Source organism: Aquarana catesbeiana, linkage group LG02, assembly GCF_042186555.1.
Source record: "Aquarana catesbeiana isolate 2022-GZ linkage group LG02, ASM4218655v1, whole genome shotgun sequence".
Taxonomy (NCBI): domain Eukaryota; kingdom Metazoa; phylum Chordata; class Amphibia; order Anura; family Ranidae; genus Aquarana; species Aquarana catesbeiana.
Window position 1 is genome coordinate 416,863,660 of NC_133325.1, and position 72,089 is coordinate 416,935,748.

A 72,089-nucleotide genomic window follows, 5' to 3' on the forward strand; every position below is an offset into this window, starting at 1 on the left:
ACTGGTGCACTCCTGATAAACCTCTGTGGACAGTGTGAGAAGGACTGCTGGACTTCATGTTAGTAAGTTATACAGGAAATATGTGGGACTATGGAGCATTAGGCTGTTTATCAATTTGGCGCTTACTGTCTTTAAGATAGAGAAGGTTATATTTGTGTATTTTGTAATTTTTAGGATCTGTTTTATGCATGCAATTTGGGACACATGTTATGTTAGAGCAGATTAGAGCCAAATCCAAAGCTTATCTCTACTCACCACAATATTTGGGGTGCTTTTTTTCTGGGAATACAAGATACTGTAAGACATTCCTGGCAGAAGAAACGCAAGGATGGGCTGTATATCACTTTTGAATATTTGTGTGTATTTTGCGAGAATGCACACACAAGTAGGAAGAGTGGCATTTGCGCATATTTGTGAGCATTTGCAAGTACTATAATAGTATGTGAAAGTCCACAACCAAGATAAATCCTGTAAGTGAGCACAAAACCTTCATGCAAGCCAAATTTAGTGATTTTTCAATCCACCACCATGACAGAATGTCAGGCCTCTTACCGGAATGGTATGACCCCTAATCATCTGCGCATATAGAACATACAGTATGTTGTAGGTCATCAATTGTAGGCCATCACTGAAATGCTGGCGTCAACTCCTGTAGTGGTTCTCCAAAGACTAATGCCCTGTACACACGATCGGACATTGATCGGACATTCCGACAACAAAATCCATGGATTTTTTCTGACGGATGTTGTCTCAAACTTGTCTTGCATACACACGGTCGCACAAAGTTGTCGGAATTTCCGATCGCCAAGAACGCGGTGACGTACACCACGTACAACGAGACTAGAAAAGGGCAGTTCTGAACCAAGCGCGGCACCCTTTGGGCTCCTTTTGCTAATCTCGTGTTAGTAAAAGTTTGGTGAGAGATGATTCGCGTTTTTTCAGACTCGTGGTTTTCAGATCGTTTTCTGATGTTCAGTTTGTGCTTTTGGTTTGTATCTGCTCTTCAGTGTGTGCAGTCAGTTCATATTGGATTATTCAGTGCATTCTTGTCCACTCATTGCTGTTTTTCAGATCACTCTTCACAGGCCTTGCTGTTCTTCAGTGCGTTCTGTTACTTCATTCTGAGCAGCCGACCGTTTTCTAGCCATGTTGCGTATACGTACTCCTCGTAGAATTCGTGCTGTGCGGGGGCTTGATGTTGGGGTCCTGACCTTGACACAAGTCCAGTCCATGAACAGGGTGGGGAGGAGTTCATGGACCAAGAATTGGTTGCTCCAGCGTGACCAGTTCTGTCACATGCCTTTGCTCCATGAGATCCGTGAGAATAATCCTGATGATTTCAGGAACTTTCTCCGGATGACAGACCCTGTATTTCACCATTTGTTGGCTTTGCTGACCCCTTATCTTAGAAGGCAGGATACCTGCATGAGGCAAGCCATCACTCAGGAGCAGAGGCTCGTTGCCACCCTGCGGTACTTGGTGACGGGGAGAAGTCTGCAGGACCTCAAGTTCTCGACAGGCATCTCCCCCCAGGCTCTGGGGATCATTATCCCAGAGACCTGTTCTGCCATCATTCAGGTCCTACAGAAGGATTATATTAAGGTAAGATTTTTATCCTTTAATATCACATTTTATTGTATTTAATGTTTGTTAATGTATTGTATTTCTTTCCTCATTCCCTAATTACCATGATTGGAATATGCTATGAATGTCCCCTTTGTCCTCATGCATGCTGGATTTTTATGTGCTTATTTTTTTTGTCCTTCATGCATATTTGCCTTCACTTACCTCCCCAGCATGGTCTCCTGGCCCTATATTCACCTCATGTAGTCACTTAACAATGTATTTTGTCAGATCTATAGTAGTGCTTTACTCTAAATACCCCCTAAAATGTGTAAAAACGTGATTTGTGCTTTAAATTCAGGCAGAGTGCCAGAGGCTTTTTTTGGGTCCCCAAATCATTTGGAACCCTCCTTCCCCCAACTGCTAAGTCAGCTGATACCAATTCTCTATCTATCCTCAATCATCTATCTGCTGACTTTGCCAAACCCATACACACTATACCCATCTCTTTTGTGGTCAGATGTATGGATGAATTCCCCAAAGCATGTAGTGCAAGGGCCTGCCTGTATACTTTCAAATGGTACTGTTTAAAGTTTTTGTATACTATTAGTATCTTGATAGGTAAGAGCAGAATGTCCAAATGTGCTAAAATGTGTACAGTGTGTATTTATATCTTTGTATTATGACACTTCTTACCTGTCCAGTGGGCTGTCAATAGTGTAAGTAAGGAGGGGCTGGCCAAAGTAACACACATTATTTAGGCATTCATCTCTCAATGAAGTGGAGAGGGTTACCTGTCCAAAAGATCTCCCCCCCTAAAATGTTAGAAATGGCCCATGGGGTGGGGGATCTCATAGGTGGACCTTATACCTTGGTCTTTCAAAACTCCCTAAAATAAATGTTATACTGATGTTGGCCAAGAATGTTTGTGTCTAATCTGCTTTCCCTGATGAAGCGTTTGCGCTGGGGGACCATCTTATGCGGCCATTCCCTATGAGGACCCTCACCCCAGACCAGAGGGTTTTTAATTACTGGCTGGCCAGAGCCAGAAGAGTGGTGGCGAACACATTTGGAATCATGGCCAGCCGGTTCCGCCTATATATAGTATAAACTGAATCATATAATCCTGGCATGCTGTGTTCTACACAACTTTTTAAGGCAAAATTCTGCCAACTATGCTGCCTCAGTTGGGCCTGAGGCCAGAATTCCTAAGGAACCAACCCTGACGGCGCTTGAAAGTGGCTGTCCTGGCTTACCCCCCCCTGAGTGCCCGTGAGGTCCGTCTTAGATACCTTGAATACTTTGCGGGTAGGGGGGCCATCAATATGCCAGACAATGTCTGAAACTTTTTTAAAATAAAAAAATAATTTTAATTACTAAAATCTTTGGTGACATTTACTGCTTGTGTTTCTTTTAACTGACCCTGACAGAAATGTGGTGAGTCCTGAAAATGGCATGATTGTGTAACATTTCAAAGCACTGTTGGGTTTTATTTACTAAAGGCAAAGACACTTTGCACTACAAGTGCACTTGAAACTGCACTGAAACTGCACTTGTAGTGCAAAGTGGATTTTCCACACACCAAAAGTTTTGGAGCGTTGAAACAATAATCCACACATTCTTGATTATCAATCTTTTTAATACCAGACAATCACATGTGCATTTATAAAAGTTTTTTTAAAACAAACCAACATGTTTGTTGTATAACAATTTTTTGGGTCACATTACTAAAAGTAGAAATGTCCTTTTAAGGTAAAACAGGCATGTTTAAAACCAACAAGAAAGACAAAAATCTTGAACTTACAAAGTTCAACTTTTAAAGAAATTGAAGGAAATATCAGACATGAGTATTTATCAACTGTGTTTGATATTGCGTTCAGATGGGGTGAAGTCACCCCTGGAAAAGCCAAATTTTGAAGATGCACACAAATTGATGAATGTCAACATGTGCTTCCTGCCATCATGGGGGATCAAGGGACCTGTTTTGGGGGTGCAACCCCTTCCTCCCATCTACTTTATTATTGAGGAAGGGGTTGCACCCCCAAAACGCATACATTGGTCTCCCGTGATGGCAGATAGCACATGTTGACACACTGTGTGCATCTTCAAAATTTGGCTTTTCTCGAATATGTCAAAAAATGTTAGAAATTTTTAGATCACAAAAAGCACAAAAAAGGGAAGGGATTTGGAGGGGTTTTAAACTCTCCGTAAAACATCAATGATGTTCTTCATTTTTTTTTTTTGAACATCATTGATGTTTTTTTGGATGTTCTCCAAGTCCCTATTACACCCCATGATCTCCCCGATCAGGATCTGTGCACTTTCAGAGGTGAAATGACCTGGATCCACAACATCACGATCACCTAAAAAGATAGAAACAAAAACACACCATGTATTATAAATATGCAGGCATCCATCTCTTACTTGAGCCTGTGGTCGCAGACACTCACCTGTTGTGGTGACAATTTCCACCACATCTCCTTCCTCCTCCTCCTCATGTTGTCTTTGGTGGGTCTCCACTCCTTCCTGAGTTGGGGGGTCTGTTGTCTCCTCGGATGAGGGGTGTCCTCAGAGTCTTTTATCCCCTTTGTAAAAAAAAATAGGTCTACTTAGCACACGGATATTTGATGGCAGAAATCGGAATATGAAACATTGCTTGGAAGTGAGGTACAATTGTCTGTTTGGTCAGAGTTCCAAGATGAAGAAATATTTTTTTCCTTTGTCTAGCTTGAATACTTACCTGTTTTGTGCATCCTTCACAGATGGAGTCACCCCTATAGTATCCACTGGAGCACCTGTGTGGGGCCCCCTAATAAAAAGGGTGTTCTTGTGTCCCACACTAGTGCTCCAGGTCCAGATGTGTAAACAGCTGCTGAGTGTCCTCTCCTTATACAGAATCTAGTTTGCATTTCATTCTAGTTACAAACCCATCTACACAACCAAATTATTTTAAGAGAAGTAGGCCATAAAAAATGTATTCAAATGCATATGGCCAAAACAATAGTGTTTTCTAGGCTGAACAAACAATGTTTCATACGAACGAATAATGTGTCCATGAACATGAAAGTTGCCATTTTAAACTGTACAACAGTTAAGAAAAGCACATGGAGCAGCACGAACGTAATAAAAATAAAGAATAGGAACACAGCACAACTACTTACTTTTTTGCAGCACTCTCCTGATCCTTCTATACTGATCGTGCTCCCTTAATTTGAGGTCCGACCACCGCTTCCTTAGCTGATCTTTCTATCGTCGTACCCCAAAATTATTCTGCAGACTTTTGACCACTTTCGCCATTATCTTGGCCTTTCTGACATTGGGGTTGGAGTAAGGTCCATACTTCCCATCATAGTCGGTCCTTTTCAGTATGTCACCATCTCCAACATCTCCCCAAAGGACATACTGTATTTGAGGCCTTAAATCGTCTCCTTCTGGATCGGGACGTTTCAGGCTCTGGGCTTTCCTCCTCCTCGTTGCTATAATTAGCACGCACCTGTTGTGTCTCCGCCATGTGCTCTTCCCCCACTGCGCCGAACGAGAAGGGGTGGGGAATAGACTAGAAAGAACATCGGGGTGGGCGGAGTTTCACGCATGTGCAGAGTATATAAATCATAACACGCGTGCGTAGTACGTATGATCTGTGAGCGGAGGAAGGAGTATCAGAGGCGCCGATCGTGATAACGAAGGTACGATCTAAACTTGGGCCTATACTGCTTCTAGATTGAGGCCTATATTGTAACAAGATTAGGAGAGTTTCGCATGACATTAGGGTTTGTCTTGTGTTGTGTCTTGCAGATAAAATGGATGGCTTCAATTTTCCTTCCTCCCCCTGTTCATAGACAAATACAGGGAGCTGCCCTGTCTGTGGCAGATCAAACACCCTCAATACAACAATAAACAAAAGAGGCAGGCAGCACTGAAGAAACTGCTGGAGTTGGTGAAGCCGATGGTCCCCACAGCAACCATCCCCTATTTAAAAGCCAAAATTGGTGGCCTGAGGAGCACTTATCTTAGGGAGTGCAAGAAGGTCACGGATTCCCAGAGATCAGGAGCTGCAGCAGATGACATTTATGTCCCCAGACTGTGGTACTATGAGAGACTGTCTGTCAGACCAGACTGAAGTCAGGGAATCCCTCTCCACTCTTCCTTCCACTCTTCATTCCACCCTATCTTCCACCCCAGCTGAGGCTTCTGATGTCCAACCTGGGACTTCCAGCCAGGAAAAAGTGGAGGAGCCCAGCTGGAGGCAGGTATAATATTGTTCTACAGATTTCTGGTCAATAAATAAATGATGCTTACTAGATGTTATTATTGATCACTAATTGCTGATTTAATAAAGTGTTTTACATATCAATAGACAGTAGTGGGCAAAAATAATTGGGACAAGAATGAAAAATGCTGGGCTCAGAATGATAGTCTGTTATATTTGTTAACATTCAATTTGCAACAATCATGAGGTGAAAATTGTGTGTGATTGATGAAGAAAAAACTCAAACTATGTCCCTTTTTCATACACAGGAAGACCTCAGCCAGGACGAGGCTCTGGAATGTGGCACACAGGAGGAGGCTGTGGAATGTGGCAGCCAGAAGGAGGCGGGGGTTAGTGGTAGCCAGGAGAAGGAGGGGCTAAGTGGCAGCCAGGAGAAGGTCGGGCCCAGTAGTAGCCTGACAGAATCGCAGGTCCCCCCCCTCCGCCTTCCAAACAAAAGACCCAGGAAGGGGAGTCACGTGCAGGATTCAGCACTCAGACTGATTCAGGAGGCTTCTGCGTCCCTCAGAGCCACCCCCACTCCTGAAGAGACCTTTGCCTCCATGGCTGCCACAAAACTGCAGGGCATGCAGGAGGGTCAACGCCAGCTGTGTGAGGACCTTCTTTACAAAGCACTAACTAAGGGGGTGAGGGGCGAAATCACACACAAAACCAACCTGTGTGAGTTGGACCATCCTCCTCCTCCTGCCACAACTCCAACACCACAGACACAGCATGGAAGAAGGTGTGGAAGGAAGACCAGAGAGTGATGACCTGGGTTCAGTCTGGTCTGGCAAAAGATGCAGTCTCTTGTATGACCACAGCCTGGGGACACAGATGTCATCTGCTGCTTTCAGGATCTCTGGGACTTCTGGACCAGACTGCACTCCCTTAGATATGGACTCCTCAGGCCACCAATTTTGCAGTAAAATAATTTTATTTGTGCCCTGGGGGCCAAAGACTTCGCCAATTTCTGTTGTTTCTCCAGCGTTGCCTCCCTCTTTGTTTGGTTATGAGCCCTTAATAAAGGATTTTTTCTTTCAATTAGACTTGCCTATGTGTGTTTCCCTTCAAAAAGGACAGTTTGTTTGTGAGGAGGCAGGTACATTTGTAAACTACAATGTGAAATTAACAAGAGACACCAACACCAAGCAACCTCCTTGAGATTAAATAATACAAGATAATAATGGTGTTATGGTAACTTGACACACAAAACACACACAAAAATATTCAGGATGTAAAATCAAAAAATAAAAAAGTAATTAACAAGTTTAGGCTTGAAAACAATACAAACCGAACAAAAAAAATAAATAAAATCAGGCTTGAAAAAAATACAAACCAAAAAAATAATAATATATATATTTTTTGTCAGATGTGACAAATCAAAATATATTGATGAAATCACGATAAATAATAAAGAAAGAAGTTTGTGAGAAGTCAACAAAACTACTTCATTCTTCTAGCATTATAAAGAAGAAGAGAGTGCTAATGAAACTATTTTAAACATTGCAGCCTGACAAAAGTGCTCTATCCATTCCGAACGCTAATTTTACCAGACCGAGCTGTTCCGTCTCGGAATTTCTTCTGAGCATGCGTGGCACTTTGTGCGTCGGAATTGTCCACACATGGTCGGAATTGACACGATCGGATTTTGTTGTCGAAAAATTTTATAGCCTGCTCTCAAACTCCGATGGAAAATGTCCGATGGAGCCCACACACGGTCGGAATTTCCGACAACAAGCTCCGATCGCACATTTTCCGTCGGAAAGTCCGACCGTGTGTACAGGGCATAACAGGTGTCACAATGAATACAGTATAACTCAGCATGGACCATAGAAGAGGAAGAAAGCACTTTCTTCCTCTTCTATGGTCCATGCTAAGTTACACTCTTTGGGGATGCCACCAGGGCATCCTAAGAAAAATATCCCAAACATCTTTTCATGACTATATAACTACTGAAAAATATACAAAGCTTAAACTTGAAATGTTGTTCCAAATAAATAACATAACATAAAAAATAATGTTACTGGAAGGAAAAAATGTTTCTAGGTAGCTCTGGACCAGTGTTTGGCTCTATCAAAGGTCACATTTCTGCCCTTTTTTTTTAAATTTTTGAAAACCTCTTACTCCTTGAATTAGATCATTTTTAAAACGTTGAACAATAAAAAAAGGCAGCTTTGCATGGAACAGGAACAAGTGTCTGTCATATACCTGATCATAGACCTAAATGATGAGGGTGGCCTTGTATCTCCTGCCTAAGCACCCCTGAAGATACAACAGATAGTGCCAAGGGACAGGAGGAACATGAGTGCCAAAAGATATTACTTGCAGAACCTTTGACTGGAGATGCCGACCAGGAAGATCCAGCTGAGCGTACAGCTGGAAGTGTCAGCTGAGTTATCAACAGAATCACAAAAAAAATTAGCAGAAGTTAAAGGGGAACTCTGGTGAGGCCTTAGACTCAGGATGACAGAAACCACCAGTGTTCCCAGTAGACAAAACAAGCGTCAGGAATACACATACAGTGCTGTGAAAAAGTATTTGCCCCCTCCCTGATTTTTTTTTTTTTTGCATATTTGTCATACTTAAGTGATTCAGATCATTAAACAAATTTTCATATTGTACAAAGATAACCTGAGTAAATACAACATGCAGTTTTTAAATAACGATTTAATTTATTAAGGGAAAAAAAGTTGTCCAAACCTGCCTGGCCCTGTGAACAAATAATTGCCCCCTAAACCTAATAACTGGTTGTGTCACCCTTGGCAACAACTGCAATCAAGCGTTTGCAATAAATGGCAATGAGTCCTTTACATCGCTGTAGAGGAATTTTGGCCCACTCTTCTTTGCAGAATTGTTTTAATTCAGCCACATTGGAGGGTTTCGGGCATAAATGGCCTGTTTAAAGTGTTTGTTACCCCAGCATTTCAAATTCCTGATATGTGCCTGCTGTACCATGTATTTGTATGAAAAAGTATCCTGTTCTTTTTTTGCTTCCTTTGTGTGAAATCCCTGGTGTTCCTGCCAGTCCCTTTGCTTATCTGTTAAAAACTGACCACACTAGGCAGGAGAGCTCACTGTGGTCAGTTTTCTAGCTGTACTGGGAACTCAGGCTGCTCTCTTCCAATGATCAGACTTGTCCTATCACCCCCCCCCACACACACACACACACACAGACTTTCACTGGGAAGCTCAGTGTGCTGTTGCTTCTCCTCCCCAAACTCTTATGGAGCTGAGAACAGACAGAATGTGATCACTTATAAAAAAAGGGAAAAAAAAAACGTATTAATAATTTTTTTTTTATATCAATATACAAATGTTTGCCTTTCATTTTAATTTTAAACTGAATGGGTTGTTTTACAAGGTGATAGTTTACAATCACTTTAGCCACTTGCTTACTGGGCACTTAAACCCCCCTCCTGTCCAGACCAATTTTCAGCTTTCAGCGCTGTCGCACTTTGAATGACAATTGCGCGGTCATACAACACGATACCCAAATGAAATTTTTATCATTTTTTTCCCACAAATAGAGCTTTCTTTTGATGGTATTTGATCACCTCTACGGTTTTTATTTTTTGTTAAAAAAATTTTAAAAGACAGAATTTTTGAAAAAAAATTATATTTTTTTTTATATTTTGTTATCAATTTTTGCAAACAGTTAATTTTTCTCCTTCGTTGATGTACGCTGATGGGGCGGCACTGATGGGCACCGATAGGTGGCAGTGATGGGCACTGATGGGTGGCGGTTATGGGCACTGATGGGTGGCAGTGTTGGGCACTGATTGGGCACTGACTGATGGCAGCACTGCTAGGTGGCACTAATAGGTGGCACTTGTGGGCATTGATAGGTGGCACTTGTGGGCTTTAATAGGTGGCACTTGTGGGTTTTAATAGGTGGCACTTGTGGGTTTTAACAGGTGGCACTTTTGGGCACTGTGGGCACTGGCAGATGGCACTTGGAGGCACAGATGAGGCATCTGTGCCTCCTTCCTCTTCGGGACCGATGTCCCTTTGACATGAGTCGGTGATCGGCTTTTTTTTCCTCCTCACGCTATCAGCGTGAGGAGAAAACGAAACCGATCACCGAGCTTTTGTTTACATCATGTGACCAGCTGTCATTGGCTGACAGCTGATCACATGGTAAGGGGCCGGGACCGGCCCCTTACTCGGATCTGTGATCATCCGAGTCTCTGTGACTCGGTGATCACAGCGCGCACAGCGCGCGCCCTGCAGGGTGCGCGCGGTGCGCGTGCATAGGGGAGGACGTCATATGACGTCCTCCCGAAGATTGAGGTCCACGCTGTAGCCGTCATTCGGCTATGGCCCGGACCTCAAGTGGTTAAGGTCATGTCACAATATCTCGGAATTAAGTCCAGACTTTGACTAGGCCACTCCAAAACCTTGAGTTTGTTTTTTTTTTGGCATTCAGAGGTGGCTTGTGTGTTTCAGATTATTGTCCCGTTGCATAACCCAAGTGCGCTTGAGGTGACAAACTGATGGCCAGACATTCTTCTTCATGATTTTCTGTTATGCCCCGTACACACGGTCGGACTTTGTTCGGACATTCCGACAACAAATCCTAGGATTTTTTCCGACGGATATTGGCTCAAACTTGTCTTGCATACACAAAGTTGTCGGAAAATCCGATCGTTCTAAACGCGGTGACGTAAAACACGTACGTCGGGACTATAAACAGGGCAGTGGCCAATAGCTTTCATCTCTTTATTTATTCTGAGCATGCGTGGCACTTTGTCCGTCGGATTTGTGTACACACGATCGGAATTTCCGACAACGGATTTTGTTGTCGGAAAATTTTATAGCCTGCTCTCAAACTTTGTGTGTCGGAAAATCCGATGGAAAATGTCCGGTGGAGCCCACACACGGTCGGAATTTCCGACAACACGCTCCGATCGGACATTTTCCATCGGAAAATCCGACCGTGTGTACGGGGCATTAGAGTGCAGAATTTATGGTTCCATCAATTATGGAAAGTCATTCAGGTCCTGAATCTGCAAAGCAGCCCTCGATCCATCACATTACCAGCACCATGTTTGACTGTTGGTATGATGTTTTTTGTATTTAAATTCTGTGTTAGTTTTATACCAGATGTTTCAGGACACAAACAGTGGCAGAACTACCTGGGTCTCCACAGTCGCACTTTCGACTGGGCCCTGGAGTTTCACCACCATGGGGGGGCCTGTCTGCTTGTTCCACCACTGAGGGGCCCGCCCCCTGCCGACCATTCCGCCACTGAGGGACCTGCCTGAGAGGCCCGCCAGCCCTTCTCACCGCTGTGGGATTGGAGGGCTAAGCACTTTCACTGCGGACTTCCCTGAAGCCAATTTAGGGAAGAGACACTGAATTACAAAGTCAGCTGATGAACAATAGCGAAGGGGAGGAGCTTTCCCCTCTGCAAGGGACCCCATGACAGCAGAGGCATCTCTGGAGGCTCGTGGAGAGATATACTGAGGGAAAATCCACTGACAAAGTGAGTGAGCAGAAATTGCCAATGCAGCTGATCCAATCCCCCCAACATTGATCTCATTCCTATCCCCTGCGGCAAATGTAATAGGGGAATAGGGTTGAGATTGGTGGTGGGGGAGGATGGAACAACTACTGCCACTGATCTTATCTCACACCACCAATCTCAACCCTATCCCCCTCATCACCCCTGCCACTGATCTCATTCCTATTCTCCCCATCACCTCTGCCCCTGATCCCACCCCCTCACCACCACAGATGCCACTGATCCAAACCCCCTCACCACCATGGTTGCCACTGATCCCACCCCCCTCACCACCATGGCTGCCACTGATCCCACCCCTCTCATCACCATGGCTGCCACTGATCCCACCCCCTCACCACCACGGCTGCCACCGATCCCACCCCCTCACCACCACGGCTGCCACAGATCCCAACCCTCTCACCACCACAGCTGCCACTGATCCCACCCCCCTTCACCATCCCTGCTGCCACAGATACCACCACCCCTCACCACCATGGCTGCCACTGATCCCACCCCCTCACTGCCACAGTTGCCACTGTTCCCACCCCTCTCATTACCACCGCTGCTACTGATCTCACCCCCCTCACCACCACTGCTGCTACTGATTCCACCACCACTGCTGTCACTGATCCCACCCCCCTCACCACCACTGCTGCCACTAATCCCACCCTCTCAGAACCACCACTTCCACTGATCTCACCCTCCTCAGCACCACCGCTGCCACTGATCCCACCCCTCTCACCACCACTGCTGTCACTGATCCCATCCACCACTGCCACTGATCCCACCATTCCCACCATCATCACGACTCCGCCACTGTGGGAGTGGAACAGGTACAATATTTAAGTGAAACTCCAGTTTTTTGGATAGCATAGGGAAGGCTTAACACCCCTTTTATGTTTGTTTTGGTGTCTGTTCCCCTGTTCAGAAGATTTCACCTCACTTTCTGTCCCTGTGCCAATTGTATTTTGAACATTTTTGTTTGTTGTGGAAACAAGTATTGGTGATAACGCTTCAGTGGAGACACCTTTTTTCCCATGAGAACTCTTACAGTAGTGAATTTCCCTTCCTAGGGGTAGATTTCCTCTCACTTCCTGTTGTCTCCCTCCGTTTGTAAGTATGAGTCGGATGTCTGTAACTCGGGTACATGTTTTTTTAATATAGTGTGACCCTTATTTTAAATATATTACAATATGTGGAGTTTTGCTTTGAATGAATGAGCCTGGTTATGCCCCTTATCCTATGGGAGAAGATCACAGATCATTGCTAAGGCACCTACTTATTTAGTGGCTGGGGATAACTGCTTTATTTACCCTTAAGTGAAAGGGAAAGGTGCTGATTGACCTATTAACATCAAATAGGTCTAGATTTACAGGTGAGAGCGGAAATAATAATGGATCACTGAATTATTATTGCTCAAGCTTCACCTTAGTTTTAGTTCATTTTACTGGGTTTTTTTTAATGGAATTTCTCTATGGATTTTTGTTTTTTTTTCTTTATGGACTTTATGGACTTCTATGTGTGCATTGACATATGATATGTGTTTATGATTCATTTTTGTATATTTTGAGTTATATTTGGGTTTATCACATATTTATGCAATTCAGAATCAGAGGCAGTAGCAGAGTTATACAGTAAGCCAAGGTCAGCAACAAGTGGCCAGGGCAGTACCAAACCACAAACCCAATCGTGGTCATGGATGAAGCTGAGGACAAGATCAGGAACAAGGAAGCAGCAGTACATGGAAGATTCCAAAATCAGGTCAGAAGAGAGCCAGAAGAGAGCCAGGTCAATAACAGTAAGCATACAGTATGTAGATGTGATATAAGATTAGGAGGATCAGCAACTCCAGATCTTCATTGCATTAAATGTAGGCAAGGATACAAATTCCAGAATACAAACAGCTTACATGTTGCAGCCCTTTATGGCATTAGTCATAGCTACCAAAACAAGTGTTACACATAATTTTATATCCTCATTATATACAGTACCAAGGACAGGAATCAGAGTTTTGTAGATACAAACCAAATAGTCTCTATGACTTACCACAAACACACTGCTGGCAATGCCATCTTGCTTCTGAATAGTTGTCATCCATCCCACATCATCAAATTTATACCGATAGGAGAGTTTGTACGTGCCTGTAGAAATTTCTCCACAGAGGAAGCATAGGAAATGTGAGGTAATTAAAACTAGACTCTCACAAAGGGGTTTTCCCTAGAGATATATAGAAAAAGGTCAAGAAATTGTATTAAGGAAGAATACGAACGATTTATTATGGGGACAGAACAAAAAAAGAAATTAAGAGACAAAAGTGTCACCTTTGTGACTACTTTCACCAAGGAATATACATGCATTGTGAATACTATAAAGAAGAATCTTCCCATATTAGACATGTGCATTACGTTTCGTTCCGAATCGAAATTCGGACAAATTTTTCATTATTCGGAAATTCGGATGCATCCGAATTTCCGAATTACAAAAGTGATGAATTTAAACGAATCCAAAAAAAAGCGAACAAATTCGAATCAAATTCGAAAACAAATTCGAATTGAATTCGAAAACATATTCGAATTCGAAAACATTCGAATCGAAGTCGAAAACATATTCGAATCGAATTTAAAAACATAATCGAATTTGAAAACAAATTTGAATCGAATTTTAAAACAATTGAAATCGATTTTCTAAAAAATACAATAAGATAGAATATAAAATCATAAAGCAATAGAATACATATATATAATATTTTTTTAAATTCTGTTTTATTGTTTTTCTATGCTTTTCTTTTCTTTTCTATTATTTTCTATTATTTAATAGTCTTTTCTATTCAAATTCAAATTAATTCTATACGAAATTCGAATTTCAGAACATGGCTTCTGAAGATCGAATTTCGTATAGAATGAATTTGAATTTGAATAGAAAAGATTAGAATAGAAAAGAAAATACTAGAAAAGAATAAACTAGAACAACATATATTGTATTTTATTCTATTCTGTTCTATTGTTTTTCTATTCTATTCTTTTTATTATTTTCTATTCTATTCTAAGCTTTTCTATTCAAATTCAAAATCATTCTATACGAAATTTGAAAGTCGGAAAATGGTTATATATATATATATATATATATATAAAACCATTTTCAGAAATTCTAAGTTCGAAAATCGAATTAGAATAGAAGAAAATAATAGAAAAGAATAGACTAGAAAAACAATAGAATTATATATATATATATATATATATATATATATATATATATATATATATATTTCCAAAGGTTGCTGCACTTAAAAATTTGTTGCTTTGTTCCATCAAATCTTTAGAAAAAGATTACAAAGCAAGTAGAGTCATTCCAAACAGAATCATTACAATCATTTGTTCAGACAAAGATTACGTTTCAGGCTGATTTGTTCGCACCCTTCCTTAGATCAGTCAGAACACCGTATACAAGGTCGGTGGGAGGACCTGTTTGCTGACACTAGATTGATTATTATATATATATATATATATATATATATATATATATATATATATATATATATATATATATATATATATTTATATATTGATATAAATATCAATATATATATATATTTATATATTGATTATTTTTTTTCTATTCTGTTCCGTTGTTTTTCTATGCTATTCTTTTCTATTCTAAACTTTTCTATTCGAATTTAAATTCATTCTAGACGAAATTCGAGAATGAATTTGAATAGAAAAGATTAGAATAGAAAATAATAGAAAATAGACTAGAAAAACAATAGAACAGAATAAAATACTATATATATATCTATATTTATCTATATCTATCTATATATCTATCTATATATCTATCTATATATATATCTATATATATATATAGATATATATATAATGTTTTATTCTATTCTGTTCTATTGTTTTTCTAGTCTATTCTTTTCTACTCTATTCTAATCTTTTCTATTCGAATTCAAATTCATTTTATATGAAATTCGAATTTCGGAAGATGATTTTATATATATATATATATATATATATATATATATATATATATATATATATATATATATATATATATATTATTTTTTACTATGCTGGTCTATGGTTTTTCTATGCTATTCTTTTCTATTATTTTCTATTTTTTTCTAATCTTTTCTATTTGAATGCAAATTCATTCTATATGAAATTCGAATTTCGGAAAATGGTTATATAGAAATAGAATGAAATCGAATTCTAATAGAAAAGACTAGAATAGAAAAAACAATAGAACAGAATAGGAAAAAAAATAAAAAAATAAAATAAAAAATAAAAAATAATATATATATATATATATATATATATATATATATATATATATATATATATATATATATATATATATATATATATATATATATATATATATATATATATATATATATAAAACATCTTCCGGAACTGGAATTTGGTACAGAATGAATTCGAATTTGAATATTTGAATAGAAAAGATTAGAATAGAATATTATATTTTTTTTCTATTCTGTTCTATTGTTTTTGCATGCTATTCTTATTTTCTATTCTATTTGAATCTTTTCTATTGCAATTCGATTTCATTCTATATGAAATTTGAATTTCACAAAATGGTTATATATAGTTTACTTTTTCAAATTCGGTCAAATTTTTTTTGAATGCGGTAGAATTTTTATCGAATTTGATAGTTTTTTTCGAATGCGGTAGAATTTTTTTCGAATTTGATAGTTTTTTTTGAATGTGGTAGAATTTTTTCGAATTTGAAAGTTTTTTTTCGAATGCGATTGAATTTTTTTCGAATTTGATAGTTTTTTTCGAATGCAGTCGAATTTTTTCGAATTCGAATACGAAACTAAACGAATCCCGAAAACTAATGTAACAAATGCAACTAATTTAACTAAACGAATTTAGTTAAATAACGATTTGAAACTAAACTAAACTAAACTAAACAAATTTTTTCATCCTGCACATGTCTATCCCATACTGTACTCAGATAAACAGTTACATACTGTGCTAAAAGGGGGGTGCAAATTTTCTAGTCGTCATGCCCCAATGCTTGGATCTCTTCTTTCCTCCAGCTATTTCACTTCATGAAGGAAATATCATACTTGGCTCTCCTATCCGGGTCTTTCCCCTGTGGGATTAATACATGCGGGCATTTCAACTTGAATTTACATGCAAAAACCTTTGAGCCTAGGTTCACACTGGGTACAGGAATGAAATCATGCGAGTTCAGCTCTCGATTTTGGGGAGGATTTCAGAGACATCTGTGCGGGTTTGTGCACTGATGTCAATGGAAATCGCACCCTGAAATCGGGACGGACATGCAAATGCGGCGTTGCACTGATTAGGACAGTGCCATTGCCGGCAATTACTGCCAATTTGGCATGTGAATAGACATGTCAAATCGCACCAATGTGAACCGGGGCTGAATCCTTTGTCACTGGTGAGAGCTTTGATATTAAGGATTACATCAATTGTGCCTCCAGTTTTTTTATTTATTTGATGCATTGTACTTCTTGCCACTTAAAAAATGTAGGCAGTACAACAAGACCATAAGGAACTTTCAATGAGAAAGCCAGATATATTTTCAATACCTCAATACTTTTCAATTTGGAGAGAAGCAGGAAGGTGAAATTACTTGTTAAAAATGTTGTGGCATTGAAAGAGTGTTGCCGGCACCCAGAGGTCATTGTCGTCATTGCAGGCTTTTAGAGACAGAGTTTTGGTGGCATTATAGGCTGCAGACTTGAGTCCCACCAAAGTAAAATCTCAGGTAGAACTTCGATCTGTATTTGTTCTAAGCCAAACTCTCTGGGTTTGCATTTTTTTGAATTTTTTTACATTATTTTTCTTTATTTATAAATATAGGTTTTTCTGGACACTTGCACTACTTCATTAATTTTTCATATTAGTGTTAGGTTTTTTTTTGGATTTTCAGCTAATATATTAGTGCTAGGTTTTAAAGAGTTAATTTTTTTTAAATTATATGTATCGGTTGTGTTGGTAGCTATGACTACAGCCCTAATGGGCTGAAACACGTAAGCTGTTATATTATAGAAAATAAGCTAAAGAGCTAAAGAACCTACTCGGTTAAGTAATGAAACCCCTTCAACCTTAGAAAACAAGTATAGTTGAATGTGAATAAATATGGCTCAGTAAAACCTTCCCTTGGATATAAATCAATTTTTAGGCTTTTGGTTATGTAACTAGCAGTGCAGGGAGCTTCGGTCAGCATTTTCTCTACAAAGGTAAACAAAAGCCCTATTAGACCTCATGCACACTTGACAATATAAAAACACCAGTAGTGTTAGCTGTAGAAAGCTGTAGCTGTAGAATGAGTTTTGCTGCATTTTTTCAGTAGCGCTTTTTTAAGTGCTTGAGTTTTTTTTAACACAACTATAATCCCACAAAAGCTTATGGCCCAAAAATGCTCATAAATGCCGAATAGCCACGTTGTGCAGCGTTTTTTAGCGTTTTTTCAGAGTTAGAGTGTTTTCACAACTGAAAAACTCCTCTTCAAACCCACTAGTTTTGTTTTTTTTTTCAGCCAGAAAATGCCCCTGCCAAAAAACGCTGATAAAAGCCTATGTGTGCATGGACACATAGAATAACATGCTGGGGAGTTTACTGGCTGCAGAAAAAAACACCTTAAGCCAAAAACAGCAGCTGTAAAAACATCAGTGGCATACCAACGGGGGCGGTCCGCCCTGGGTACCGGATACCACAATTGGCGACGTCAGGTAGGGTAGGTGTCAGGTAGGGGTGTTGAGTATAATCATATAATCAAATTATTACGTCATCCTGGTGAACCCCTGTCAGAGTCCTCCCCTCCCTCCGCCTCTCCACCTGTATGTGTGTGTCATGGAGAGCGGCAATCACCCACTGTGTCACGTAGCTTAGATCTGATATGTTTGGCAGCCGCTGTAACAAAGTCCCGTCTCCTAGACCGGCTCCTGTGATAGACAGCACACTGATCCAATCGGGAAATTTAATCAGTGTGATTTGTATCATAGGATTCGGTCTAGGAGGCAGGATTTTGATACAGCAGCCACTCAGGCAATTCAAATCCAAGCTCCGTGACATAGCGGGGGGGATTGCCACTCTGTGTGATCTAGGCACTGGTAGGCTGCATTTGATGGGCACCGATAAGGCTGCATTTGAAGGGCCCTGATAAGGCTACATTTGAAGGGGCACTGGTGAGACTGCATTTGAGGAGCACTGGTGAGGCTGCATTTGATGGGCACTGATAAGGCTGCATTTGATGAGCACTGGTGAGGCTGCATTTGATAGGCACTGATAAGGCTGCATTTAATGGGCACTGGTGAGGCTGCATTTGATGGGCACTGATAAGGCTGCATTTGATGGGCACTGATAAGGCTGCATTTGATGGGCACTGATAATGCTGCATTTGATGGGCACTGATAAGGCTGCATTTGATGGGCACTAATAAGGCTGAATTTGAGGGGCCCTGGTAAGGCTACATTGATGCATTGATCTCTTGTATCATATCCACAGTCTCTGATCATCTATTGTATCGCGTCCAGTCTCTGATCATCTCTTGTATCACAGGTGTACCCCATTAAATCTTTTATAACATGCACCACTAAATGTGTCGTGTACCTCCTATGGTGTCCATGTGGATTGAAATATGTGGGATGCACCATCCGGATGTTGCACGTTAGGTAAGGGGAACATGTTACCAATATAAAGAAAGGCTTCGACAAACATAGTGTCTCCAGGCACTATGGCCTCAAACATAACAGAGAGCCTAGTGGTACTATTTTTATTGGTTTGGAAAAATATGTTCCCCACTGGCGTGGCAATAACGGTAGGAGAACTATATCCAGATCAGAAACCAACTGGATTTATAAGCTTGGATCCCATGCCCCCAATGGCTTGAACGTAGAGTGGGACATCAACTGTTTAATTAATTATTGTTGATGTCCCCTCTAGCCAATGTTTGTAATATTGGATTCTAGTCTGTAGTTTAACTATACATGTTATGATAACTTCATTTCTCATATTTTTGCACTTTCTCTTGCACTTGATAACATCAGGGATATTTTGTCCCATCGTTTCATCAACTTTTGAGTACATATAAGAATGTCTTTTCTGAATTATATTAATCTTGCTCTGGCAGTATGGAGGAATGTATCTTGTAATATTGATCTACTCCCATTGGGGGGGCTGTTTATGTTATTTGCTATGTTTTACATTTATATATATTTTTATGTATTTTTATATACATTTTTATACAGTATAATTTTTTATATATACCCCTCTAGAAAATGCGTATTCAGAATCTCATATTGACATCTTTTAAGCACTATCTCAAACATCCACAAGATGGCACTGTTTTTATTATCATTTCTTCATTATTGTAAAGCTGGAGGTATACAGGTCCAAAAAACATCTACCAACGCCTGTATCCCTACCTCTGCGCTAAGATTTGAATATCAAAGCCCTCTCAGAGCTGCCACTTAAATAATACAATAAGTAAAAAAACTGAATTTACCCAAAGATAGTAGGGATGAATAGTGGCGCTAGCCCCCAAATAATGGGGAGATGCCAGACACTCCTATATATCCAATGAACTACAGTGGATACAGCAGTGTATCGGGCGATATAATAAAATAATGTACCTGGACTAAGCCAACACTGCATGGGTCAGGTGATCTTCCCTATTACCCAAAAACTGAATATATCAGATACTAAACCAAAAGTAAAAGCATAACACTCTGTGACAGTAGTGCAAAACAATGATGAAATATATGAATATTGATCCACAGAGAACTCTTAATTGTGAAAGGAATAAAGCATAGTGTTAGACTAAAGATAAGAACATACCACCCCGTGATAGTAGTATATAAAAAATATTTGACAGTGAACATATAATTTGAGTATCCACCAGGGAATATCTTGATTAAAAAAGAAAAAAATTAATTATATAAAGTCCACAATATATGTGTAAATATATGTGTGAATAAAAAAGTCCAAAATATTATAATAACATTCCAAATAAATCATGAAAAAAGATGAAGAAAATCCAAAAAAATGAGGGTGACTCAAAGTAATCAGCTGTGTTTCAAAACATCCACCACACCTCCGTGACGTGATTCCACTCCCTTCTGAAGTTCAAACTCACCAGCTATTAAGGCCTCCCACTCTCGTGTTTGGCCTGACAGGGCTTTTAACCCACTCTCATGGGGGTCAGCATGCGAGCATACACATCCACTGCTCAATGGGCCGGACAACTTCCTTACTTTGGTGGTGTGACATAAAAATAAAAGAAGCTCCTATAGTGTATTACCGTTTAAAAAGGTTTAATCACACATAAAACTGTTTCAGTATACTCACATTTGAAATTAAAACAATAGGCAAATCACTCCATAACATATGGGAACTCTCACGGCACAGGGAGTGTGTAAGCTAGCGTTTGTCTCACCCGTCCGCAGCGCTCGTCCCTCCACTGACCCTTCGCTCCGTCACCCTTCACTCCTTCCTTTAGCACTCGTGTAAAATTGCCGTGTAGCCACCCCCCGACATGTTTCATCACAGGGACTTAATCATGGGGTTGGCTACCCGGCAGGTCAATCAGATATTTAACCAAATCGAAACTAGGATGGGCGGGCGCAAATCACTCTGCGCTCACACACTTCCTGTGTCCCCTTATCCGTAAAGTACAGCCTTTCTCCTCATTTTAAGTAAGTACATATAAACCAACATTTAGAAAGCAAGTTCTATGGCAATTTACTGTTAATATTCCTCCGCTTTACATTGAATCTAGAATCCTGTCCATCATATAGAAAAAATCATGTATATCCCCAAACAGTTCAGCAATGTCCGATTTTTTAAAATAGTAAATTGCTACTAAACTTCAATATTAAAAACTACTAGTGCAAAAAATTATAGATTTACCATATTAATTGATAAATCCAATTTGTGGAATGATAATATTCCAATAAATCTACAACTCCCTCACCTACAACTTAGTACCGTGGCCCACTATAATAGGTGACCCCCATGTAATATTAATTATCGTAATTCCGTGATAATCACAAAAATTAATAATAACAATTTAATTAAAAAAACATATATTATATATATATATACAAAATATATATATATAAAATATAAAATCAAAAAATGTGTGTATATAAATCCTCCCTTTAATATACAAGTGAGGGGTATAAACTTCAATTATACAGAAGTTTTTTAGTAGAAGTTTTTTCTTTTTTAATCAAGATATTCCCTGGTGGATACTCAAATTATATGTTCACTGTCAAATATTTTTTATATACTACTATCACGGGGTGGTATGTTCTTATCTTTAGTCTAACACTGTGCATTATTCCTTTCACAATTAAGATTTCTCTGTGGATCAATATTCACACAATATTTTTTATTTAATTATGTTTTTGTGATATTTTATCTGCATCACCAATTGATTATTTTTAATTAGATGTTATTATCTATCATTTCATCTGATGCTATTATTAATCATTTATTTGAATTTATTAGATATTATCAGTTATTTCTGTATGTTATTGATTGATTGCTATATCACACACACCACTTGTGGTATTTGTCCAGCGTTGCACTCTTTCTTTCTATCTCTTGTATCATGTCTGCAGTCTCTTGCCATCTTTTGTATCATGTCTGCAGTCTCTGACCATCTCCTGTAGTATGTATGCAGTCTCTGACTCTCTCTTGTATCACATCCGCAGTCTCTGACTATGCCTTGTATCATGATTGCAGTCTCTGACCGTCTCCTGTAGTATGTCTGCAGTCTTTGATGACTATCTCTTGTATCATGTCTGCAGTCTCTGACCATCTCTTGTATCATGTCTGCAGTCTCTGACCATCTCTTGTATCATGTCCTCAGTCTCTGACCATCTCCTGTATCATGTCCTCGGTCTCTAACCATCTCCTGTATCATGTCTGCAGTTTCTGACCATTTCCTGTATCATGTCCTCAGTCTCTAATCATATCCTGTATCATGTCTGCAATCTCTTACTTAAACTTAAACACATTGCTAATAGTATTAGCTATCTGTTTATGCTGAAGGTAGGACTGTATATGGGAGGCAGAGAGTAAAAGGAGGCACTGTGATTAGAGAGATGGGGGGTGGGGGGGGGCGGGCAGACTGCAAGGGGCGATGTGATGGGGGGCTGTGAAATTTGTGAAATAAATATTCTTGAAAACAGGTATAGGATCCACCCCGGGTGCCAAATGCTCTAGGTACTCCCCTGAAAATTGTCCAGTGTGCATGAGGACCTACAATATTGTATTTATCTAAAAAAGTCTGCCATCTCATTGGCTTCTATTTCTCTCTGTCTTCTATTGTGGAAGTTTCCTATAACTTTCTGTTACACCCAAAAGTGGAAGCTCCGCTTATCTGTTTCCTCCCCCCCTCCAGTGCCACATTTAGCATCTTTCAGGGGGGAGAGGGAAATGGGTACCTGTTTTTGACAGGTACCCATCCCCACTTCCAGGAGACCTGGCTGTAATGAGATGCGGCAAGGTCCCCCGGAAGATCAGCCCCATCCTCCTTCTCTTGCCACCGGGCCATTCACAAAGCGCAGCACGCATGTGCAGTAGGGGACGGGCTGTGAAGCTGCAATGCTTCACTGCTGGTTTTCCTTACAGACAATGGCAGTGGCAACACCCGGGATCTGATGGAAACATTGGCTGGGGTGCCGACATTGCTGGATTCCAGGACTGGTAAGTGTCCTAATATTAAAAGTCAGCAGCTACAGTACTTGTAGCTGCTGACTTTTATTTTTTTCGTGGGGGAGCTGGACTTCCTCTTTAAGGGGAGCTCTCTCAAACAGAGGTGGTTTTAGGAAACTTTTGAGGGAAAAATTACCGACAGGTTATTTTTGGTACCTGTGTCTCTAGCGATATTTTTTTCTTATAATTAGTAACTTTACATTCATCTCTTAATACAACCAAGATTTTTAATAATTAATATTTGCTTCATGTTAAAAGGTAGACACTACAGAAAAAAGTAGTGTGACATGGAGGTTAGTAAGAGGTTTAGGTGACCCAGGATATCAAGACTCCCAGAAGGGTTGGCTTCCAGCAAATTTTTGAGGATGATTTCTCATAACCAAAGCTCAGTGCACAGCGGAATAGGCAGCAGAAGATGTAAGTATTTATAATAATCTTTTACAGGGTATTTGTTTTGGCAGAATACAAATATATGTTCTGTGTAAAAAGGATGATCCTAGAAGAAATGAGTTGCTTTGGGTACTAAAGGTTGTTTGCCAACAAGTTACAGTAATAGAAATCCAACCCTAATGTAGATAAGGGAGGGTAATTATAAAATTGGTGCATGACATATATCAAGAATTCTGATCATTTTAAGTATTAATTTAGTGTCATATTATATTATTTAATTGGTCGTGTTGCAGTTCCATTGTTTCCGAAATGCCTCTCATACAGTGGCATAGGTTTCACTTGCTTAAAAGGATATAATTAAAATTTTAATGCCTAGTTAGTTTACAATGACTGTAATTAATCAGCACTTAGATTTATCACTTAAGTAAATATTGTCATTCAACAGCCATTTCTCTATCACAAAGACAAAGTCACAGTTAGGAAAACATTCAATTAATGAACTGTTTGATTCATGTCTCACTGAGAGACAGTCAGCCACGTCACTAAACTTCAGGACGTTTAAGCACCTGATTTTACATTCTGTAATTTAAGCCAGTTCTAGGCCACACAGTACAGGGAAATATGTTCAGAAGAAAAGGCATATGTTATGACATACATGTGCATTAGCCTAATTTCCCATAGCTTTTAACCAGACTTTCTACTAATAATGCTAATATAAAGCAATAGAATATGTATAATTGTTGTCTCTCCCAGGGTATACACGTATGCATTTACATTTTACTTCCCTCTTGGATTGAACTGTGGATTTCATCATAAGGGACAGGGACTTTTGTGTACAGATACATTTTGACTAGCTGTGAGTTTTGATTAAATCAGTAGACTGCTTGATATTTCTTTGGCTTTTTAGAGCAGAACTCCAGACAAAACTATTTTTTTTAGTTTTGGAAAGATAGCAGATGATTTAGAAACTGTCAATGTTTAATACTTTGTGGATTCTCAATGGGTAAATTGGCTCTCACTGTCTATCCTGATGACCCTTATCACCAAGACAGAGAGTAAGGTGAAATTCAAAACTGTACACTTGTCATTGGCAGAGGCATATAGGGAATATCTTTCAATGGGGACATCTGTTCCTTGAGAGCTGTCATAGATCAGATTTCTCTTCAGGTTGGAGAGATTTACGCTCACTTCTGAAGGGAAATTTCCCCAGGGAAAACAAACAGGTAGCAACCATCCTTAGTGGCCTGTCAGCAGTAAGCCTAGTCACCACAGAGTGAAAAAGAGTTGTGGACCTAGGGATGGAGTCTCTTTTCCACCAGAAGCTCTTCAATGTATTAATGCCTAATTCTGAGAAAAAAAAGAGTTTGTTTTCTCTACATCACCACCCATGTAAGACAAACAAGGAGGACACCCTCCGCTACCCAGGATGGCCAGATTGTAGCGACTGGCTGATCGGAAGGCAAGCTATTCAGCTCTGATGGTGGCGGAGGCCCGGAGCCCCTACCAGCTGTGGATTGGGGACCTGCAGGGCCTCTCCCTGTGGAGCCTGGTAAGTCCTCTAACATTTCTAATAATGCCTTAATTTCTGTTTTGCGGGATGCTTTTAATGTGGGGTTCAGCCAGGGTCAGCCTGCTAGTGTGGGGGGGTCACTGGGGACATCACATGCTGCCTCAGCCCCTCAGGTAGCGGATGCAGGGCCTGCTGTGTCCAGGTCCGTGGCAGGCCTCCCAGAGTTAGCAGCGGGTTTGCAGACTTTGCTGCAGCGCTTGCACTCGGCTTCTGTGTTAGTGGCACCTCCAGGGACCGCAGTTTCATCCTCTACTGCCACGATGGCATCAGTGAGCAGTGTGGCTGCTACGTCTGTGCCAAGGCCCGTGGTTTCTCCTGGAGGTAAGTCCAGAGATTTGGTCCGCTTTGCTGACTCTGCTAAATGTGAGGTTTATGTTAGCTTAGAGGGCCCCTTGGGGTGCACCTCAAGCCAGAGGTGCGTGAAAAAATTTGGAAAGACAAGTACGTGGAATTATTTACATTACTCCCTCTGGAAAAGTTCAACCTGGATAGGTTGAAGCCTGAGGAGTCCAAAAAAAGAAGATGAGGAGAAGCATCAGTTTCGTTTAATTCCGGGCACCTTTAGCAATTGGTTGCAGGCCTTTGCAATCCTGGCCAGTGTGATAGGGGAGAAGCATCCGGAAAATAGTTTGGCTCTCTTCTGCTATCTGGACTCGATAAGCAAAGCTCACCAGGTTTATGGAGGGGTGGCATGGCTTCATTATGACAAACAATTTTGTTAATGTAAGTTCATTCGACCTTCTCTTCGCTGGGATCACAAAGACATAAGTTTATAGATACGCCTCATGACTTCGGCGCACGCTGGGTCCACCTTTTTTCTGATCCGGGTCGGAAGTCTAAACACCCCTGGACAGTCGGACAGTAAGCATCTGGGGTCTTGCTGGCAGTTCAATGAGGGTATGTGCCGTTTCGGTTACACGTCATGCTACAAGCACAAGTGCTCGACTTGTGGAGGTGCACACGCCGTTTCCCACTGCCCCAAACAAGGCAAGGGCCATGCCGGGGATACTTCAGGTCAGAGGGACGACACCAGTGACGTGGAAAGGATGCAGTCTTTCCTAGGTAGGTATCTGGATCGACCGGCTGCTCGGTTGTTGGAGGAGGGGTTTTTGGTGGGTTTTGTTATCCCGTGCTCTCTTTCATGCATTTCCCCATTAGCTGACAATTTGCGTTCCACTAGGACTTATCCTGAGGTGGTTTCTGACAAACTGGCCAAAGAAGTGGCGTTAGGTCGCATCACAGGGCCTTTCGCTCAACCCCTCCTTACTAATTTGGTATTGTCTCCTCTGGGTTTGGTTCCCAAAAAGGAATCTGGGAAGTTCCATCTTATTCATCACCTGTCCTTTCCCAAGGGCAGCCCGGTCAATGATGAGATTGATCCAGAGTCGTGTGCGGTATCTTACACTTTGTTCAATGCAGCGATCTCTTGGGTGCGGGCAAGGCACTCTATTGGCTAAAACTGATATTGAAGTGGCTTTCGAGTTTTTTGGGTTGCAAGGTGGTTAGATTTGTTTTACGTTGACCAATGTTTACCAATGGGTTGTTCTAGCTTTTTTTCAAAACGTTTAGCTCCTTTGTTGAATGGGTGGTCTGGGAGGTATCGGGGGTCAATTCGGTCATCCATTATTTGGATGACTTTTTGTGTATGGGTCCTCCCTCATCTAACCTATGCGGCATTCTGCTGGCTACCATTCAACATGTAGCTGAGCGTTTTGGTATCCCATTGGCAGCGGATAAAATGGAAGGCCCAATTTCCACGATTAGTTTCTTAGGGATTGTCATAGATTTGGTGGCTATGGAATGTCCCTTGTCTGAGGACAAACTGTTAGCTCTCCAGGCAGAGATTTTTTTCCTGGTTCGTAAATGGAAAGTCCAACTGTGACAGCTGCAGTCCCTCCTCGGCAAGCTAAATTTTGCTTATTACATTCTGCCAATGGGCAGGATTTTTAGTCGTCACTTATCGGCAGCTACAGCTAGCATTACTTCCCCAAGGGAAACTTTGTTACGCTAACTGCTGAGCTTAAGGAGGACTTGAAGGTTTGGCATGCCTTCCTCGATGTCTTTAATGGTCACAACCTATGGCAACGGGGCCCGTTTAGTAATTATGATATCGACCTCTACACGGATGCGGCAGGCTCCGTGGGCTATGGTGCATTCCTTGGGGGGCGGTGGAGCACAGAAAGTTGGCTGGAGACATGGAGGGAGGCTGGGTTTTTGTGGAACCTGGTCCTGTTGGAACTTTTTCCAGTTATTGTTGCAATAGAAATTTGGGGGGATTGTTTTTGGGACAAGAAAATTTGTTTGCACTATGACAATATGGCAGTGGTACAAGTTCAACTGACTGTCAGCCGCTTTAATGCCGGTTTTCCATTTATTACGGCATCTGGTGTTGCACTGCCTACAGTTGAATGCGTTTTTATATGCTATGCACCTTCCTGGGGCGACTAAAACTTTGGCTGATTCTTTGTCTCATTTACAGCTGGACAGGTTTGTTAACACTGGCTGCGGAGCAACACGGAGTTCCTTCTCAGCGGGAGCTGTGGAGCATTGCATTGGGGACACAGCCAAATTGCTAGGTAATGCCTTGAGTGCAGCTACATGGTTGGCATCTTCCAAGGTGTGGAAGGAGTGGCAGGATCTTTTAGCTTGGGTGGGCATTGAGGCAGTCAGTATGGCATATCCTGCTCTATTGTTGCATTTTATCTGTTTAAATTTTGAACAGGGAGTGTCGGTCTCAGCCATCAACCGTAAATTGGCAGATCTGGCGTTTCTGTTCAAAATATGGGGTGTACAGGATTTTACAAAGACTTTTCTGTGTTTGGCAGGCCCTAAAGGGCTATAGGAGGGGTTTCCGCAGTGGGACGTTCATCGTCCAGTTACTTTTTCTATGTTGCAGGACTTATGGGCTCAGCATGTGTCACTGAGTACGAGTCGCTTTTGTTCCAGATGGCTTTTGTCCTAACCTATTTCGGGGCTCTTCGGGTTAGTGAGTTGGTCAGCCTGTCCAAAACGGCGCAAGGTGGGCTGTTGGCGAATGAGGTAAGTTGCTCTAATTCTTCCGTAAATTTATTTATTCAGCACTCCAAGACCAAACAGTTGGGCAGAGGTACATATTTGCACCTTTACAGAGTGTGGGGTTTGCACATTTGTCAAGTATCGGTTGTGGAGGCATTTGTGCATGTCCGCCCGCAGCAGGAGGGTTCTTTTGTTATGCATCTCAATGGATCGGCCCTGTCGAAATTTCAGTTTGTATCTGTATTTTGGCGTTGCCTGATCGCATCCTGATTACTCCTCCCACTCCTTCCGCATTGGGGCAGCTACTGAAGCTGCTCGGTGGGGGTTGGATGAGTCCATTTTGAAGTGTATCAGCAGATGGGAATCTGATCGCTTTAAGATTTATGTGCGTCCTGACTTGGTTTAACATGGCCTTTATTTCTTGTCTTGGTGTGGTGATGGGTTGATTTCTGTCGTGTTTTTCTTGTCATCTTTCTTTACAGGATCAGATCCATGTCTTGTGTGGATACTGGGGGACTCTTTCATTTATTGGGGGGGCACAGCATGCTGAAGTTTAACTTAATGGTCACCAGTTGGAATTCCCGAGGGAGGTGGCCACTGTTAGGTGATTTGGTATCCCGGGCATGTTATGGTGAAGGGTACTTCTGGAAGTACACCATCTTGCCCAGTTGGACAAGGTTCCTGACATACTAGTGCTGCATGTCTGGGACAACGACCTGGGTGTCCGATCCATGCGTCACCATGCGTGGGATATAAAATTTGACTTCCTTAGGCCGCGAACGGCCTTCCCTAATCTGTTGGTGGTGTAGTCCGACATTATCGGCCACTCTGCTTGGCGCTTGGCTAGGTTTATAGAGAGGTTGAATAAGGCAGGTATAAACGTTAACAAGGAGTCATTTTATTTCACGTAATGGGGGTTTTTGTGGTGCGACACTGTGGGCTGGAGGTGGATACTTGGCGCTACCTGCGGAGGGACAGGGTCAACTTGAATGCCGTTGGTACTGATTTGTGGGCCTTGGATATTCAGGAAGGGGTGCAGAGAGCATTGCATGTGTGGAGGGGCCCACAGTTGTAAGGCTATACAACTGTGTGCTGTGGCGGTTGGGGTCTGTGGAGGCATTAACAATTTGGAGCTGTAATGTTTGTTCCCAAGCTGATGTTGCGCGCCTGGGGATAGTGCAGTGAAATGAGTATGTCCCCGAGCCGGTGTTGTGCAGCGGGGATAATTGAGTATAACAGTGATACCCAAGCTGAATGGGGTTATGCCTCCTAAGACCTGCAACCTAGTTCTAGTGATACATTACGGGTACTGGTTTTTGATTATTGATGTTAAAGAGATTTTAATATTTATTTGTTAATAAAATGGCAAACGGCCACTTTTCTCCAGTTCAGTGTCAAGTGTCATTTATATATACAAAGTTTGGGAATATTTAGGGTCGGTATGGGGATGGTTATACACTGTATCTGGAGTAAATAAGCATTTACAGTACAAACTAAAGTAAATAGTAGTATAAATAAATAAACCCAGTTACAGGTGATAGTGATCAACACAAATACATAAATAAACAGTTAACAATAAAGTTTGTGCAAAAATAGTCCATACATGAGACTGGATTGTCTCAAACAAGGAAAGCTTAATATATCCTGATGTGAAATCTTCAAAATTTTCACCACACCGCGTGTACTCAGTGTTTCTACTCCCCTTTGGTTAAGCACTCACCGAATGGCGATGCCTTGCACTCTCATGCTCGGCAAAACAGCATCAAGGGGTTGCATTACAGGGGTAAATATCCACTGATATTCAGATATGACACCCGATATCATGGACTCTCCATATATAATGAAACAAAGTGCTCCAACAGTGCAGTATCGTTGTAAAAATGTATTCTTTCAAAACAGCTTCAAACATTGAACTCACATAAGCTCAAATCAATGAAGCCTAGAGGCATCCACTTACAGCAGCAAGTACTGATGTAATGTGGTCTCAGCGGACACAGCATAGGTGAACTGAATCTCACCAGCGAACGATCATGATCCTCTGAGCATCGCGTCAAGCTTAAAAAACTGGTTGCCGTACAGCCACGTCCTGACGTTTCGTCATAACGACGTACTCATGGGATTCAAAAAGTGAAATGGGTTTGTCCCCGAGCCGGTGTTGAGCGGCTGGGAATAATTGAGTATAACGGTGATGCCCAAGCTGAATGGGGTTATGGGATGCCTCCTAAGATCTGCAACCTAGTTTTAGTGATACATTGCAGGTACTGGTTTTTGATATAGTTGGCTAGGACAATCCATTTTCATCAGAATACATTTTCTGCAGCTCCTTTCAGAAATTGTAGGACTCCACTCCAGTTAGCCACAAGATAAAACAAACACAGGAATGTGCAATCCTAAGCCTAGTGCTCAGGGGCCAAATGTCAGACTGCATCAGGTGGTTCAATGGAAACCAGCTGACTGCGATCCGACAGAAGCTGGCCATTTGGCCAGCTTCTGTCGAAGGAGCATGACCAAAAAAGGTCTCCAGACTGGCTCCCGATCAGCCAATGTCTGAGATCGCTGACCGGAGTGTTCTGGTGGGGGTGCCGTCCCCCTGTCAGAACACAATAGAACAGGAAGGGAGATCGCTGTACTAACTATCCTACCCCTGAGCTGTCAGTTACCCCTGCTGGGTTGAACAAAAAAAAAAAAAACTACGAGTGTGTACTAGGCTTTGGAACAGCTCTTTTTTTATAACATTAGAGGAAATTTCTGAGAGGGACTGCTTCTGGATATATTTTGGTGCCCCATGGTGGACTTCACAAGTGGCTTAGCCAGATCCAACCCTCTCAAAAGAGACCTCGATTATAAGCAAGGGTAGCAGCAGACTTTCAACATGTGGTTGGGGTGCATTAAGTTGAAATACTGGGTACAATTTAGATTACTCCCCATCTATTTTGTAAGTATTGGGTAAGAAAAAAATACTGCCCTTTAAATCTTGAGCTTAGCTTGACTATTGGTTTCTTTTGGCAAGTTATTTTATATTGTTGTTCCTCGGGCATCAAAACTAAACTTACTGAAGTGGAAAATGTATATGCCATGTCCAGTATAAACTGTTTTTGCTATATGAATAATCAAGATGATATATGTATTTTTGAAGGCAGATACAGGTAGATAGTGGGCTATGAAAACAGAGCAGATATAATGAAATATGACAGATGGACAGTTATTGTGTACATTACATGATACAGGCTAAGCAGATTAAGAGGCACTTAAAAGATATTTACCAATAGGGGCTACTTCTATTAGATTTAACTCCTAGAATATAACAGATGACTAAATGTTTGCTAGGCCATAATTGCTTAATATTGTGTGACAGTAAAATGTGGTATGAGGCCATGTACTGTATATGATAAGTGGATTTTGATCTGTGCCATATATGTTAACATATTTTGTCATTATGTGTGAAAAGCCATTGAGCAAATATATTAATTTTGTATATGAAATTGTAATACCCTAAAACAACCATTTTGCTTTATTGCATCCCATAATGCAAGAATATTTCTTATGAGTGTCCTAGAGTGGCAGTGGGTGGTTCTCAGTGATGCAAAGAACAGGGTTTATGTACTGACATTGATGTTATTCCCTGCGATATTCTCTAGTAAGCCCAGGGCAGATTGATGACGCTGGGTGTCAATCAGCATGAAAGATTAAATCTTTGTACATCTGCAAAGCGGAGAATATCTATTTCCTTGTAAAGCCCATAGGATTTTACACTCAGGCTGCACTTGGGTTTTCAAGTTATGTGCAATTCAAGTTAGGATTATGTACCTTCTGGGAAGGCAGTCCTGTCTCCTATGCTGGTGGGACTTTGCTGGATGGCGCAGAGTTTAGTCTTGATTTGGGCAGAAGTCGAGGTCCCGTGAATCCATGGGGGCTACCTGTGCTAAATGTGCTTGTAACTGCTACAACGCTCCACCTGCTTCCATCTTGTGTGCCAGTGCTATAATGTGTATTAGAAACACACCCACTTTTTCAGACCAAATCTCTGCTATCCTACTACAGCATTTTGTACCCAAATGATGACTCAAAAACCGGCAGAGTTACAACATAATTATGCAAGCTGGAAGCAGGTGAAGTTCAACATTTAGAGTAGAAGCCCACTATCAATATTAAAGATGACCCCCAGTCATTTTTGTGTTTATTAAAAGTCAGCAGCTACAAAAACGGAAGATGCTGACTTTTAATAAACACACACTCACCTGTCCCAGGATTCAGCGATGTGCTCACCCAAGCTGTTCCTTCCCTCGCTCCTATGTCCCCAGTACCAACATCTCAACTGTGGACACCCAGCTGTGACAGCTTGTGGCTCCACAGCCAGGTGCCCACTGCATATGTTGGAGCTGCGCTGTGCATTGTGAATGGTCCCACAGTCTTCTTGGACCTGTGATGTGTCCCAAATGACTGTAGGGAGGGAGAGAGAACTTCCGCTCGGATCACCCAGACAATCAGAGTGGAAGTGGGAGCGGGTATCTGCCAAAACCAAGTACCAAGTCTCCCCCCCCAAAAAAAAAAAAAACATGGGGGAAGAGGTGGGGAATGAAGCTTTAAAGCAGAACTTCCTCTTTTGGGTGGAGTTTTAGGTATGTGCTTCAGGTTTGGGTCAAACAGTAATATGACCTAAACCCAATTTGTTTGCAGTACAGAAAAATGGTGATTTAATGCTGTCTCTGCTCTCTGCCATAGCAACCAATTACCAATAATGCACTTCCTTGCCTCAGAACTATGGTCAGGTGGCTTAGAAGGCCCATTGATTGGGTTATTCTTATGTTCCAGTCCCCTCCTTCAAAAGTCAGGATTCCAAGCAGCCTTCTGTCAGTGTGTGTTGGAAAGGCAATATATACAGAGAGGGCTCAAAGGGTATTTGCAGTGAGAGACAGTTGCTGCTTTATTAATGTGCTGCTGAATAGTGATATATTTACAGTCAGTTGTATACATAGTGTTTGTTGGAAACTTGGAGTAGCTAGCGAGAGGTCAGAGTGCTTACAGGAAGAAAAAGTTGTATGTTGTATATGAATGGTGCGCTTGTTCAGAATTGTGCAAATAATATCTATAACCTATACATGGCAATTCTTATAAAGCATAAAATACATGACATAAAATACAACTGGATGGAAAAATATAGAAATTCTTAATTAGTCCAATGTGCCCACATCCACTATAGTGTTTAAAGAAGTGGAACTCAAAAACAGTCCAAATAGGCACATAGATTCTTCCGTAAGTATGCAGATTCTCTAAGACAAATGACATCCACTTCTAGTAGACTACCCTGAGGAAGTCACGTGACAAATGATGCAACATGTCGGGCGAAGCCTGTGATGTCACATCCTGTGTCTCCAGTACCCAGAAGTCGGTGAGGGGGCATTCTGCCGAGTTCTATGTAATAAATATGCCATTTTGAAGTGATTTTATTGTAAGTGCATAGTTTTATCTTATTAAAAAGTATATATATTTTAGCAATATTGTGCTATGAGCTCTTTCTTTCATATATTTGAGTAAACTGGAGGTGAGTGGAGTGGATCCAGGCTAATTCAGCAGAAGGATTACTATTCGTGGATACATCGATCCAGCTGAATATTGAACCCTGGAGAAAAATATATTCTGTGAGTGCTGTGTGATCATATGGTCATATGTAAAAGGTGAGCAGCCAATTTACTCACTGGTGGCTGATGGGGGATGTTTTTTCTGTATGAAGGATCACTACAGCACGATTATTATAAAAGTGAATGTCATTGGTCTTAGAGTATTATCTGCATACTTGTGCCTATTTGGATTAATTTAGAGTTTCACTTCCTTAATCACTATATTGGATGTGGGCACATTAAGGACTAATTAGGGATTTATGTTATTTGACATCCAGTTGTATTTTATTTTATGTATTATATGCTTTATAAGAATTGCCATGTATAGGTTATACTGTAGATATTATTTGCACAATTTTGTACAAGCGCACCATTCATATAAAACATATGTCTTGTTTTACAGTTTATGGGTTCACTTTAGAAATGGTTACAGCACTTCACTAATTATATAGGTTGGGGTATAAAGATTGTTTTTTACATAGCAGCGCATAAGTCTTTATACACTACTTTAGGAAAAAAAAGTTGCTGCTATACTAGTGCTGCTGATGAACAGTGCTATATTTTCGGTCACACATTAACACAGTAATGCCCCGTACACACGATCGGATTTTCCGATGGACAATGTACGATCGGAGCATGTTGTCGGAAATTCCGACTGTGTGTGGGCTCCATCGGACATTTTCCATCGGATTTTCTGACACACAAAGTTTGAGAGCAGGCTATAAAATTTTCCGACAACAAAATCCGATCGCGTCAATTCCGACCGTGTGTGGCCTGTTCCGACGCACAAAGTGCCACGCATGCTCTGAAGAAATTCCGAGACAGAACAGCTCGGTTGGGTAAAATTAGCGTTCGGAATGGATACAGCACTTTCGTCAGGCTGCAAGGTTAAAAATGGTTTAATACAGCGCACTCACTTCTTCTTTATAATGTGAGAAGAATGAAGTAGTTTTGCTGCTCATATTCACACAGACTTCTCTCAAACGTATTTCTTTACTATTTATCGGGATTCCCTCAATATATTTGGATTTGTCACATCTGACAAAAATCTTTTTTTTTTTTTTTTTTTAAGGGCAGTTTTTTTTAGATTTTAGGTTTGTATTTTTTCCAAGGCTGATCTTTGTTTTATTTTATTTTTAGTTTTACTCCAGAATATTTTTGTGTGTTTTTTGTGTGTCAAGTTACCACAACACCATTATTATCTTGTATTATTTAATCTCAAGGAGATTGTTTGGTGTTGGTGTCCCTTGTTAATTTCACATAGTATTTTTGAAATGTACCTGAATCCTCACAAACAAACTGTCCTTTTTGAAGGAAAAAACACATAGGCAAGTATAATTGAAACCAAAAATCCTTTATTAAGGGCTCAGAACCAAACAAAGAGGGAGGCAACACTGGATAAACAGCAGAAATTAGTGAAGCCTTGGACCCCCAGGGCAGACATCAATTCTTTAACATCAAAATTGGTGGCCTGAGGAGTCCATGTGTAAGGAAGTGCAGTCTGGTCCAGAAGTCCCAGAGATCCGGAAAGCAGAAGATGACATCTGTGTCCCCAGGCTGTGGTACCACAAAAGGCTGCATCTTTTGCCAGACCAGACTGGACCCAGGGTCATCACTTTCTGGTCTTCCTTTCATGCTTCATTCCTGGATGTGGCTCTGCTGTTGGAGATGTGGCAGGAGGAGGAGTAGGACCTGGAGGAGGAGAAGTAGAAGGACCTGGAGGAGGAGGACCATGTGTGAGGTCACAAATGTGGGTATCAGATGTTAGTTGGGCCCTCAACCCCTTATTGAGAGCTTCCAACAATAATGACTCACACATGAGTTGTTGGCCCTCCTCCATCCGCTGCATTTTACAGGCAATTATGGCAGCAAAGTCCTCCTCCACAGTGTGTGGTAGCCTTCCAAAAGAGGCCTATGGCAGCCTCCTCTAGGGTACTCCTCTTCCTGCCACTTTCTCTTTGCAGGTGGATGGGAGGAACCTGCATATCAGGCAGCCTGCTCAGCCCGGCCACCTCCTGGCTTAGAGTTCCCTGTGTATGAAAAAGGGACATGGTTTTAGTTTTTGCATCATCAATCACAATCAGAAATTAGTACGCCAAACTAACATCTAGTTAACATCATTGATTGGAGAACCTGAACTATTTAGAGGAATGCTATACCTGGCTGAAGCTGGGCTCCTCCACATGTTGCTGCCTGGAAGGCCCAGGTTGGGCGTCAGAAGCCTCAGCTGGGGGGGAAGAAAGCGTGGAAGGAAGACTGGAGAGTGATGACCTGGGTTCAGTCTGACCTGCCAGAAAATGCAGCCTGTCATAGTTACACATCCTGGGGACATAGATGTCATCTGCTGCTCCGGATCTCTGCGAATTGTGGACTTTCTTGCACTCCCTTAGATATGTACTCCTCAGGCCACCAATTAGGATCCTCAAATAGGTGATGTCTGCTGCGGGGATCACCTGCTTCACAATTTCCAACAATTGATCCAGTGCTGCCTTCCTCTTTGTTTGGTTCTTATAATGTGGGTGGTTGATCTCCCACAGACAAGGCAGCTCCCTGAACATGTCAATGAAGATTGCCATGAAGTCGGTATCGTTCAAGATATCCATTTTCACTGCAAGACACAACACAAGACAAACCCTAATGTCAGGCAAAACTCTCCTAATCTTGTTACAATATAGGCCTCAATGTAGAAGCAGTATAGGCCCAAGTTTGGCTCTTACCTTCGTTATCACGATCGGCGCCTCCGATACTCCTTTGTCCGCTCACAGATCCTGCGTACTACGCATGCGTGTTACGCTTTATACACACTGCGCATGCGTGTAACTCCGCCCGACCCTGACGTTCTTTCTAGTCTATTCCCCGCCCCTTTTCGTTCAGCGCAGTGGGTGAAGAGCAGGTGTGTGCTGATTATAGCAATGAGGAGGAGGAAAGCCCGGATCTGGAAACGTCCAGATCCAGAAGGAGATGATTTAAGGCCACCAATATGTCCTTTGGGGAGATGTTGGAGATGTTGGAGATGGTCGACATCCTGAAGAAGGCCGACTATGACGGGAAGTATGGACCTTACCCCAACCCCAATATCAGAAAGGCCAAGATCATGGCGAAAGTGGTCAAAAGTCTGCACCGGAATTTCGGGGTACGACGTTCGAAAGATCAGCTCAGGAAGCGGTGGTCAGACCTGAAATTAAGAGAGCCTGAGCAGTACAGAAAGATCCGGAGAGTGCTGCAAAAAAGTAAGTAGTTGTTGTAGTCCTATTCTTTTTGTCTTTATTACGTTCGTGCTGCTCCATATGCTTTTCTTAAGTGTTGTACAGTTTAAAATGGCAGCTTTAATGTTCATGGGCCCATTATTCGTTCGTATCAAACATTTTTCTTTCGGTCTATAAAACACCATTGTTTAGGCCATATGCATTTGCCAACATTTTTTAGGGCCTACTTGTATGAAAAATATTTGGTTGTGTAGATGGGTTTGTTACTAGAATGAAATGCATACTAGATTCTGTGTAAGGAGAGGACACTCAGCAGCTGTTTAGACATCTGGACGCTGGAGCACTAGTGTGGGACACCAGAACACCCTTTTTATTAGGGGGCCCACACAGGTGCTCCAGTGTATACAATAGGGTGGGCTCCATCTGTGAAGCTTGTACAAAACAGGTAAAGTATTGAAGCTTGACAAAGGACAATAAAAATGCTACATCTTGGAACTCTGCCCAAATAGACAATTGTACCCCACTTCCAAGCAATGTTTCATCTTTAGATTTCGTCCATCAAATATCTGTGTGTTAATTATACCATTTTTGTTTTACATAGGGGAGAAAAGACTCGGAGGACACCCCTCATCCGAGGAGACCTCAGACCCCCAAACTCTGGAAGAAGGGGAAATACCCCCAACCCAAGCTGAGCAGGAGGAGGAAGAAGATGTGGTGGAAATTGACACCACAACAGGTGAGTGTCTGCAACCACAGACTCAGGTAAGAGATGAATGCCGGCAGATTTTTGATACCTGTTTTTGTTTGGTTTCTCTCTTTTTAGGTGATCGTGATGTTGTGGATCGAGATCCTTTCACATCAGAAAGTGCCCAGATCCTGATCGGGGAGATCATGGGGTGTAATTTAGAATTGGAAAACCTCAAGAAAAAAATCAGTGATGTTATTCAAAAAAATAATAACATCATTGATGTTTTGGGGCGAATTTAAAACCCCTCAAAATCACTTTGTTTTTTTGTGTGCTACAATCTTAAAAATGTTTTAGCGATGTTTAGAAAAGCCAAATTTGGAGGATGCACACAGTGTGCCAACATGTGCTATCTGCCATCACGGGAGATCAATGGACGCGTTTTGGGGGTGCAACCCCTTCCTCAATAATAAAGTAGCTGTGAGGAAGGGGTTGCTCCCCCAAAACACGTCCCTTGATCCCCCGTGATGGCAGCTAGCACATGTTGACATTCGTAAATTTGTGTGCATCTTCCAAATTTGGCTTTTCAAGGGGTGACTTCACCCCATCTGAACGCAATATCAAACACAGTTCCTAAATACTCATGTCTGATATTGCCTTCAAGTTTTACCATATGTGAACTTTGTAAGTTCAAGATTTTTGTCTTTCTTATTGGTTTTACACATGCCTGTTTTATCTTAAATGGACATTTCTATTTTTGATAATGCCACCCCAAAAATTGTTATACAACAAACATGTTGTTTTGTTTTAAAAACCTTTTCTAAATGCACATGTGATTGTGCAGGTATTAAAAAGATTGTTATCAAAAATGTGTGGATTATTGTCTCAATGCTACAACACTTTTGTGGTGATGTAATTGCTGTTTTCTGTGAAAATGGGGGTTATTTCCTAAGGGCAAATCCTCTTTGCACTACAAGTGCAGTTTCAGTGCAGTTTCAAGTGCACTTGTAGTGCAAAGTGTCTACGCCTTTAGTAAATAACACCCAACAGTGCTTTGTATAAGGTTACACAATCACGCCATTTTCAGGACTCCCCGCATTGCTGTCAGGGTCAGCTAAAACAAACACAAGCAGTAAACGTCACCAAAGATTAGCTTTTTTTTTTATTTGATAAAGGCTTCACAAATTGTCTGGCATATTGATGGCCCCCCTACCCGCAAAGAACTCAAGGTATCTTAACCGGACATCACGGGCACTCAGGGAGGGCAAGCCAGGACGGCCACTTTCAAGCGCCGTCAGGGTTGTTACATGTAGAATTCTGGCCTCAGGCCCAACTGAGCCAGCATAGTTGGCAGAATGTTGGCGTAAAAAGTAAAAGTAAAAGTAAAAAGCAGCACTAGATGGTATATTCATAAGATGGTAGCAATCTCAATACTCTCGTTTATACCCCCTGGCAAAAGTACATCCAAGGTGTAGATCCAGTAGGTCTCACGAGCGCAGAGCTTCTTAAATCTCTCAGGCAGCCGGGAGGGACCTAGGAATCTGTTCAATAACCCAGACCCTAAGGCCCACCATAGAGCTCTGGTGGGCCATAGCAAAGTGTTTTGGGACACAGTGGGGGTCTGTACCTCCTTCAGCAAGTCTTCTATGTTCGCCAAACCTCTGTCTCAAGGCCCTAATTGTCCGGCCTACATAGATTAGGCCACAGGGACAACTTAGGCCATAGTTGAAACAGATTTGAATTTACTAGGTGCAATCTTGTTTTTCAAATTGGGAGCTCTATGGTAAATGACTTTTGGGCGGACGGAAAGTAATGTTTTTAGATGAGGATCTTGGTGTAGCATACCCCAATGTTTTTCATTCACATCTGCTACTGACCCAGCTACCATCACCTTCTTGGACCTTGAGTTAGGACATTATATGGAGTTAGATGTGAGGAGTGAATGTTTCTTAATAACAAAGCACAGTTAGATTTCTTATCATTTTGAGGATCTAACTAGAAGGTGAGCAGTGTGTGCATATGTTTCATGTGGTGGGTTTTAGAGAGCACAGGAGTTTGTATGCTAACAAGAGGATTTGGTGCCTCATATTATCACCGTTTTACAGTTCATGAACTTTGGATTCTCTGTTGGATTGTACTTTTCAGCTCAGGAAATGTTGTTGTTTGATAATCCAGCAAACTGCAAGTGTCAGTGGCGGGTTTAAATAGGCCAGGGGGTGTGCCTACAAGGTCAGGACATGTGCGCGCACATGCGCACCGGTGCCAGCAGACTGCTGTGGACTGGCTGTCATGCATCTGTGTGCGCGCAGGCGCACGGAAACACGTCTGGTGCAACCATGACGGTTACTGGCGACATTGCCCATAACACGGCCATTTCCCTGACAGTGCCCCCCCCAAGGATGCCATAGCTGCCAGAAATGCGTCCACCATGCTAATGACTGGACTCTTTCGTTCCCATAAACTGTGGGCCCAGGCCTGAGGTTCATCGGTCAGTAAAGAAATGAGAAACCCGACATTAACAGTTTCTAAAGCAAACGTCCGGGGCTGCAGGGCTAGGTACAATAGACAGGCAGTCCTGAAGGATCTGAACTTTTTCTGGTCTCTGGAGAATCGCTCAGGAATGGGAACTCGGGGTTCAAAGGCGATGCCCAAAGGTGCACAGGTTGCCAGGGCAGCTGCAGGCAAGCTGGTTGGCAGCTGGAGTGCATTGTGGCAGCCATGCGGAGAGAAGTCTTGAGTAAGGAACAGCAGGATAAACCGGGAACAGGGTCCGCAGCCAGGCCATGGATCAGATACCAGAAGACAGTCCAAGAGAAGTACAGCAACAAACCAGGTCATACACAGAGGGCAGAGGATCAGAGAGTAGCCAGCCAAACCAGGGTCAGAGCAAGAGGTTTGGCTGACTAGTTGTTTTGCTGCTTATATTCACACAGAGTTCTCACAAACTACTTTCTTCATTATTTATCCTCATGTCATTTTTATTTATTTATTTTTATTTATTTATTTCAGGTACTTATATAGCGCCATCAATTTACGCAGTGCTTTACATATACATTTTACATTCACATCAGTCCCTACCCTCAAGGAGCTTACAATCTAAGGTCCCTAACTCACATTCATACATACTAGGGACAATTTAGACAGGATCCAATTAACCTACCAGCATGTCTTTGGAGTGTGGGAGGAAACCGGAGTACCCGGAGGAAACCCACGCAGGCACAGGGAGAACATGCAAACTCCAGGCAGGTAGTGTCGTGGTTGGGATTCGAACCAGCGACCCTTCTTACTGCTAGGCGAGAGTGCTACCACTACACCACTGTGCCGCCCCGACTAATAATTATATTTTTTAAAAGTCAGATCTCCATAAATAATGTAGCAAAATATTTTTTTACTCATCTTTTTAACTTTTATATTTCATCAATATCTATTTTACAATTTGTGATAAATTCTCAAAAATCTATTGATTTAAATGTTTAATTTTTTTATGGAGTTTCAAGTTACCACAATAACCTTATTATTTTGTATTGTTAATAAACCTTAATGAGGTTGGTGTCCCTTGTTAATTTGACATAGGGGGGTTATTTTCAAAAGGCAAATTCATTTAGCACTACAGGTGCAAATTGCACTTGAAATTGCACTGAAAGAGCACTTGGAAGTGCAGTCGCTGTGGATCCGAGGGGCACATGCAAAGAAACCAAAAATAAATCATTTTATCTTGCACATGATTGGATGATAACATCAGCAGAGCTTCCCCTCATTTGAGATCTTCCCCTCAGATTTACAACGACTGCGCTTCCAACAAGTGCACTTCTAGTGCAATTTATAAAGTGCACTTTGCACTTGAATTGAAAAATGATTTTGCCTTTTGTGAATAACCCCAATAGTCTTTTTGACATGTACCTGCCTACTCACAAACAAATTGTCCTTTTTGAATAAAAACACATAGTAAATAATTTTAGGTAAATGAAATAGCCATTTATTCTGGGAAAAACATAAATGAGGAAGGCAACACTGGAGACACTTTTGGAATGTGTGAAGCCTTTTGTCCCCAAGGGCACACATCAAGTCAGTGGAAATCAAAATTGGGATCTTGCGGAGTCCATAGAATAGGGAGCACAATCTGCGTCTTCTGTCAGACCAGACTGAAGCCAGGCAATCACATTCGACTCTTCCGTGGAGCCTTCCCTGCACGCTGCCCTGAAGCCTTCCCTCCACGCTTCTCTGCAGCCTTCCTTGGAGGCTGTGCCTCTGGTGGTGTACTTGTGGCAGGAGGAGGAGGGGCTTCATCCAAAATATGGCTTGTTTGAGTAAGCTGGCCCCTCAACCCCTTCTGAAGGGCCTCATAAAAAATCCCCTCACAGAGGAGGCGTTGCCCCTTCTCAAGTTCCATTAACCTGGTGGCCAAATAAGTACCATAGGCCTCTTCAGCATTGGGGGGTTACTCATATGGCTGGCTTCCCGAATGAGGGCAAGTGGTTCCTCCTCTGTTTGGGTCATCTTCCTGAGCCTATTGGTGGCAATGCAGAGGGGAGGCACCTGGCATTCGGTGAGACTTCTACTGGGCCCAGCCACCTCCTGCCTGCCACTGGGCATGGCCTCCTCCTCTCTAACACTGGGCAAGGGCCTCCTCCTCTCTACTACTGGGCACGGCCTCCTCCTGGCTGAGCTCATTCTGTGTATAAAAAAAGGACATAGTTGTAATTTTTGCTTCCTCAATCACACACAATTTTCAGCTCATGACTTTCAAATATAATTATAAACAAATAGCACATTTTTGGCCACTACTGTCTAGTGATATGTATACATAATAATAATTGTGAGTAAAATTTTTAAGCAATTCAAACATTTTAGTTTACATCATTAATATTTACACAATCCAAAATTCCTAAAAAAGTATACCTGTCTGCAGCTGGGCGCATCCATTTCATCAAGGAGGAAAGGACCCGGTTCTTCCTGGGATGCCTCAGCTGGGGTGGAGGGAAGGGTGGAGGGAAGGGTGAAGGGAAGAGAGAAGGGAAGGGTGGAGGGAAGGGTCGAAAACAATTGCCTTGCTTCTGTCTGGTCATCCAGAAATTTTAGCTTGGGATAGTACCACAGTTTGGGGACATAAACCTTGTCGGCTGCTGCTCCTGATTTGAGGGAATCCTGTATCTTCTTGTGTTCCCGCCTGTACATATTCCGCAAGATCACAATTTTATTTTCCACTAACTTAATGTCTGCCTGGGGGACTCGAGTCTTTACAAACTCCAGAAGTCTCCCCAGTGTTGCCTGCCTTACTTGCTTATTAAAATACAAGGGGTGCTTGACCTCCCACAGGTTCTCTTGATAGAGGTCAATAAACTGAGTGAAAAAAAAACACCTCCTTAAAGGGATTCATTTTATCTGAAAGACAAGACACAAGATAAAAACTGTAATGTCAGTCCAAACTCCCAGTATTATTTTTTACAGAATATAGGGTGCACACACACACACACACACACACACCAAACACATACACAAAACACACACCCACGTTCAATCTTTACCTTCGTTTATGACGGCGAATCAAGAAGGTGCTTAGGTGCTTAGAAGGTGCTTAGGTCCTTAATATACTTAACTTGCATGCTGATCCATATGCTTTTCGTTTATACAGCATCGTTCGTAAAGATCGTTCTTTTGAAACTACATATGATTATAATAAAATGGTGTTTGTTTTGCAAGAAATACGATGGTACAGGGTTGTACATACATTTAGGTATTGATTATTTGTCATATTAAAATACGTTTTGGATGTTATGTAGATGTGTTTGAAACTAGAATGTTTTTAAAAAAATGATTCAGTGTAATGTAAGGACAGGACACAGCAGCTGTTTCCACATCTGGACTCACAAGCACTAGTGTACTGTGTGACACCAGAGAACATTTTTTAGGGTAATCCACACAGGGGCTGCAGGGGATACAAGGGGACCCCCAGATCCCGGCACCCCTGTGTGAATTGATAATGAGGTACAAATGTACCCCTACCATTTCACAAAAAAAGTGTCAAAAAGGTTAAAAAAGACAAGACGGTTTTTGACAATTCCTTTATTAATTCCTTCTTCTGTCCCTGCTTCTTCTTCCATCTTCTTTCTTCTGGTCTTCCTTCGGTGTTCTTCTTCTTCCTCCATCTTCTTCTTCCCCTGCATCTTCCTCCACTTCTTCCTCCAGTCTTCTCGTCCGGCATCTTCCTCTGGCTTCTTCTGCGCTTTGTCCTCCGCACGCGTCAGAGGGGGCGGGGTCACCAAGTGGCCCCGCCCTCCCTTATATAAGAACTATCACCTGAACAGAAGCGTCACACAGCGGAAGACTCCCACTGAGGCGGATCATGCGGAGGACAAAGCGGAGAAGAAGCCGGAGGAAGATGCCGGACGAGAGGACTGGAGGAAGAAGCCGGGGAAGAAGAAGATGGAGGCCTGGTATGGTTCAGGAGGGGGGGCTCTCTCATCCCCCCTCTTTTCCTGCAGCCTGTCAGGTTACATGCTCAGATAAGGGTCTGGTATGGATTTTTAGGGGGACCCCACGCCAATTTCTTTTTAATTTTGGCACGGGGTTCCCCTTAAAATCCATACCAGACCTGAAGGGCCACTTCAGGTCTGGTATGGATTTTAAGGGGGACCCCACGCCATTGTTTTTAAAAAATTTGGCATGGGGTTCCCCTTAATATCCATACCAGACCTGAAGGGCCTGGTATGGAATTTGGGGAGACCCCCCATGCATTTTTTTTTTAATTTTGGTTCGGGGTTCCCCTTTGGGAAAATCCCATGCCGTTTTTATCAATGAACTTTTATGTGTATTGCTGAACCGACAATTCATTATAGCCGGCGCTAGCGCTAGTACTATTAAATTACTTTTTTTCCGTTAGAAATGTCATTTTGGACTTGGACTGTTCTAAACACGGGAAACATGCGCAACTTTATAGGCATACTATAGACACCCCCCAGGTAGGAAATTTAAAGGAATATTACACTTTTATTGTTTCACTTTAAGCATTATTAAAATCACTGCTCCTGAAAAAACGGCCGTTTTTAAAACTTTTTTTTGCACTGATACATGTCCCTTGGGGCAGGACCCAGGTCCCCAAACACTTTTTATGACAATAACTTGCATATTAACCCTTAAAATTAGCACTTTTGATTTCTCCCATAGACAATTCACTATAGCCGACAATTCACTATATCCGCTATTACTTCATTACTTTTTTTCCCTTTAGAAATGTCATTTTGCTGTCAGACTATTCTAAACATGGGAAAAAAGCGTCACTTTACAGGCATACTATAGACACCCCCCAGGTACAAAATTTAAAGGAATATTTCACTTTTATTGTTTCACGTTAAGCTTTATTAAAATCACTGCTCCTGAAAAAACGGCTGTTTTTAAAACTTTTTTTTGTACTGATACATGTCCCCTGGGGCAGGACCCAGGTCCCCAAACACTTTTTTGAGAATAACTTGCATATAAGCCTTTAAAATTAGCACTTTTGATTTTTCATGTTCGTCTCCTATAGACTTTAATGGTGTTCGTGTGTTCGAACAAAGTTTTTGCCTGTTTGCCTGTTTGCATGTTCTGGATGCGAACCGAACGGGGGGGTGTGTTCGGCCCATCCCTTCTTCTGATATAAACCAAGCATGATTTGCACACTCATTAGTGAGTTTTTTATTGCACTGGGGGAGGTGGTGTATAGAAACAGAATTAACCACTTGCTGACCACGCTATAGTCGAATGACAGCTGCAGCGCGGTCGGATAACTCTGGGAGGGCTTACTATGACATCCTCCCAGAATCCTGCTCTCACATGTCCCCTGGGGCGCGCACCCGAGATCTGTCCAGAGGATCCGGCGCATCACGGTAAACGACCACGTGATCGCTCCATCAAATGATCGATCACTAGTAAACAAACCGGCGTCACGTCCGGTTCCATACTCAGCCATCCATACTCAGTATACCCATCCATACTCACCATACTCATCCATCCATGCTCAGCCATCCATACTCAACATTAGGGATGAGCTTCGTGTTCGAGTCGAACCCATGTTCGACTCGAACATCGGCTGTTCGATCGTTCGTCGAATTGCGAATGATATGGGCCGTTCGCGCCAAATTCGTAAGGCGCGTCACGGCCCATAATTCACTGCGGCATCGCAGTGCATTGCTGGCTGATGATTGGCCAAGCATGCACTATGACCCGCATGCTTGGCCAATCACAGCGCCGCCTGAACAGAGAGCCATAATTGGCCAAAGCCAAGGAGGCTTTGGCCAATTATGGCTCAGGGGATTTAGTACACGCCCTACACTATATAAGGCCGCCTGCACGGCGGCCCTGTGTAGTGTGTGTTCCGGCGTTCATTGAGAGAGAGAGAGAGACAGACAGTGACATTTGATTTGAGTTAGATAGATTAGGCAGAACAGTCAGTCAGTTAGCTGCACTTACAGTGTATTGTGTATATATATGCATCCCAGGTGTTGCATATATATATATATATATATACACTGTATTCAGTTTAGCTAGATCCGTTCTTGTTATCTTCCTACTGACAGGCAGGCTTGTCTTGTTACAGTATTTACAGCTACCTGAAGAAAATTACTGGTGTTCCTTTGATCCTATTAGTACCACAGTCAGGCAGCTAGACTATTTACAGTTAGTGCAGTGCGTCCTGCTCACAGTGTTCAGCTAGATCCGTTCCTGTTATCTTCTTACTGACAGGCAGGCTTGTCTTGTTACAGTATATACAGCTACCTGAAGAAAATTACTGGTGTTCTTTTGATCCTATTAGTACCACAGTCAGGCAGCTAGACTATTTACAGTTAGTGCAGTGCGTCCTGCTCACAGTGTTCAGCTAAACCTACAAGTTAGTGTGGTGCGTCCACCTCACAGTGTTCAGCTAGATCCGTTCCTGTTATCTTCTTACTGACAGGCAGGCTTGTCTTGTTACAGTATATACAGCTACCTGAAGAAAATTACTGGTGTTCTTTTGATCCTATTAGTACCACAGTCAGGCAGCTAGACTATTTACAGTTAGTGCAGTGCGTCCTGCTCACAGTGTTCAGCTAAACCTACAAGTTAGTGGGGTGCGTCCTGCTCACAGTGTTTAGCTAAACCTACAAGTTAGTGTGGTGCGTCCTGCTCACAGTGTTCAGCTAGATCCGTTCCTGTTATCTTCTTACTGACAGGCAGGCTTGTCTTGTTACAGTATATACAGCTACCTGAAGAAATTACTGGTGTTCTTTTGATCCTATTAGTACCACAGTCAGGCAGCTAGACTATTTACAGTTAGTGCAGTGCGTCCTGCTCACAGTGTTCAGCTAAACCTACAAAAGTTAGTGGGGTGCGTCCTGCTCAGTGTTCAGCTAAACCTTCAAGTTAGTGCGGTGCGTCCTGCTCACAGTGTTCAGCTAGATCCGTTCCTGTTATCTTCTTACTGACAGGCAGGCTTGTCTTGTTACAGTATATACAGCTACCTGAAGAAAATTACTGGTGTTCTTTTGATTCTATTAGTACCACAGTCAGGCAGCTAGACTATTTACAGTTAGTGCAGTGCGTCCTGCTCACAGTGTTCAGCTAAACCTACAAAAGTTATTGGGGTGCATCCTGCTCAGTGTTCAGCTAAACCTTCAAGTTAGTGCTGTGCGTCCTGCTCACAGTGTTCAGCTAAACCTACAAGTTAGTGGGGTGCGTCCTGCTCACAGTGTTCAGCTAAACCTTCAAGTTAGTGTGGTGCGTCCACCTCACAGTGTTCAGCTAAACCTACAAGTTAGTGCAGTGCGTCCTGCTCACAGTGTTCAGCTAGATCCGTTCCTGTTATCTTCTTACTGACAGGCAGGCTTGTCTTGTTACAGTATATACAGCTACCTGAAGAAAATTACTGGTGTTCTTTTGATCCTATTAGTACCACAGTCAGGCAGATAGACTATTTACAGTTAGTGCAGTGCGTCCTGCTCACAGTGTTCAGCTAAACCTACAAGTTAGTGTGGTGCGTCCATCTCACAGTGTTCAGCTAGATCCGTTCCTGTTATCTTCTTACTGACAGGCAGGCTTGTCTTGTTACAGTATATACAGCTACCTGAAGAAAATTACTGGTGTTCTTTTGATCCTATTAGTACCACAGTCAGGCAGCTAGACTATTTACAGTTAGTGCAGTGCGTCCTGCTCACAGTGTTCAGCTAAACCTACAAGTTATTGGGGTGCGTCCTGCTCACAGTGTTCAGCTAAACCTACAAGTTAGTGTGGTGCGTCCACCTCACAGTGTTCAGCTAAACCTACAAGTTAGTGGGGTGCGTCCTGCTCACAGTGTTCAGCTAAACCTACAAGTTAGTGGGGTGCGTCCACCTCACAGTGTTCAGCTAAAGCTACCTGTAGAAGGTTGGTGGTGTTCTCATACTACAGGCAGGCAGTTGATTTTGCTAGCTGCAGTATCAGTACATATATATATATATATATATATATATATATATATATATATATATATATCCCAGCTTAGTGCAGCTACAGGCCATTAGTATGTCTGGAAAGCCAAGAAGGAGAGGCAGACAGTCACAAGCCAATAAGAGAGGGCAAGCAGGCTCTGTGTCTAGTGCTGGTCATGGAGACGGTGCATCCTCATCAGCATGTGGCCGTGGGACACGCTTGGGCTTTTTTTCGGCAGCTGGCCGTGTTGAGCCACAACATGCGGAAGACTTGGTCGAGTGGATGACCAAGCCGTCCTCATCCTCCTCATCCTCTCTCACCCATGCCCAGGGTACTTTGTCTGGCAAAGCAGCGGCCTCTTCCCTCGGCTCAATGTCATCAGTGACTCCTTCCCTAGCCCCACCATGTCCTCCTGAGGAGTCCCTCGAACTGTTTGACCACAGTGTTGGGCACATGCTCCAGGAGGATGCCCAGCGTTTGGAAGGCTCTGATGATGATACTGAGCTCGATGAAGGCAGTAACATGAGCGCAGACAGAGGGGGTGCCAAAGAAGGACAGCAATCTGGCAGTCATGCTCCCCCTGCTGCAGCATACTGCCAGGTTTGCTCCAGTGATGAGGAGGGAGGGGATGATGAGGTCACTGACTCAACGCGGGTGCCTGATAGGAGAGAGGAGGAGGAGGAGGAGGCGGCACATCACCAACGAGGCAGGATGCCCTCCAGGGGCCAGCCTAAGGGCAGCACATTGACTGCATCACATCCCAAAGCTCCACATGTGCAGGGCGCTGCAGTCTCTGCGCGTTATTCAAAAAGTTCTTTGGTGTGGGCCTTTTTTGAGACAAGTGCATCAGATCGCACCGCTTCTATTTGCAACATATGTCTCAAGCGTATCTCGCGTGGCCAAAACATCTCCCGCTTGGGTACCACATGCTTGACCAGACATATGTTGACCTGCCATGCAGTTCATTGGCAAGCGTATCTAAAAGACCCACACCAAAGAACAAAGAGGACCTCTCCTTGCTCCTCATCAGCTGAGATCTCCAACCCCACTATACCTTCAGTCCTCTCTGAGACCTGCACTGAGAGGAATGAAGGTGTAGAATTAGGTGTGTCACAGCCAAGTACTTGTGGGCAATCTGCCTTTGGTACACCGACGTCAGATTGTACCAGGCAAATTTCCCTGCCCCAGCTGCTGCACCGCCGAAAGAAGTTTGCTCCCAGCCATCCACATGCGCAGCGGTTGAATGCTAGCTTGGCAAAATTGCTAGCACTTCAACTGCTGCCTTTTCAGTTGCTAGACTCTGCCCCCTTCCGTGAGTTTGTGGAATGTGCGGTTCCTCAGTGGCAGGTACCTAAACGCCATTTTTTCTCACGGAAGGCGATTCCGGCTCTCTACCGGCATGTGGAAGGCAATGTCCATGCCTCGCTGGACAGGGCGGTCAGCGGTAAGGTGCATATTACCGCTGACTCATGGTCCAGCAGGCATGGACAGGGACGTTACTTAAGTTTCACGGCGCATTGGGTGACTCTGCTGGCAGCTGGGAAGGATGCAGGACAAGGTGCAGTAGTGTTGGAGGTTGTTCCGCCACCACGCCTCCAAAATGCTAATGATTGTGACACACCTCTCTCCTCCACCCCCTCCTCTTCTTCTTCCTCCATGGCCTCTTCCTGTGCTTTGTCCTCGGAACCAGCGGTGCTCTGTAGCCATTCAAGGGGCTACGCAAGTACGCAGGCCAAAAGATGCCATGCGGTGCTTGAGCTGGTGTGCTTGGGGGACAGGAGCCACACTGGGGCAGAGGTTCTGTCAGCTCTGCAGGGGCAGGTTCAGAGGTGGTTGATGCCACGCCAACTTAAGGCAGGAATGGTGGTTTGCGACAATGGCACCAACCTCCTCTCTGCCCTCTGACAGGGACAAATGACCCATGTTCCCTGTTTGGCTCACGTCCTTAACTTGGTGGTGTAGCGGTTCTTGGGAAGGTACCCGGGCTTACAGGATGTCCTGAGGCAGGCCAGGAAAGTCTGTGTGCATTTCCACCGGTCATATAATGCCAGTGCTCGGCTGACGGACCTCCAAAAGGAGTTTAACCTGCCCAAGAACCACCTAATCTGTGACATGCCCACCAGGTGGAACTCAACGTTGGCCATGCTGCAGCGGCTGCACATGCAGCAGAGGGCCATCAATGAGTACCTGTGCGACTATGGCACCAGGACAGGGTCAGGGGAGCTTGTTTTTTTTTCCCCACGCCAGTGGGCCATGATCAGGGATGCATGCACTGTCCTGTCACCATTTGAGGAGGCCACGAGGATGGTGAGCAGTGACAGTGCATGCATCAGTGACACTGTCCCCCTTGTCCACCTGTTGGAGCACACACTGCGTGGAATAATGGACAGGGCACTTGAGGCAGAACAGAGGCAGGAAGAGGAGGACTTCCTTAGCTCTCAAGGCCCCCTTTATCCAGACAGTGTTTCTGCATGCCCGCCGATCACACAGGAAGAGGACGAGGAGGAGGAGGAGGAGGAGGAAGATTGTGTCAGTATGGAGGTGGAGCCTGGCACTCAGTATCAGCAGCAGTCTTTAAGGGATCAGTCCCAAGAAACACATGGACTTGTACGTGGCTGGGAGGAGGTGGCTGCGGACCATGTCGTCCTTAGTGACCCAGAGGACTCCGGACCGAATGCCTCAGCAAACCTACGCTGCATGGCCTCCCTGATCCTGCAAAGCCTGCGTAAGGATCCTCGTATTCGTGGTATCAAGGAGAAGGACCAATACTGGCTGGCAACCCTCCTTGATCCACGTTACAAGGGTAAGGTTGCGGACCTTATCTTGCCATCGCAGAGGGAGCAGAGGATGAAACATCTTTGGGAGGCCTTGCAGAAAGGTCTGTGCAACGCGTTCCCAGAGACTGGGAGGTTACAAACTCCTGTTTCTGGACAACGTGTTGCTGAGGCTTCGGTCAGTCAAAGAAGGAGCGGTGGAGAAGGTGGCCGTCTGACCGATGCGTTCAGACAATTTTTTGGTCCTCAGCCCCAAGGTATGATCGGTTCCAGCAACCATCGCCAGCGTCTGTTTTACATGGTGCAGGAATACCTAGGGGCAAGATCAGACTTGGACACCTTTCCCACCGAAAATCCTCTGGGTTACTGGGTCTTGAGGATGGATCACTGGCCAGAGCTGGCACAGTATGCAATTGAGCTACTGGCCTGTCCTGCATCCAGCGTTCTTTCGGAACGCACATTCAGTGCTGCTGGAGGCTTTGTAACCGATCACAGGGTGCGTCTGTCCACCGACTCGGTCGATCGACTGACCTTCATAAAAATGAATCAGTCTTGGATCACCACCAGCTACCAAGCACCTGATGCTGATGTAACCGAATAATTTTTTTTTAAATCTCAGATCCCTTCAAAGACTGCCTATGCTGATGCTGAGTGACTATCCCTGAGTAATTATCCTCTTCCTCCTCAATCATCACGCTGATAGCTTGAAAGAACATTTTTGGTTCTGGGCGCCACCACCAATGCCTAAGGCCCAATTTTTCAGCCCCTGTTTAACAAGGGCGTGTGATTACAATTTTTGATGCAATACTTTGCAGCAGGGCTCGTTCCTGCGTTCCAACTAGAGTGTCTGTGAGGGGTTGCAGTGTTGTGGCACCAGCACCAGTGCCTAAGACCCAATTTTTCTGCCCCTGTTTAACAGGGGCGTGTAATTACAATTTTTGATGCAATACTTTGCAGCAGGGCTCGTTCCTGCGTTCCAACTAGAGTGTCTGTGAGGGGTTGCAGTGTTGTAGCACCAGCACCAGTGCCTAAGGCCCAATTTTTCTGCCCCACAGGGGCGTGTAATTACAATTTTTGATGCAATACTTTGCAGCAGGGCTCGTTCCTGCATTCCAACTAGAGTGTCTGTGAGGGGTTGCAGTGTTGTAGCACCAGTGCCTAAGGCCCAATTTTTCTGCCCCTGTTTAACAGGGGCGTGTAATTACAATTTTTGATGCAATACTTTGCAGCAGGGCTCGTTCCTGCGTTCCAACTAGAGTGTCTGTGAGGGGTTGCAGTGTTGTGGCACCAGCACCACCACCAAAGGCCCAATTTTTCTGCCCCTGTTCAACAGGGGCATGTAATTACAATTCTTGATCTAATATTTCACAGCAGGGCCCATTTCTGCACCCACCAAGAGCGAGTGAGGACTTACAGTGTTGTGGCACCAGCACCACCACCACCACCACCAAAGGCCCAGTTTTTCTGCCCCTGTTCAACAGGGGCATGTAATTACAATTCTTGATCTAATATTTCACAGCAGGGCCCTGTGAGGGCTTACGTTGTTGTGGCCACAACAACACCTAAGGCCCAAATTTCTGCTGAGTATATAGGGCAGGCCCCTACTTTCAAACATCTAACTTACAAAGGACTCCTACTTGCAAACGGAAGGAGACAACAGGAAGTGAGATGAAATCTACCCCTAGGAAGGGAAATTCTCTCCTGTAAGTGTTAATATGGGAAAAACATTTCTCCTTTCCACTGATGCTTTCCAATCCTTGTTCCACAAAAAAACCCAAATTTTCAAAAAACATTTGTCATTGGGACAAAAAGTGAGGTGAAATCTTCTAAAAAGGAGGAAAGACAGCAAAACAAATGTCACAGGGGTTATAACCCTTCCCTATGTTTTCCAAAAAGCTTAAAAAAGATTTTTTTGGCTGGAGCTAAACACGTTAAAAATGTACCCGTTCAAGGGGGGCGTGACCGGAAGCCGCACTGAATGGCAGCCTGATTCCTCTGCTCTCTCTCAGCCCGGGAAAAAACGGCGCATAGGGGACTCCACACAGCACTCATATGGGCAAATCCAGGACCACCAGATCCGCGGCAGCCAGGGGATCATCCTTACCCCCTCCGGGATCCTCCTCAGACCTCCGGTCCTTCTTTCCGCCGACGGACATGCCACAGACCGGAACAGCCAAGATGGCGCCGGACCCTTCTGCGGCCTACCTTCAGAGATCCGCCCGGAACTCCCCAACGCCTCACTCTCCACAGCGGACACCTATAGATCCCGGATCTGCTCCACTGGACAGCACAACCGGACTCCGTAATCCGGGAGCGGTGAGTCCCCCATCCAGATCACCACCTCATGAGGCATCGCAGCAAGGCCCTCAGGACACCATGCCGCCCTCCCTCCCCCAGCAATACACTCAGTGCTCAGAAGCGTTCCCCCGCTTGCTGAGAACAGCATCAGACCCATGTCTGCACGGCACTGAGCCAGACTCCCCAACCTCCTCAGTCCTCTCCATGGACTTTCCAGCCCTGCCAGCCCCCATGCACCCAGCTATCTGCACCATTCCGGAACCTGCAGCGAACACAGCATCCCATAACCGCATAGAGCCTGCTTCACCACCACCAAAGGCCCAAAAAATGGCGCTCCCACAGGCACTTGACTTGCCCAGAGACTGGACAATACCACAGGCCACCTATGCCCAAAAAGTGAATCTACCAGACCCCCGCTCCCAGAGAATGGATGCCACAAGGGCCAACCCCTCTGCCCAGACTCCAACCTGGAGTGAACCCTGGGACTCCCCACTGGGAACTGCACACCAGGCTTTGGGCCTCACCACGTCAGACCCACCACCTTTACCACCCCGCACACCCTCGGCGCAGTGGTCCGCGCTACCAGAGCACCCCCAATCAGCACCCCCACAATGGCAAACCTATTTGCAAGCAATCCCCACTAAAGAGGACTTCCGACAGTTAATAGAAGACGTAAAGTCCACGTGTCGCTCGGAAATACAAGTGCTCCAGTCAGGCCTCAAACACCTAGCCGACAGAGTTGAAATGGCCGAAGAAGAAATCCAAGAGACCAAGCTTGCAGTCCACAGAACCCAACTCCAGGGAGCAGACCACCACACCATGCTAAGAGACATGCAGCGCCATGTGGAAGACTTGGACAACAGAGGACGCAGGAACAACATACGGGTGAGAGGAATCCCAGAAGTTGATGGCCCAGAAGACATTCAACACATTCTACAAGACGTGTTTAACAATCTCCTGGGAGAACCAGTCACCAAGTTCATAGAAATGGACAGAGCCCATCGAGCCTTGCGACCCAAAAATGCCACTACGCAACCAAGAGACATTATCTGCAGGATTAACTCCTACCCCTTGAAAGAGGACATTATGCGACAAGCTCGCTTAGCACGCAGAGTGACTTACAAAAATGCTCAGGTGCAGCTATACCCTGATCTCTCATGGATCACGTTACAGAAGCGAAGACTCCTTCAACCACTACTACGCACCTTACAAGAAGAAAATATCCCCTACCGCTGGGGTTTCCCCTTCAGCCTTACAGCCAAAAACCAAGGCAGATCTGCGGTTTTACGTAATCCGGAGGACATACAAGCCTTCTGCAATACAGTGGGAATATCCGTCCCCCGTCTCCCAGAATGGGACCTGATCACCAATCCTCCTGCACCACCCGCAACTTGGCAGAAAGTTCCCTCATCCAACAGATCCCGAAACAAAGATGCATCACGCAAGAATACCAAGCACGGAAACGGCTGACTCCAGATGTACCGACAGCATCTTTAGGATGCCTTCCAATGGCCTTTATTGACCACCAGATAATACTGGTGATTTTGCCCTGGACATTATAGTTTACTTAATCCCCCTCTTGTTGCGCCCTCAGTTTATACTTTAGTTTACATTACGGGCACATCTCCACGGAGATTCGAGAGAGTAGGAGATATCACTCCTGACCACCCCCCTCTTGGTTAGCTGATAGCAGTTATAGTTATTTCACAATTTGTGTTTTCTATGACCAAGTCGAGGTTCCCTTGCATCCACCCGACGGGTCCTTCTGGGCCGCAGTTGGGGGGATCCTTGGAATCCCGTAATGACCTAGGCCTTTTTGCCTCTCGAGGTCGTTTGATAATTGACCGAATTTATACCCGTATGATTTGTACTAATCACATGTTTTTCTTTCTTCTTCTCTCTCCCTTTTCCTCCCCCCCTCTACCCTTCTCCCCCCCCCCACCTATCCACCATTATGTGACTCAACGGACAAACCGTGGAATCCACCTGGCTCCTCCCTCGGGGCATGTGCACAGCCAACCCACCGCCTTCCGAACATCCTCTCCACATCAGGTAAGACAACCACCCTTCCCCGACCAACACTATGGCTAAGATCCTATCCTTAAATGTACACGGCCTAAATTCTGATAAAAAGAGACATCTGGCGATGAGGGAATTTAAACAATCTGGAGCAGATATTGTCTTTGTCCAAGAAACACACTTTGATAAAGGGGGCTCATTCTCATTCGCATCCAAGCATTTCTCCCAAATATATCATTCTTCAGGTCCACATAAACGGGCAGGGGTCGCCATCCTCATTAAAAATGGATCCCCCTTTAAATGTACGGCGCAATATACCGATCCACATGGCCACTTTGTCATCCTTCAAGGACAGTGGCAAAAACAGGCACTTACTCTCTGCACCCTCTATACCCCCAATATTAAACAATATAACTTTCTGACTAAAGTATTTACCCGACTTTTTAAATCTGACCATGAGATACTAGTAGTGGGGGGCGATTTTAATCTAACTCACTCAACAACTGCGGATCGTCAGGTGGTGGGCCCCAGGGCAATACCGGCTCGTGCCTTACGAGACTCGAAGCTCTTCCGCAGACTCTCCAGACGCTATGCTCTCTTCGATGCCTGGAGGGCTCTCCACCCTGGTGACCGGCAATACACGTTCTATTCAGCTCCCCACAAAACACACTCACGCATCGACTACTTCTTCCTAAATAATACTGCGCTTAGACACACAAAAGAAGCAAAAATACTACCGATCTCATGGTCCGATCACGCACCTATATCACTTAAATTAGAACTAGGTTCCACCGCCTATAGACCATACAATTGGAAACTAAACACATTCCTCCTCCAGCACATACCATCGAAAACAGAATTATTATCCACTCTCACTCACTATTTTGCAGAGAACAATACCCCTGACATATCTACATCTACACTATGGGAAGCCCATAAGGCCGTGGTCCGAGGCAGATGCATGGCACTGTCCTCTGCTATGAAAAAAGATGCCCTGGCCACAAAACTTCAAACCGAAAAAGAACTTAGGGCTTTAGAAAACCAACTACAACAGTCACCAACTCTAACCCTCCTTAAAAAAGTCGTAAAACTGCGAACAACATTGAGCGATTTGGCAATGGGGCGGGTAGAAAAAGCCATCCTCAGACTAAGACAGTTATATTATGATAAAGGCAACAAAGCACACTCCTTACTAGCGAAAAAACTACGCGATACCTCCCACATATCCACACCACACCAAATTAAGACTAAATCAGGTTCCCTACTATCCCACCCCAAGGACATTGCTGATACTTTTGCGAAATACTATCGGGACCTCTACAACAATCCTAATATCCCTAGTAACCCCGCTCCTCCAGACCTTCTTCACCGAATGCAGTGCTATTTGGCAGAGAGCGGAGTCCCTCAGCTCCAAACTTCTGACCTGACAACCTTAAACATGCCAATCACTGAAGAGGAAATAGAACAGACTATAAAGACACTCCCATCACGCAAGGCCCCCGGACCAGACGGACTACCCTACGAATACTACAAAGCAGTCCTCCCCATCCTCTTACCACATATGTGCAAACTCTTCAACGCCTTCTTCCGAGACTCCCCCATCCCGTCAGACATGCAACGCTCGTTTATCACTCTGATCCCTAAGCCAGAAAAAGACCCTACCCTATGTGCCAACTATAGACCTATTGCCCTGCTGAACTCAGACCTAAAAATTTTCACTAAACTACTATCAATCCGATTGAACATGATCCTCCCATCCCTAGTTCACAAGGACCAAGTGGGCTTTGTCCCCCTCAGGCAGGCAGGAGACAACACCAGGAAGGTGATTGATCTGGTGGATGTGGCGAATAGGGAGAAAACGGCAGCTCTGCTACTTAGCCTAGATGCCGAAAAGGCCTTTGACCGACTTGGGTGGCCCTTCCTGTTCGCCACACTACAACACGTGGGATTTCGGGGACCATTCTTGAGAGCCATTAAACATCTCTATACAAATCCCTCTTCACAGGTCAGAACTCCCTTTGCCATTTCTCCAGCTTTCTCGATAACAAACGGCACCCGACAGGGATGCCCATTATCACCCCTGCTATTTGCATTATGTGTTGAACCCTTGGCGGCCTCTATCCGAGGTAATCAGGATATTCGGGGGGTCTCCGTTAGGGGGCGGGAGTTCAAGATCTCGCTGTTCGCAGACGACGTGATCCTTACCCTGACCCAACCTCGAATCTCCCTACCAAACTTACACGCAGAACTGGACAAATATGGAGCCCTCTCGGGCTATAAAATTAATACCTCTAAATCAGAGGCCCTTCCAATCAACATCTCAGACAAGGAAACAACACACCTAAAAGCAAACTTCACTTATCACTGGAAAACTACTTCCTTGAAATACCTAGGGGTACACATCACTACAAAATTTAACACTTTATACCAGGAAAACTTTCCCCCCATATACCGCTCCATCAGAGCCCTGCTAACATCATGGAAAAAACAACATATCTCCTTACTGGGTCGGATCGCGTCGATTAAGATGACAATCCTCCCGAAACTGCTCTACCTTTTCCAAACTCTACCCATCCCTGTCCCCCACAGCCACCTGAGTAAACTACAATCTGACCTTTTTAAATTTACCTGGAACTACAAAAGACATAGAATTCCTCGGTCGGTGATGATGGCGGCACGCTCAGATGGAGGTCTCGCGTTCCCCAACCTCATCAAATACTATCAAGCCACCCAACTACGTGCCATAGCCTCCTGGTTTACCCAACGGTCCTATAATAGGTGGACGGAGATTGAAAAAATATGGTTGGCCCCGACCCACCCTAATAACCTATTGTGGAGCGCGAGGGCGGAGGTCCCCCCCGAGCGCTCACTGGGAACAGTGTCCCATCTTCGCCGACTGTGGAACAAATTATCAAATGTCCATGAATTGTCCTCAGAAAAATCAGTCCTAACATCCTTCATCTATAACCCCAAAATTCCGGACAGCCTCACTCGCCAGATGTCTCACCCGTGGTCGTCGCGGAACCTCTTCCACTACGGACACATAGTAGACCCAAGAACCCGCAGATTATTGCCCTACTCTGATCTTCAAACCAAATATGACCTTCCACGCCAGGCCTTCTACAGCTACCTGCAAATACGCCATTATGCCCTGTCCATAGCGTCTGACCTACAGTTCTCCCCTCCAACGCCTTTCGAAAACCTGATTATGGGAGGCACAGCCCAGAAGGGCCTAATCTCTGATATTTACAAAATAATAAATGCCTACCCACTAGAAACTAAAGGTAAACATGCTTATATGATCAGATGGGAAAAAGCCCTCGAGGAGGAACTTCCCATGGAGCAATGGCAGACGATATGGACCCAGGCGGCAAAAAGTTCCCTATGCACCCTATACAAGGAGAATACTTATAAAATTCTCCTATATTGGTATATGACTCCGGACACCCTCCATACCATATACCCCTCAAGTCCCGACCGATGCTGGCGATGTCAGAAAGAAAGGGGTACACTCCTCCACATATACTGGAGCTGTCCATTGATTGCCCCCTACTGGACTGAAGTCCACCAATTGCTGACCGGTCTTTTGGAGGTTCAGGTTCCCATGACCCCCAAGCTCTTTCTTCTAGGAGTCCTACAACCAAAAATCCCTAAGGCATACAAAAAGTTAATGCGTCATATTCTCACAGCGGCACGCTGCCTCATCGCCCTAAATTGGAAAAAAACCTCTCCCCCCACTCCTGAAGCCCTATACGCCAGGATTAAAGATGTGGAGTCGATGGAGAAGATGACGGCCAGAATTCAGGACAGGCTGGAAGCACACAACAAAGTATGGGAGCTGTGGCACCGTTGGGAGGACCCACCTTGAACAAGTAAACAAAACAATGTAATAACCGCCTCCCCCCCCCCCCCCTTCTTCACCCTTCTTCCCTTCTCTCCCCTCTTTCTTTCTTTTAGTATTGAATGTTTTAATAACTTGTACGACTTTGAACGATGGTATATACTATGTAATCTTGTAATAAAAATATAACAATAAAAATGTTATTTAAAAAAAAAAAAAAAAAAAAAATGTACCCGTTCAAAATGACAAACAGATTCTACTTAACAAACCTACAGTCCCTGTCTTGTTTGCACCGCCTGTATACTGCTGTTCAGAGTATATAGAGCCTTGTGGTCCCACACCTTTCCTTATTTTAATTTGGGTGCGGGGTTCCCCTTAATATCCATACAAGACCCAAAGGGCCTGGTAATGGACTGGGGGGTACCCATGCCGTTTGCCTCACTGATTTTCATCCATATTGCCAGGACCCGACATTAAATTAAACCCGCAAGCAGTTTTAAATGAGATTTTTTCCTTTAAAAATGACATTTGGTGCAGGGACTGTTCTAAACACGGGAAACACGCGCCACTTTACAGGCATACTATAGACACCCCCCAGGTACGATATTTAAAGGAATATTTAACTTTTATTTTTTTTACTTTAACCATCATTAAAATCACTGCTCCCGAAAAAACGGCCGTTTTTAAAAGTTTTTTTTGCATTGATACATGTCCCCTGGGGTAGGACCCGGGTCCCCAAATCCTTTTTAGGACAATACCATGCAAATTAGCCTTTAAAATGAGCACTTTTGATTTCGAACGTTCGAGTCCCATAGATGTCAATGGGGTTCTAACGCTCGTGCGAATTTTCGGTCCGTTCGCAGGTTCTGGTGCAAACCGAACCGGGGGTGTTCGGCTCATCCCTACTCAACATACACATCCATCCATCCATGCTCACCCATCCATACTCAACATACACATCCATCCATCCATGCTCACCCATCCATACTCAGCATACTCATCCATCCATCCTGCTCACCCACCCATACTCAGCATACTCATCCATCCATCCATGTTCAGAAATCCATCCATCCTCAGCAATACTCATCCATCCATCCATGCTCAGCCATCCCATCCACCCCCATCCATAATTAGCCATACCCATCCATACTCAGCCATACCCAGCAATACCCAGCAATATTCAGCCATACCCAGCCATACCCAGCCATACTCAGCCGTACCCATCCATACCCAGCCGTACTCAGTCGTACTCAGTTGTATCCAGCCATACTCATTCATGCTCAGCCATCCCCATCCACGGCTCATCCTTCCCCATTCATGCCACATCAGTTATCATCCATCCTTGATTTTGCAAAGAATTGTAGGGAAAAATTACAACTTCAAAAAACTCAGCATGCCTCTTACTAAATACCTTGGAATGTCTGCTTTCCAAAAATGGGGTCATACGGGGGGTGTTTGTACTTTCCTGGCTTGTTAGAGTCTCATAAAAAGGGGCCATCAGTACTTCAGGTGTGATTGGCACCATAGCTTGTAGACTCTATAACTTTAACAAAGACCAAATAATATACACCAATTTGGGTTATTTTTACCAAAGATATGTAGCGGTATAAATTTTGGCCAAAATATGAGAAGAAAATTTACTAATTTGCTAAATTTTATAACAGAAACAAAGAAAAATGCATTTTTTAACCAAATTTTCAGTCTTTTTTCTTTTATAGTGCAAAAAATAAAAAACCCAGCGGTGATTAAGTGCCACCAAAAGAAAGCTCTATTTGTGTGAAAAAAAGGACAAACATTTCATATAGGTACAGTGTTGCATGACTGAGTAATTGTCATTCAAAATGTGAGAGCACCAAAAGTTGAAAATTGGTCTGGTTAGGAAGGGGGTTTAAGTGCCCAGTGGTCAAGTGGTTAAAGGCAAGAGCACAGTTTTATTGTGTAAATATACTACACAAGATGTATACTTTGGACTGTTGTGCACTTTGGTGGTTTTTGGAGGAAATGCACAAATCACTATATTGAAGATTTGTTTGCGAACATTAAATTAACTATTAATCACTGTTGTAAATATAAATATTTATTTACCAATCATTATCTATAGACCACTTTTATTTTTTTAGAGAAGCACTGTATATTGAAAATGAATATAATTAGGATATCTCCAGCTATCATTTACAGCAGTTGATAATTAACTGGTGTAGGATAGTGTGGTTACTACCATACACTCTTGGCTTGATTAATAAGCCCAGAACTGTTTGACAAATAGGGATGAGCCGAACACCCCCCTCTTCGGTTCACACCAGAACTTGCGAACAGGCAAGAAATTTGTTCGAACACACAAACACCGTTAAAGTCTATGGGACACGAACATGAATAATCAAAAGTGCTAATTTTAAAGGCTTATATGCAAGTTATTGTCATAAAAAGTGTTTGGGGACCCGGGTCTTGCCCCAGGGGACATGGATCAATGCAAAAAAAAGTTTTAAAAATGGACGTTTTTTCAGGAGCAGTGATTTTAATAATGCTTAAAGTGAAACAATAAAAGTGTTATATTCCTTTAAATTTCGTACCTGGGGGGGGTGTCTATAGTATGCCTGTAAAGGGGCGCATGTTTCCCATTTTTAGAAAAGTCTGACAGCAAAATGACATTTCAAAGGAAAAAAAGTCATTTAAAACGCGGCTATTAATGAATTGCCAGTCCAACAATACACATAAAAGTTCATTGATAAAAACGGCATGGGAATTCCCCACAGGGGAACCCCGAACCAAAATAAAAAAAAAAAATGACGTGGGGGGTCCCCCTAAATTCCATAACAGGTCCTTCAGGTCTGGTATGGATATTAAGGGGAACCCAGGGCAAAATTTTTTTTACTTCCCTGTGGCATTCCCGTGATGTCAGAAGGGGGCAGGGTTATGTAACGGGTAGCTGTTACGTAACCGCGGATAAGATGCAGGACGCCGCGGATGAAGATGCAGGACGAGAACACCGGAGGAAGAACCAGAAGAAGATGGAGGAAGGAACCGAAGGAAGAGAGAAGATAGAAGATAGAAGAAAGAAGAAGCATTTAAATAAAGGAATTGTCAAAAACTGTCTCTTGTCATTTTTAACATTTTTGACAGTTTTTTTGTGAAATGGTAGGGGTACTTTTGTACCCCCTTACCATTTCACACAGGGGGGAGGGCCAGGATCTGGGGGTCCCCTTGTTAAAGGGGGCTTCCAGATTCCGATAAGCCCCCCTGCCCGCAGCCCCCCACAACCACCGGGCAAGGGTTGTGGGGATGAGGCCCTTGTCCCCATCAACAGACCTGAAGGGCCTGTTATGGAATTTAGGGGGATCCCCCACGTCATTTTTTTTTTAAATTGTGGTTTGGGGTTCCCCTGTGAGGAATTCCCATGCCATTTTTATCAATGAACTTTTCCTTTGAAATGTCATTTTGCTGTCAGACTGTTCTAAACAGGGGAAACATGCGCCCCTTTACAGGCATACTATAGACACCCCCCAGGTATGAAATATAAAGGAATATTACACTTTTATTGTTTCACTTTAAGCATTATTAAAATCACTGCTCCTGAAAAAACGGACGTTTTTAAAACTTTTTTTGCATTGATCCTTGTCCCCTGGAACAGGACCCAGGTCCCCAAGCACTTTTTATAAAAAGTAACTAATAACTTGCCTATAAGCTTTTAAAATTAGCACTTTTGATTTCTCCCATAGACTTTTAAAGGGTGTCCTGCGGCTTTTGAATTTGCCGTGAACACCCCAAATTGTTCGCTGTTCGGCGAACAGGCGAACAGCCAATGTTCGAGTCAAACATGAGTTTGACTCGAACTCGAAGCTCATCCCTATTGACAAATGATAAACTGAATGGGTTGATAGCTAGTTATGATTTCGTGTAATAGCATTCTATTTGCACCTGTAGACAAGTGACCAGTGAAAAATTCCCCATTGGTCACAGACAGAAATATCTTACACACGTTTTTTATTGCACAACCCTCGCTTACCATATCTAATGTGGAGAAACCTAAAGTTGTAGTGTAAACAATGCTGTGAACGAGTAAAGTGCCAGCCAATTTCATCATGCTAATAAAATTTAAAAAAATAATACGTTTTGTAACACATAGACATCACATGAATCCAGGCTGTATGTGTCTAATTATTGTGGGAAAAACATCCTACAGTAGACGATCTGATCTGTAAGCTCTAATGGTTCTTATGTCGAAGAGTACTTCCATATTCTTGGTGAATGCTAATGATTTCTTATAAAAATATAAATGAGAATTTATGTATTCTCAATCTTATCACTATGACATAAAGTTTAGATCAGATTCAGTGTTTTCTACAGCATTTGAAATATGAGTATAATATCTGTGGGTCATGGTTGATGGCAAATGATATTGCAGGCTAAAATATTATTTTAAAATTGGCACTTACAGATCTGGGTGCGACTTATTATTTAATATAAATGCACATATGTACAGCTCGTAAAAAGAGTAATGGATGGCAGGCAAGGGGTTAATGGATGCCTACAGCTAGTGACAGTTATAAACAAACATCAATTAGTTGACATATTAATCACTATGAAAACAAAAAGGCAGTGCATTCTGGGAATAATGCTAATGAAGTCATTTCAGAGAAAGAATGATTGCTACTCATGAAAGATGAGCAATGGTATGGTTCTGTTGAACCTCATTACATTAATCTCACATGTAATTTGTAGGAAAAGCTGGGTGTCTGCAAGCCTGAGTTTTTAACAACAACTGACAAGCTACCTGTAAACTTTTTCTTTTTTTTTTTTCTAAGGAATTCTATATCGCTTGTATAAAAAAAAAATACTCAGTTGTTTTTCTAGGCATAATTTTTAAAAGAGTATGCAGCCAGTAGATTCCTAATACCCAACCAGCTCATGTGGCCATTTGGCACTTACTGTGGGCCCCTTACTTTAGGACCGTAGCCTGTGTTTTCATTGCCTAAATTATTACACAAGGCAGTTAAGAAAAAATATTCTTTACACTGGATTCCAGTCATTAAATAGTAAAGCTTAGATTTTTCACAGTAGCTTGCTTTTTCTGTGCTGTTCATCCTTTTACTTTTTTTTCATAATAAATATCAAATGTGGCACAAGTAATTTTTAAGGGGGCTGTAGGGAGCACAAATGTGGAAGCATTGATTTCTAAAGGGGCTATATCAGCAGTGATGTTTAGCAGGCTCATGTAATGGGTCTCCAGTCTATGCCTGCTTCTTGAAGCATGTCTCCTCCTATCCCCAAGAACATCTAAAGCTTATTTGGTAATGTGTGGTCTCTGACCACCTGCTGTTGCATGACTTCAGTCTCTGACCATCTCTTGTAGTACACACATAGTCACTGACCATCTCTAACTGTATACAGTTGTGCCCATAAGTTTATATACCCTGGCAGAATTTATGATTTCTTGGTCATTTTTCAGAGAATATGAATGATAACACAAAAACGTTTCTTTCACTCTTGGTTAGTGTTTGGCTGAAGCAATTTATTATTGATCAACTGTGTATACTTTTTTAAAATCATAACAGCAACAGAAATTACCCAAATTACCCTGATCAAAAGTTGACATACTCTGGTGATTTTGGCCTGATAACATGCACACAAGTTGACACAAAGGCGTTTAAATGGCTATTAAAGGTAACCATCCTCACCTGTGATCTGTTTGCTTGTAATTAGTGTGTGCGTATAAAAGGTCAATGGGTTTCTGGACTCCTGACAGACCCTTGCATCTTTCATCCAGTGCTGCACTGATGTTTCTGGATTCTGAGTTATGGGAAAAGCAAAAGAATTGTCAAAGGATCTGCGAGAAAAGGTAGTTGAACTGTGTAAAACAGGAAAGGGATATAAAAAGATATCCAAGGAATTGAGAATGCCAATCAACAGTGTTCAAACTAATCAAGAAGTGGTAAATTAGGGGTTCTGTTGAAACTAAACCACGGTCAGGTAGACCAACTAAAATTTCAGCCACAACTGCCAGGAAAACTGTTCAGGATGCAAATAGAAACCCACAAATAACTGTTTAAAGATGCACAATAAGGAGGCACCTGAAGAAAGATGGACTGCATGGTTGAGTCGCCAAAAGAAAGCCATTACTACGCAAATGCCACAAAGTATCCCGCTTACAATACACCAAACAGCACAGAGACAAGCCTCAAACCTTCTGGCACAAAGTCATTTGGAGTGATGAGACCAAAATTGAGCTTTTTGGTCACGACCATAAAAGCTACATTTGGAGAGGAGTCAACAAGACCTATGATGAAAGGTACACAATTCCCACTGTGAAACAAGGAGGTGGATCACTGATGTTTTGGGGATGTTTGAGATACAAAGGCATAGGAAATTTGGTCAAAACTGATGGCAAGATGAATGCAGTATTTTATCAAAAAAGACTGGAGGAACATTTGCATTAATCAGCCAGGAATCTGTGCATGGGATGTACTTGGACATTCCAACATGACAATGATCTAAAACACAAGGCCAAGTCGACCAGTCATTGGCTACAGCAGAAAAAAAGTGAAGGTTCTGGAGTGGCCATCTCAGTCTCCTGACCTCAATATCATTGAGCCACTCTGGGGAGATCTCAAACGTGCAGTTCATGCAAGACAACCCAAGAATTTACAGTAACTGGAGGCTTTTTGCCAAAGAGGAATGGGCAGCTTTACCATTTGAGAAGATAAAGAGCATTATCCACAAATACCACAAAAGACTTCAAGCTGTCATTGATGTTAAAGGAGGAAATACACAGTATTAAGAACTGGGGTAGAGACTTCCGGTTCCGGCCCTGTATGAAGTAGCTGCTTCTCTCCTCAGCTCCTGCAGCGCGACCTAAAAACCAGCCTGAAAAACCCACCCGACACACCCCAAACACCAGCAGCCTCCCCGGGGGACCCCCGCACCCCCATGAAGCGGTTTGTGGAAAAAAAACGGCTCCGGATCTCAAATGGCCTCATCGGCGCAGCCGGCGCAGCCGCAAATCGAGGCCCCGGTCTCGGCCTACCCAGATCCCTCAGCAGGCATGCTATAGCCAGACATGGATGTAAGCAGCTGCTCGGCCTCCCCCTCCTCTCAGCATACCTCCCCACCACCCCACAGTGGGGACCACAATACGGAGCACATAGTGCAAGCTGTAGCAGCTCTCCTAACCCCTATGATAGCTGCCTCTGTGGAAAAGGCAGTTAACGCGGGGATGAAACGGATCAAGGCCCAACTGGGGAACACGCCAGGCTGAATGACATGGAACACCGCCTATCTAACGTGGAAGAGGAGTTGTATGAGCTACAAGCCACTGAACAGGCCCAAGACAAAACGAACCAATACATCAAACAAATATTGGACGATTTAGAGAATAGATTCAAAAGGAGCAATCTGTGATTCGTAAGCATACCATAATCCTTACAAGCATCAGCCCTCACAAAATTCTAGGCGCATCCCAGAAGCTTTAGACCTCCCAGGCCCCTGCACAGTGGAACGGGCCCACCACATAGGAGCCTTTAACACTGACCATAAATCTCTTCGACCCATCATTGCCAAATACCTGAATTACTCAGACAAAGCCTTTATACTACAGAAATTCAGACAATCCAGGTCTCTCCAAATTGATGGAATGCGGGTCCTGATCTTTCCGGTTTATTCCATTAAAGTATCCAAAAAAACATATCTGCATGGAACTTTATCAACAACAAATTAAATTCACTTTGGCTTTTCCTGCCACCCTCTGTCTCAAGGACCCCAATGGAGACCAGCTCTCCTTCCAAGACCCCTTTGTCTGAAGCAGAAGCCTTCCTGCGTACTCTCCACGCAGGCTTGCACCTCAGCCCCTCATCCAGGGCTAATCCAATCAATCGCTCTCTGGACCAAAGGAGCCCGCGAAAAGACTCTCCAAAGTGCTTCAGGTTCTCTGGCCCTGATCACCATTGTTCTACTCCTCGCTGAGACGGTAGACGCAACACCATACTTATCTCCTCTACAGGCGCATATACGCTGCCTCACAGGTTAACCCAGGTTGATCCATGTCTTACCTATTTTTTTCTCTCTTGTTTAGACAATATAACCTCCATCTTTATGGTAGGCCAGGTTTTCTGTTGCTTTGTTATAATGTTATGATATAACTACTGTTGAACCGTTTCATTGTCATACACTACCCCATATGGCCTCACTGCATACAGCCTCCAGCTTTCCCCATACACGACCCGAGCTGGCTGGACTTAACTTTTTTCTAGAAATGAGCTCACATACGCAGCAATACTTGGGTCAGTACTGGGAGCTAGCTTACACAGTGACTCGATGCGGAAAAAAGCGAAGTTCTTCAGATATGTTGTGTTGCTTTTATTTCATGTTCTCACCCCTCCAAATCCCCCCCCGCTCCCTTACCTTTACTCTATGGCACACGTACAGCAGCAGGCATTCAGACATCACCTACCTATCGTGAGAATAGCACCGTCCCAAATTGTAGCAACGGCCCCTCACTACAAACTAAAATGAGACAATACTACAATACCAGCTCAAACCTCCCAAATGGCCCCCCCACTATGAAAATCATCTCCTGGAACGTGAAAGGACTTAGATCCCCCAATAAGAGACTAAAAATCCTCAGGTATATTAAAAGAATCAAAACCGACATTGCCCTACTCCAGGAAACTCACCTATCGACCCTCAATTTTTATCGCATGAAAAAGCTCTGGGTGGCACAGTCCTAGGCTCTGATGCCAATGGTTGTGAAGCAGGGGTTCTCATGCTGATACACAAAAACCTCCCCTGCACGGTCTTGTCCGTTAATTTAGACAGCATTTCCTATCAGCCCATATCCCAATAGAGACTAGAGATCTAGTGGTATCAAACCTATACGCTCCCAACAGCCCAGATAACAATTCTTTAGTGAACTGTCTACTCCACAACCCACACCTTCCACATATAGTTGGAGGTGACTTCAACACCACTCTACACCCGATAGATGACAGATCCTCTCCCAAACGCCTCCGAGCTGTGTCTGATCCTAGTGATCGAACACACTTCGCATCCACTATGGACTCCCTTTGCTTCCAAGACCTATGGTGCCTTCTACACCCAGCTGACAGAGAATTCACATTCTATTCTAACCCACACAATGTCTTCATCAGAATCGACTACCTCTTCTGCTCAGACAACCTAGTCCCAATGCTATCAGGTGCAGACATCCATGACATTGCCATTTCTGACCACGCTCCCATCTCGGCGACGCTAGACAATCCTGATCTACACCCTAACCCCAAGCTATGCCGTTTTCTATCCTACCTCCAAAACAATTCTGACTTCCAACAGTACATGGGGAAAGCATGGACTACATTTTCGACAGCCAATGCATCACACTCTGACAACCCGAACCTTTTCTGGGAAGCTGGCAAAGCCTTCCTTAGAGGCCGGATCATTTCCTATGCGGCCCCTTTCAAAAGAAACACCTTAGCGAACTACAAGACGACCAGTTCCCGACTCCACCAGGCACAACGCTCCCTGTACACCACTGACTCAACTGACAATAGGAAGGAATGGCAGACAGCTAAGAGGGCTTTTGACACTTGGGCAGACACTCTCGAACTGACAAAAGGGCACACATGGATGCCACCATCTACAAATTTGGCAACAAAGCAGGCAAATTGGTAGCAAAGCTTTGTAAGGGACCCTTCCACCCGACGCACATCACCTCTCTACGAGACACCTCGGGCAACATTAACACCTCACAACAGGACATAAACAGAGTCATGCTACAATACTACTCCTCACTATACACTCCAGACCCCACATACAAGATGACAGCACACTCCTTCCTTGAGAAATTAGACATACCTATGGTCACCCCCTCCCAACTGGAGGCCCTCATCGCACCCATCTCTTTCCCTGAAATATATACCACCATTCACAACCTATCCCCCTCTAAAGCCCCAGGCCCTGATGGGTTCACTGGCAAATTCTATAAAACTATAAAAACAATAATAGAACCCACCCTTCACAAGGTTTATTGTGGTATATGGTTTGGGGGCCCTTACAACCCATCCCCCACTAAAGCCACAGGCCCTGATGGGTTCACTGGCGAATTCTATAAAACCATAAAAACAATAATAGAACCCACCCTTCATGAGGTTTATTGTGGTATATGGTTTGGGGGCCCTTACCTACCTACGGGGAACCAGTCCATCATCAAACTACTATCTAAAAAGGGTAAAGGCCCCCAAGACCCAAGCTCCTAAAGACCCATTTCACTACTAAACCTAGATGTCAAAATCCTCTCCAAAATTACTTCCACTAGACTAACCGCCATCATCCCCTCCCTGATACACCCCGCCCAATCATGCTTCGTGAAAGGAAGAACAGCCACCCTAAACATCCGAAAGGTAATGATGGCCCTAGAACATGCTAAATACAAACCTGAAGGGGACTAAGCCATCATCTCCCTGGATGCGGAGAAAGCCTTCGATAACGTTAACTTCGATTGGTTGTCCATGGCCATGTCTAAAATGGGATTTACTGGCTCCTTCACTCACCTCATTAACGCCATGTACACATCCCCTGCGGCTAGGCTGGTGGCGGCAGGCCTTCTTTCGGACAAATTCCGCCTCCACAAGAGAACGAGACAAGTTTACCCCCATCCTGCTCCTTTTTAACATTGCATTAGAGCCCTTGTCCAGGTACCTATCTCAAAAGACCTATCTCAAAAATCTCAACCCTCTACATGGCATAAATATTGGCAGGCATGAACTATACACATCCCTCTTCGCTGATGATGTTCTTATATTCTCAGCGGACCCCTCCTCCGACATGCACACTATCAAAATGATATTTGACTAATTCAGATTATGCTCGGGTCTCCGCATAAATTATAGTAAGAGTGAAATTCTCCCCATAGGCACCCTCTCCAACCAACCCTGGGTCCACCATTCACTCTTCACGGTTGCTAAATCTCACATAACCTAACTAGGAATCAAAATAGGGAAACTACCTTCCTCTATATACCACTTCAATTACCCTCCTCTGGTCACAAAAATTTCCCAAGAATTGGGTAACTGGATGGACTGGATGCCCCTCTCTCTCCTGGGAAGATGCCACCTAGTGAAAATGCTCAGTTTTGTGCGTTTACTTTACCCACTTCAAACTATTCCACTACTTCTACACCATAAAGATACAAAAACCCTCAACAAAGCCATCTCCAAATTCATCTGGCAAAACAAACGACCACGCATTGCTTTTACGAAACTATATCTTCCCAGACTCGAAGGGGGTATTAGTCTTCCAAATGTCAGAGCTTATAATTTAGCATGTCTACTGAGGACAAGCCTGGATTGGATATCCCAATCTTCCCGCTATTCAAATGACTCCATGGAATCTGCAATGGCCCACCCCTACTCCTTAGTGGCCCTCCTTCACTGCAAGTGAAAATCTTTCCCACCTTTACTTCAACACAACCTCCTGTTGCGGGGCATGGCCATAGCCTGGAGAGAATTTTGAAAAAGCCTCAAACTCTCTCCCTTCATATCCAGTCACCTTCTGATACAAGGGAACCCAAGTTTCCCCCCAGGAATGGAGCATAAACCATTCGTCATCTGGCAACGGAAAGGCCTCACAAAATTCTCCACCCTATGTGATGTGGAAACAGGACGCCCTCTCAACTTCTCAACCAGAGCTGAAACATTCTCACTCCTCCAATCCCATGCTTTCCACTTTGGGCAATGCATCAGTTTCCTAAAGGACACATGCAGAGAGGAAAGCAAGAGATTTAAACCAACCATCACAGACCTACTGCTTTGGGATGGCTCCTACAAAATCTCAGATATCTATAAACCTCTTCTACAAAAGACCACCCCTACAAAAGACCACCCCTGGCATCCTCATCAGCAGCCAACTGGGGCAAAGACTTCCCGGATGCAGAGCTGGTGGGCAAACTCCTACAAGAATACAATAAAATTCAATTGATTCCTAAGGAAACATGGAGAGAAACCCAACTAAAGCTCATCCACCGTGCCTACATACCCTTCCTCTCAACCAAAAAGGATCAGGGCATGCTCCTACATCTCCACCTTCTGGGATCAGGTCATATCCTACATTTTTGATGTAACCCTGCTGAAACTGCCCAAAGACCCCCTGCTCCTCATCTTCGGGCATTGGGACTCTCAACTATTACCTTGGTCCCTCAATACCCATTCCCCATACAAGGACTGGTCTTTGATTTGTCTCCTAATCGCCAGAAGATCCATATTGAAAAATTGGACTTCCACCCTCTGCCCTAAGTTCTCACATGTTTAACGAGAACTTCTACATCTACTGTTCAAGGACAGACTCAACACCGACCTCAAACACAAAGGATCCAAAGCACGCTTCTACTCCAGATGGCAAGCCTTCATGGACTCAACATTATCTCCAAAGGACCTTGACAACTTTGGAAAGTACTTTTTCTCATACTATGGGAATCTCCCTACACTCCCAGGGAAGATGACCTCCCCTGCTGATTAACCCACAACAGGACCCCCACCCCTCCATCAACTTCACCCTCTCCATCAACATCATGACAGAGAGTACCCCGCATAATACTTTACTTGGTGCTCCCCCCCGCCGTTCTCACCATCCCTCCCTTTTCTTGTTCCACCTTGTAGTCCTTGGGAACCTCCATAACAGATCCATCCAGGTACCTCTATATGGTAGTTACTGTCTTGATTTGTTGTATCTTACTCCTGTCGTCAACCCACCCATGTACACATGTACACATCCCCTAGATTACATGGCTCACTCAAATTACTTTGTAAAACGATCTTACTACTATTGTTATAATTCTGTATGGAATTTTCTTTCAATAAAATCTTTTTGATCAGGGTCATTTGGGTAGTTTCTGTTGCCATTATGATTTAAAAAGAGTAAACATAGTTGATTGATAATAAATGGCTTCAGCCAAACACTAACCATGTGTTATCATTCATATTCCCTGAAAAATGACCAAGAAATCATAAATTCTGCCAGGGTATGTAAATTTAAAAGCACAACTGTATCTACAGTCTCTGAGAGTTTTCTGTAGCATTACTTTCATTGGATATTATGTAGTGATGTCAGGGATGACACTGGAGGCCCCCTACATCAATTAACTAAACAATTATGCCATGCAAGAGGAATGCAGCCTGGTCATACTGTAAATACATGAAATGTTTATAGTACATTAATACAAAATACAATT